Source organism: Gastrolobium bilobum, unplaced genomic scaffold (assembly GCF_033153095.1).
Source record: "Gastrolobium bilobum isolate Gb01-03AN ecotype WA unplaced genomic scaffold, APGP_CSIRO_Gbil_v1 utg1221, whole genome shotgun sequence".
Lineage (NCBI taxonomy): Eukaryota > Viridiplantae > Streptophyta > Magnoliopsida > Fabales > Fabaceae > Gastrolobium > Gastrolobium bilobum.
Window position 1 is genome coordinate 406206 of NW_026897257.1, and position 70389 is coordinate 476594.

Sequence of the window (70389 nt, forward strand, 5' to 3'; positions counted from 1 at the left end):
TCTCCAAATATTCCCAAATAATTTTTGTAATTTTCTAAAATGCAAAATGTTCCATGTTTTCTCTTTGTAATTTTTCTATAAATAGAGAATAAGTTTGTTAATACTTAATAAAAGCTAATTATGATGGTTCATAATAAGTGGCTTACATGATAAACAAGTTTTCTTTATAGTTAAATAATTTTTACTATGATAGGAATTCAAGTTACCAAGAAAGCATTTCTAAGAAGAAATAGCTTTAGTATTACAAATAAGGATAGATCTCTCCTTTAAAGGTGTGGAGAAATTTCATAAGAGAAAAAATAAAAATAATTTTATGTCGTTTGAAAGCATTAAAATTTCATTAGTTTTACACAATGAAAGCTAAATTAAGTCCAGAGAAAAATTGTAATTACCATATGAGTGAATAAACAAAAAAGAAAGAAAGAAAATTATTTATTTCCGACCATCAAGAAACTGTAATAAAAAAGGAAAGTTGGTAATTGAACTCTGACTCGGACGCATTTTAGGTACAAACTCTATCCAATCTCTACTTATAATTTGTACCAAGGAATAAAAGAAAAGTATCTGTACTTAAAAAAGAAAAAAAGAAAAAAAAGAAAAAACAGTTTCTTTGTCACAAGTGACATGATGCCATTATTATAAACTGACTTGGGTAATAAAAAAAACGATTTTATTAGTATCATGTTACGTAACCCAATAAAATTTTCCTACACACACAATTAAGAGGTGAGGTTTACATGTTTTTGTTTCTCTTACATCATTTCACTTTCTTTCTCTTCTTTATTGTGAGAGTAGGAAAATTTGCTTATATCCTACAACATTATACTCATAAAACCCTAAAAAAAATGCTGCACAAAACACGCACTTAATCATCCATCCATATGACCAATGAAAATAATGTTCTTCAAACCATATGCTCAGAAAATAAAATAAAATAAAATACTTAATAGTAATTGAAATATGGGACCCAAGAAAAGAATAGAAGGCAACAGCCATAAACTCACTGGCCTATTGTCCTTTTCTTTCTACAACCGCCGTTTATCTTCCTCCATTTTCTCATCCTCTGTGGACGTTCACAAAGTCCCCTAAACAAACATCCAATAAAATCAAGACACGTCACAGTCCAGTTACACTTATGGCAAAGAAAGGAGTTTGAGGTATTGTGGAAGTTCACCCACCTGATCATAACCCAACCGAAAATAAAGAGAAATGGTTACATACAGAACCTGGAAAAAATAAATAAATAAAATTGGAAGATAAAAAAGAGAGAAGGGTCGCTTAAACGTCCTTCTCTGTCTCTCTCTCTCTCGCTCTTCGCCCTGAAGGTTTCTTTCTCTCTCTTCATTCTTTGCTTTGATTCGCCATAACTAAGAAGAGAAGAGAAGAGAGAGAACCAACCGACGAGCATATCCACCTAACCAACTGTTCTTCTTGTTGTTGTTCACAAGATATAGCTTCGTGGTTGGTTGGGTTTCCTTTGCATTTGGAAGGATTTAAGTTTCTTTCTCTTTTTGGTTTTTGTATTTTTTTGGTTGAGTTGTTTGGTTTATTGAGGGGTGTGTTGTTGAAGATGTTGGTAGCTAATAGTTTTGATCTATGGCGAAAGGACGCTTTCTTCTCTGCCGCGGAGGAAGTGCAGGAATCAGCTGATATGTACGTTCTTCCCAATCCCCTTTTTCAGATTTTTTTTTTATAAAAATGATTTTCTTTGTTTCTGATTGATTTAATTGCAAGATTTAATGAAATTTCATGTTAAATTGTGCTCCTTTGGGATTGAGGTGATGTTGGGTATGGGTATGGATCTATTGTTACGGCTCTGTGACAACTAATTTTGGTTGTGGTGGCCGGTGGGTGGCTTTTCCGTCGAGATATTGATGATTATCGTGTCTTTTGTTGCTTCAAGTTCTTCTATGTTCATGAATCAAGCAGCTGCTTCTCTTAAACTTTTATGACCACTGAGGGTTTTCAATTTCGGTTCAAACTTCCAGTTACTTAAAAAAAAAAATTACTTTTTTTTTTTTTTTTTGTAATTTGGCAGATTCTTTCCTTGGCGCTTGCAAATGGGATTTTTTTTTTTTTTTTTTTTTTTTTTTGTAATCACAGGGAATAGTAGAAACAAGGGAAGGGAGGAATAAGAACTATGAAAATTTAAAATTCAATTTTCCTTTTATCTCAAAATTTGGAACTATTGTTAAGTTAACACTTTTAGTGATCTCATATGATTAATCATATTGCTTGAGTATTTTGCATTTAAATGATGTGCTTGCCAACACACAGTAAATTCTAATCTTATAACTGGGTATAAAATGAACAAGGTATGTACTTTATCTGGATAAATATTGGGTTACTTATCCTCAGCACGCTTTGTTCTTACGTTGAAAACTTTAATCATAGATGGATGATTTGTTCTTACGTTGAGTCATTCCTGATTTAGGAGGGAGCCTGGTCATGTCTTCAGTGCCTGTTCTTACTATTAGTATATTGGAGTATGTAATTTCTGTCACACGGGAATTTCATTTATCTTTTTTTTTTCCAGAATGGAATCTGCGTTCAGGGCATGGTTGAGAGTGAGGAGAGAAAGTTCAACTTCCAAGGAATTAAATGAACTATGCAGGGAACTGCAAACTGCTTTAGGTACTGCTAAATGGCAGGTATGTGAGCTGTTTTTTTCTTTATTTTGATTTCCTTTTCCTACGTACGCTCCATTGAATATATATTTGCACTCAAAATATTTAATTTTCTTGTAAATTCTCAGCTCTGCCTTTGTTTCTAGTTTAATTCCTTAAAACTGAATGTTCCTCTTCAAGTTTTCATTTTTAAATATTCTGTTTTGAACATGCTGAAATAGTTGGAAGAATTTGAGAAAGCCGTCAGACTAAGCTACCGACATCTTGGGGATGACAATACAGCCACTAGGCATAGGCAGTTTATTTCTGCCATTGAAAGCCAAATTTCCCAGGTTGAAGCAGCGCTGAAGGAATCTTATATTGAGGAAGGTAAGCAACCCCTCCGGTGGGTAAATCTGGATGAAGAAGAGCGAGATGATCTGGCTGCATTTCTATCTGGAACATGTCAGAGCATGCAAAGCAGTAAGGATGAATGCACGGTTACTGCTTCGTTGAAAAGCTCACTTCAGGAGAAACAAGTCAACAAAGAGGATAAAAATGTTGTTAACAAAAATACAGATTATGTGATAGAAATAAAAGCAGATGCGGTTTCTAGAAATAGTGATGATGTAGTTTCTCAAACAGATAGAACAAGTAGTACAAGGAAGACATGGAGTCCACCAAATTATGGTGCTTTAAAAATTGTAATTGCTGATGAAGATGAGCAGAAAAATAAACTTACACGGACTGTTGATGCCACCCCTAAAGAGAAAGGATTCAAACCTGTATTCTGGAAACAAAGATGTGAAGAATATCCTCAGGCTAGGCAAGCAGTTCATATGTTCAATCAGGTTAGATGAATATATTTTAAGAAAGAGATACATTCAAACGAAGATAGGAGTTTTTTTCTTCTATTTTGCTTTGCATATTGTCCTTGTTTACGAAATGCATCCCAATAATTGATATTTGGGCATTCGAAGGAGATGCTAATGATTTTTTCATTCACTGCAGCTTTCTGGCCGCATTGGTTTATGCCAGAGACAGTTTCAAAGTCCCCTGCACTTGCGATATGGTTGTTCTGTTCAAGTTAAACTTGTTCTAATGTTGACCATTTTTCTCATTGGTAAGCTTTCAATTTTCTGCTACTACAGGATTCTTATCCACTGGGAATTCCATCTGTATCAATTTTGTCTTCAATTTATGCTTATTTCAGCTTTATTCTCATGTCCTCGTTAGCAATATTAAGTTAAAGGAGGGGCCTTTTTTTTCTAACTGAGTTGTGACTTGTGAGTAACATTGTTTTGAGATCTTGAAACTTGTTAGTTGTTATTATCTTTCATAAGATGATTAATAAAAAAAGCACACACATGTATATGGTTAAATAGTAAACAATTATTTTTATAGGATTACTATTTTTCTGTACGTATGATTAATTAATTGGGGGAGAAAGAAACATATTGAAGATATTCCGATAGAAAGCATACCATTTTTCTTGGGAAAATTTAATCCAGTTATTATTCTTGAGATCAAGATGGTAATCCTTGTCTATAGAGTTATAAATTATCAATCAATCGTTGCTGATTAGCTATCCTTCTCTCCTAGAAATCTAGTGAGGCACCCTCTTGTCCAAGAAACTTTTAAATATAATATTCAAATTACCAAGTGGTTCAAGATCTTGTTGACCATGCCAATAATTTTGTAACACGTTATTCCCCCATGTGTTTTGTTTTTTGGTTCTATGAGATACAAAGTTTTGGTCAACCGGTAGTAAATGATTGCTGGGTTTCTCTTTGGCTTTGCTTTCATTTTTACTTAATTATATTTATGATATGGAAGCAATTTCTTTTCTGTAATTTGCTCATACTTCAACTGTCTGGACAATTTCTCTGTCAGTCTGTTGGATTTACATGAAAGAGGGAGTACTTTTAGCAAGCTTGACTTTTCTCCTTCTATCTTATTTTGTGCTGCCAATCATGTTTCTGCGCAAGATTAGCCATTTTAGTCCTCTCAGCTGTTTTAGACCTCTCTGCTGGAAGATTTTAGTTTCTTGGTTTCTGTATTAAGCGATGCTAATTCAGGATATTTTCTTTCCCTTCTCTGTAGTTCCCTTTGTACTTTATTCAACTTGAGTTAAACGGCAGCGTCACTGGATCAGCTCAAGAGGTATTTCTACAACCTTAAAACTTTTTTTAAAATTAAAATGAGAAAATCTGAAAATGGTGTATGTATGTTTGTGGTGTAAGTTAACAGCAAGATATTTCCATTTTGCTCAGAGCATTGTTGGAAAGAATGAAATATTGCATTTCCTTTTTCCTAAGAAGATTTATTCTGGTTTAATTTTTTCACAAATAGATTTGTTCACACGCAACACATGCAAGATAGTTGTCGTGTTTCTTTCATCTGGCCAAACATACCATTCTTCATTTCAAAGCAAATTTTGACTTTTGAGGCTGAAAGATGGGGACATCGGAAATAATTTATAGCTTGTTTGTGTTTCAAGATTATTGAAATCTGGTTATTTCTGTCCACTTCAGCGATGTAGCTACTGAAATAACTTTTTTGCAAGACCTTGGCTTTTATTTGAAGGCATTAAATTTATCCGTCTGTTTTGTTCTTGGCATTTTTTGAGTTGGCTAGTGGCATTGTATCAATCGAACTTTGGGTTTTGCAGGGCTCTTACTGGTCCTCATGAATGCTAAGGAGGTCACTGGCCGTTTGAGATCTCTGCCTGTATTGGAGGGACAAGTCCGCTAAAGGGACAGCCAAGACAATCGGTGTCACCTTTCTATTTTGTCTTTGTTGAGATTAAGATGAATTTACCTCTGCGTGGTTGCTGATAGGATAGCCAACCTGCATCCTACAGGCATAGGTGTCTGTCTATTTTAGTTTCCTCTGCTCCTCAAATGTATATACATTCATCTATATTAAATATTAATGCTAAGTTCCACTGTATTTGTTCGCAAGATACAGTCCTATTTGATTCCAACCTTGAAAGGTAACAGGATGAAAAATAATTTATATTTATCGTGGAAAATTTATGAAAAGAAATCTCGTGGTTAGTAATTGGTGAAGAGTTACTATTTCTACTTTATTTATTTATGGGGGAACGGAGGAGGAGAAGACAAGTGAATCCTTATTGGGACACGGAATGATAAATTGTTTATTACTGCGCCTAACTTCCTATAGGTGTTATATATGAAGATTTATAAACAAATTATCTCGTTATAAATGATTTTCTGTCTGATTGTAAAACTAAAAGAGTTATTTATGAACACTGTAATTGAAAATAACGAAGATCATAAAGTATGTTGTTCATGCAGAGACAAATAAACATTGTAAGAACACAGGCACATTCATTACAAATGGTCGTCTAAGGGTGCTCCCACAAAGGCGAAGCCCTAGGCTAGATGGTCACACCTCATACTTCCAAGTAGAAACCTAAGAAGAAGAATGAATGAAACATCATTGTAAGAGCAGGGTATGTAATATTCATGAAATGAAAGTCTTTGGAGGGAAGCTGGAAACAAAATAGGGTTGATATTTCTCAACTGAAAAACTGATAATTCATACATATGATGATTTTATACCTGCTGTATCTCAACGCCAAAAATATACTCTTTTTATCACAAATTCGCAAGGTAATTGAAAAGCTAACCGTGGAGCACTTTTTGATTCTCACACTAAAGAAAATGGTCTTTTAGATAGTTGTTATAACTTATAACAACAGAAAATCGCGTAAAAAATTTAATCAGTGTGTATTGGATTGGGATTTCAAAGGATTTTAATGGATTATTTTTCGACAAAAAATCCATTAGTATAGTCAATTAGAATTTTAATGGATTAGAAAAAAAGTCACGAAGTATTCGATTAAGATTTTAAAAGATTATTTTAGAGTCCGTCCAAATTCGTTGGTATTCAATCAAGATTTTACACAATGGAAAAATAATCTTATGGTATTCAAAAATCTAACGATTTTAATGAATTTTTTATTGTGTGAATTTCGTGAAACTTTTTAGTAAAAAATATAAATAAATTGTCTCTTTCACAATCTCACCCTAACCCCTAGGATTTATGTAGATTTCTCTATTATAATGTTTTTTTCTTCCTTTGGCAAGTTAGCCCGTTCGAAATCGGGTTCCGCCATGAGAGCTTCGTCAAAACTCAAAAATAACATATTTTTGAACCATTTTCATCACAAAACAACCCAGAAACAACAAACCAACGAGATTTTAATATATCTCAAAAATAGCATATTTTTTAGTCATTTTTTGAGAAATTTTGGAAGTTTAAAAAATGATTTTTCAAGCTATGGGTCGCAGTTTTTCTTGGCACAAAAATGTGTGATTTTTGTATTAAAAACAACATAGAACAGTGGGAAAACAACATGGGAACTAAAACCCTCAAACCAATTTTCGTTTTACATCAATGAAACAATATCAATTTAAAGAAAGATTGAAACTTTCATAAGATTAACCCTATATTTCGTAACAATACATTCATGAACGAAATTCTTTCACTATAAAAAACTATTTCAAAAATTTTTTATGTCAATAGATAACTAAAAACTTGTTTTTCAATAGCCCCAAAGCAATTTACGGTTTCAATGTATCGATTGAAAAAAAATTGAGAAATTTTCTAAACTTTCATGTAATAAAACTTAAAAATTCAGATTCAAAATTGTCTTAGAATATTCAATGAAAATATGTGATATATGGTTAGAAAACTCTCACCACGTGGAACAAAAATCACAAGGTTTTCAATATCAATTGCAAAAAAATTCAAACGAAATTTCATTATGAACTTTAGATTCTATATACAAATTTAGAATTATTTTAATAATTAAAAAAATTGGGTCTTATAATCATATATGCATAGCTTTGATACTAAATGAAGAAGATAATTTTCAATCCATTGGTCAAACCCAAGAGCAAGACAATGTAAATGCATTGAGGACTAGTATAACTTTAGATATTTGAAAAGCTATTGCTTAGTAATTTTGAATGTTTGTTAAAAAGTATATTATGTTTTACTAATTGAGAAAATTATATTAGGTTTTACTTTTTTTATTAATTTTATTGCATTTCTTTGTTAATTTTTTTTATTGACTCTTGTAATTTTGAATGTTTGTTAAAATTTCATATGGTTTTTTAAAATCTTTTAAATTCATATTGTCCTTTCAAATCTTATAAATTCTATTAAAATGTTTGTAAAAAAGTATTTTTAAAAAGTCTTTAAAGTTCCTCCAATTCTAAATAGTCTTTTAAAATTTATAAGATTTTTTATCTTAAAAAAAATCTTTTAAAATCCTAATCCAATACACCCCAAGTTAGAAATAGACGAAGGCTATCAATTTTCATTTAGGAGTGTTATGTTTATTGTCTGATTATAGAGAGAGGATTTTAAGGAATTTTTGCTCCGAATGAGAAGTTTGGAAAAGAACCCTTGTGGGGATGAGGAGGACTTCAGAGCACGCAGTGTGAAAAAGCCTAAAGGAGACAATGGTCTTGCGGATACAGATATGGATGATAACATGGTGGAGAAGGAAACGTGTCAAGAGGAAGATAACCCTTCGTCTCAGAAGATGGAGGAGCTGCATAATAAGAAAAACCTGGGAGGTAAAGGAAGAAGGTTAGTGTCTTACATGGATAAGGTGTTGTGTCTCAACGGTGAGGACAATGCGTCAGATGACGAGGAGGATGACTTGCAAGCAGTCCAAAGAAGAGAAGAAGAGGAGGAGGACATGCCTGATGAGATGGGGTCAGGTGAGGAAAATGACCCTCTATGCCCAACGTATGTCTTCTCCAAGAAGCAACACAAGAAAGACTGTAGGAAGTCGAGGAATGCTTTGATCATCAAGCTTATGGGGAAGAAACTAGCATCAAGATTCCTGATGGTAAAACTACAAAGGTTGTGGAACCTAGTGGGGACTTATAAGTTGACAGATTTGGATAATGGCCACGTCCTCTTAAACTTCAAAGAGGAAAAGGATTATATACATGTCTTGCATGAGGGACCCTGGATCATTACTGACTACTACATCATAGTTTAGAGGTGGAGACCTTTCTTTAACCTATACAATGACAAGGTTAGGAAGCTAGCCGTCTGGCTGAGGATTCATGGACTACCAACGGAGTTTTATACGATGCAGCATCTTTGGAGGATTGGGAATATACTAGGGAGAACCCTCAAAGTGGATAAAACCTCCTTGAGAAGGGTGGAAGGCATGGAAGGGGAGATCACAGATAAGGCTAGGTTTGCCAGGCTATGTGTGGAAGTGGATCTCAAAAGAAGTTTTGTGTCAAGATTCAGGATGTGGGACTTCATCCAACAGGAATTCGTATATCTCAATGTGGGGTATGAAGGGCTTCACATGATATGCTTTGAATGTGGACGCTATGGACACAAAAAGGAAGCATGTAATGGAGGGCTTGGCTATATGGCAAAGAAGCACCAATCCCTGGTGGGAAGCATACGCCAGAGCAAGGAGAAAATGTTGTCGATGAACAAGTACCCAAGGAGGGGGGGTGAAAGGATCACTGTGACAACTGAGGAAAAGGGAAAAGAGACTCAAGATGCTTTTGGAGCTTGGATGGTGGTTAAGAGGAAAGAGCGCAAAACAACCGGAGCAACCCAAGCAACCAAGAAGGAGGAGGCGGGGAATGGCTATACGGTCGTCGTGAATAACAGCTTCAGTGGTGGTACCACCGCCGGTGGTGCAAGACTCGAGGGAAATACCTTAAACCATAATAGGGGTAAAGAAGGAGGGTCAAAGGGGTCCAGAACACAGAACGTAGGGGAACAAAAGAATAATACTAAAGGTAATATGTATAAGTTGACTCCGCGAGAGAGACAACAGCACAATCACCAGAAGAAAAATACCTTGGAAATAGATTCGGTGAGAGGAGAAGGTACAGACCTGAACATGCATAAAGTAAAGCAAAAAGGTCATGCTAACCCTCGAAAAGAAAACACAATGCATACTGTCAGTTCTGAGGAGGTGGGGCCCAACTTGGGTAGCATGCAAATAGTGACTGCCCATGCAGAAGGGTCTACGTCCAACACACCACAATGCACAGAGGGAATTAGAGAGCCTCAACCCCATGGGGCAGAAAAGAATCTGTTGGATGCTATTGAACTGATGAGGAGATATACCCAGTCGAACCCAGACACGGCCCGCATGGCAGACGAGGCTTTGTTATATGGGAACCTATATCTACGTTGATGGGCCCTGGGCCTGCGTGATTTTTCCTCTCTTTTTTGATGGTTATTATGAATATATGCACTTGAAATTGTAGAGGTGCTAGTAAGAGGGGGTTTTGTCATCTCATCAGAGATATGATCAAAAAATACAATATTAAAGTTCTTGTGCTCACTGAGGTGCGCATCAGTGGCTTAGACGCTGATAGAAAGATAAAACAAATAATCTTTAGTGACTATTTCAAGCAGGACGCTCGTGGCTTTGTTGGTGGAATATGGGTCATGTGGGACAAAACAGAGGGTGACATCTCTTTGCTAGCGTCTCATATGCAATTCATTCATGTAAACATCAGATGGACTGTTAATAATATGGAGGAGGTGGCAACTTTTACCTATGGCAGTCCAAGAAGGATTGGTAGAAGACTGTTATGGGAAGAACTCAACGGGATCAGTGAGGATGTGAGAAAACCTTGGCTGGTAATAGGGGACTTTAATGCGATCAGTCAAAGGCATGAGAAGTATGGGGGAGGTGAGGCCTGCTAGGGTAGTATGCGGGAGTTTAACTACTGTTTGAGCCACTGCGATCTCTCAGATACTGGCTTTAGAGGTCCTTCATTCACTTGGAAGCGTGGGAGGCTGGTGGAGCGTTTGGATAGGATGGTTGCAAACCCTTCTTGGGTGGTGAACTTTCCCCAGCAATTCATTTTACACTTACCCTATTTTGGCTCGGACCACAGGCATATCCTCCTGAAGGATGGACCGCGTGACAACCAAAACGGCAGGTCTCGTCCCTTTAAATTTCTTGCGTCGTGGCTCCTTTGTGAAGGTTTCGATGATTTGGTCAAGAAGTGTTGGAGTAGGGACACTACATGGGATGTTGGCAGCAAGATGTTTCATCATGAAGCTGCCAAGTGGCACCAGACAACGTATAAGAAAATCATTAATCAGAAGCACCGCTTGGTTGCTCGTATCGAGGGCATCGACACACAGATGAACGACCATCACAATAATGCTCTAGAAGGATTATATAGTAGGTTGTGGGCTGATCTCAACAGTATTTATATTAAGGAGGAGATTAATTGGTTCCAAAGGTCTAGGTGCAGGTGGATAAAGGATGGTGATAGGAATACTAGATTCTACCATACGTCAGCAGCAGTGAGAAGAAGAAAGAACAAGATTCTCACGTTGAAGGATTAGGACAATCGGTGGTTTACTGATCCAGAAGAACTTAAAGGCATGGTGGCGGGCTATTTCGAGAATCTTTTCAAGGATGACGGTGCTACCCTAACTCCCTTTCCCATAAGGGGTTGTTTTCCGAAAGTTAATAGCATTTCCTTCTCCCACATGCATTGCATTCCGTCGCCTGAAGAAATAAGGTGTGTCTTTTTTAGCATGGATGGTTACAAGGCTCCGGGTCCAGATGGTCTCCACGCTATTTTTTACCAGACTCAATGGCATACAGTGGGGAACTCTATGGTTAAGCTGGTGCAGGAGATCTTTCATAACCCAATGAAGATCAGGCTAATTAATCAACCTCATATTTGCCTTATACCCAAGGAGGAAAATCCTGACTCCATCAAGAAACTTAGACCAATCAGTCTATGTAATTGATGGTCCTCAAGAGTTGAGGCCCATTAAGTGTAAATTGTTCCACAAAACCCATGTTTTGGTTATAAATCACTCCCTTCAGCCTTCTTCTTTCCATATAGAGCAACTGTTTTGAATAGTGGACCAGAGCAATACCGAAAGTGGGAGTTAAGGTAGACCTGGAGCAAATTTAATATTATCTTTTTCACATATGACTATTGGGTTAGTTTGCTTTGTTCAGGACACCTAAGGCCCATCAGAAAGAACCACAAAATGAAGAGAGAAGAATGAGTGTTGCGCAGAAAGGAAAAAAAAGCCTGTTGTAGTACAACAACAGTCAAAGGAAGCAATGGGAAGCCGCCACGTCAGCCACAGCAGAGAAGGTGGAGGTGCTACCTCTGCTACAGTACGAAAGCAAAGAAGCTGAGCAATCAAAAGCCGCCACGTCAGCTGCAGCAGAAGGAGTGGAGGTGCCTCCCTGAATCCGATACTCCCACTCACAAAGGGAGCCAAAAGCAAGGGGGACCACTTCCATTTAAGGCCAAGCTGGCAAAAAGCAAAGCTACCATTGGAGAGGATTTCTATTCGGAGCTGAGCTGGCAAGAAGCAAAGCTACCATTGGAGAGGATTTAAACAAAGCACGACCCTTGATGAAAGGAACAATGAAGATCAAATGAAGAACCCTATAAAAGGAACAAGCAATCCTGATAAAGGAAATCATCAGCGCCCATCCTAGGACTCGTCATCTCTTTGTTTTTTTTTGTAAAAATGCTCACTAGGAGCTAACTTCCCCTAAGTAGGTGAGGGTTCCATATAAGTAATCCCTTTTGTCTCAGGATAACTTTGTAAGGAACACATATTTTATAAATGAATTTTGAGTTGCTCTTTGGTTTAATTTATTGATTTTGTGAAACCCTTTGGGCTGGCAACCTCATCCCGGGACCACTCGGTTGATGAAACACTGACAAGGGCGTGTGGAGTATTCTCAAGATCCTGGGGTAGTTTAGCCTGAAGAAAGGAGGGAGAAACACCTGGAATGGGGAGCACTGCCATGTGAATCCATGCTCTTTTGAGAAGGCAGCATGGTTTCCTTGCATATAACTCCAAGTACTATGGAGTAACGTGGAGAGTAAGGCCTTACCCTCTGCTTACCTATAGCAAAACAAGGGAAGGAGCAAAATCCACTTGTAAAATATGCTACCAAGCAGGGTTAACCAAAGGGATGAAAACATGAAACTCGTAACACCTACTTGACTTTTTCTGAAATTAATCTTAACTCAAACTTCTATCACAACCTTTTCCTCACGATAACTGAACTGTGTTTTACCAGCTGATGCTCTTACTTTCATTTCGTTGACTGCTCTTGAAGTTACTTAAATTGATGCCTTTTTATTCGATGACCGTGCTAAGTCATTCACTGCTCTCATCTGGTTCAGAATGGTTAACATTGTTTAACTAGCTGCCCAGAGATTGCTCTTTGTGAAGCTTAGCTGAGAATAGTACTTTCTTTTATTGCTCCATTTTACAAATTAAGTTTCCTTTAACGCTTCTTACTTCACAACTGCTCCCTGAGGACGATAAATCTGGGGCTACAATACCCTATATTGCTTGACACGTACGCTTGCGTATAGTTGAAGAGGGTTGCTCTTAGTCAGAGTAGATTGCTCCTGTTGGCAATCCTGATTATTACTCTACACTCTTGCTCTCTGAAAAGATATTCCCGAGCAGCTCTCGGTTCGACCAAGCAGTAATGTAGCCTTTAAAGCCATCTCAAAAATCCTGGCTAATCGCTTGAGGCCTCACCTTGACACCTTGATAATGCCAAACCAATGCAGCTTCATTAAAGGGAGGCATGGCAGCGATAATATAGTCATAGCTCAGGAGATCATGCACTCGATCAAGAGCAAGAAAGGAAACATTGGGTGGATGGTTATCAAGGTTGATCTTGAGAAGGCTTATGACAAAGTGAACTGGTGCTTTCTGCGTCAAACGCTTAAGGAGGCAGGTCTGAATCACAATGCGGTGGATCTCATCATGGAAGGAGTGTCATCAACGTCCATGAGTGTTCTTTGGTAAGGAAGCACTACAAAAGAGTTTTCTCCAAGCAGAGGGATCAGACAGGGAGATCTTTTGTCTCCATATCTCTTTGTGTTATGTATTGAGCACTTGGCCCATCTGTTCCTTGAAGCCACAACCTAGAAGAGGTGGAAACCAATCGTGCTGAAAAGAAAAGGTCCTCCTATTACTCACTTGTTTTTTGCTGATGATCTTTTGTTGTTCGCCGAAGCCTCCATGGACCAGGCTAAAATCATTAGTGGGGGTGTTGAAGTGTTTCTGCGAGGCCTCAGGCCAAAGAGTGAGTGCTGACAAATCTACGATCTTCTTTTCTAGAAATGTGAATCACAATAGATCCATGGAAATTGCCCAGGAGATGAATTTCACTGTTGCCTCAGACCTGGGCAAGTAGCTTGGGATCCCCTTGATGAATGATAGAGTGAGACCCATGCATTTTCGTTATATCATGGATAGAATAGACAGGAAGCTTAGCAACTGGAAAAAGAATTTCCTGTCACTTGCGGGAAGAACCACGTTGATTCAATCTGTTATATTAGCTACTCCTTCCCATACGTTGCAGTCCTGCTATCTCCCTGCGAGCTCATGTGGGACCATCGAAAGGAAAGCTAGGGATTTTCTGTGGGGATCCACTCCTGAGAAGAGGAAGATCCACTTAGTGGCTTGGGATAAAATATGCCAACCGAAGAAAAGTGGAGGTATTGGGCTAAGGAGGATAAATGAGACTAAACATGCATTTCTTATGAAGCTGGGACATGGGGTGCTGACCAAGAAGAACAGTTTATGGGTCCAGGTGCTTAGGAATAAGTATGGGGTGGATGAGAATCTTATCCCTACTTTGAAAGCTAATGCAAATGTGTCAAACCTATGGAGGGGTATAATGCATGTATGGCCGAAAGTTGTTCAGGGGTCCCGCGTGCAGCTGGGAAATGGCACTCAAACTAGCTTTTAAAGGGACAAGTGGCTGCCTTGCAACAACATGGTGAGAAGGAAGGAGGGGGCTACAGCGCCAGAGGAAAGCTTGGACTGGACTGTGAATATGATGGTTAACGCTCAGGGTCAGTGGGACTGGAGGGTGCTATAGCAAGTCATGGATCAAGAAACGTGTGGCCTGATTGCTAACATCATACCTCCCGTCCCAAGTAATGGATCCGACATAGTTGTTTGGGGCCTTACCAACGATGGTGCGTTCTCCATCAAAACAGCGTACAGTATGATCACAGAACACTTAGAGTAAGGGATGGTGGATAAGTGGGACGTCGGCTGGTCTTGGAAAGGACCAAAGAAGATCCAAACGCTCCTCTGGTTGTGTCACAACAATTATCTGCTAACCAATTCCAACAGGAGGGCGAGACACCTTGCGGTTCCTGACTCGTGCCTAAGATGCAGTGTCTTTGGTGAGGATACCATTCACCTTTTACAGGACTGTAGATGGAGCAAGGAGCTGTGGAATTCTATCATTCTGATTGCCTCAGACTGGAGTTTTGCAACCATCCCCTTAAACCTTAGCTGGCAAAAAACCTCAGTTGTAAGGCTACGGTGCAGAACATGAGCAGGAAGGACCTATTCGGAGTTGCTTGTTGGTGCATTTGGAAAATCCAGGAATAAGTTAGTTTTTGAGAACAAAATCACTTCTCAGGTTGTTGTGATTAGAGAAGCTAAGAGGTTTGTTGAGCATATGTATGAAGCCCAACGGGTTTTCAGTGCGCATGGTCTTAACACGCGAGCCAAGGAGGAAAGGCTCATTTGCTGGGAATTTCTTGCTATGGGCTGGTGTAAGCTTAACGTTGATGGATCCAGCTGCCTAAGAGGGAAGAAATCAAGTTGTGGATGGGTGATTAGAGACGAGAGTGGTAGATGGATGTACGGTTTTTGCCGAAATCTGGGGGTTGGATCTTCCAATAGAGCTGAATTGTGGGGTTTATTTCTCGGTATTGAGATGGCGTGGGATGCGGGCATCAGAAAGCTGTGGATTGAGGGTGATTCACATGTGTCAATTGATTTGTCCAGGAAAGGGTGTGATCCACATCATCCTTTAGCTCCTATAGTTAAGAGAGTCATGGACGTGTTAAGTAGACATTGAGAGATTAGGACTAGTCATTCTTATCGTGAGGCTAATATGGTAGCCGACAAGTTGGCGGCTTTGGGCCACCAGTATACAGACTGGGATACACATGTTCTACATGTGCCTCCAGCAAAGTGTCTTAGCCTAATTAAAAGGAATGTAATGGGTGTAGCTAGCCCTGTATCATGTACTTCTCCGTAGTTGTTTAATTCCAATATTTTCAAAAAAAAATAGACGAAAATTAAAAACAAAACCACGATCCTTATATTGAAATAAAACTTGCTAATAATATTATCACTGGAACTAACCTGTTATGGGCCCTGTCTCTGGACCATTTGGCCCAAGATTAGTTCTAAATAAATAAAAAATAAAAAAGAGAAAGGTGGGGGAATTGCCATGCCAGAGAGTTTTATCAGTCCTCCACCGAACTCTGATATCTTTCTCTTCTCTTTGTGTTGTGTTGTGTGCTGCAATGTTCCATTTTCAATTTTGAATGTTGAGTTTCTGAGATCTGATGCACAAATAACAACACTGTCAGCTGGTGGAACCCTAACTAACCCCGATCCGAATCGAATCTCGTAACTGGCGATGTCTTGTTTAGCGCTTTCTTTGCAACCCGCAAACGGATCCGATATCCTTCTCCAGACCCGCGAGTGGTTCCCTCCCTCCCGAGCCCTCGGCGCCCTCTCCGCCTTCCGCCAGACCCGCCGCGCCTTCGCCGCCAACAAGAACACCGTCCCCGACGATGCCTACGCCGCCGAATCCATCGGCGACGATCCCCTCGCCGCCTCCAGTGGCCAGGTCATCGTCGGGGTTGAGAGCCGCTACCGTGTGGTCTATCGTTTAGTCAACGGCATTTACGTCCTTGGCATCACCGTCGCCGATCACGACAACTCTGTCAACGTCTTCGAGTGTATCCACATCGTTAACCAGGCCGTCAGCGTCGTTGTCACCGCGTGCCGCGGCGTAGACGTGACGCCTGAGAAGCTTAGCCGGAAATACGCCGAGATTTACATGGCTCTCGACATCGTTCTCAGGGGCGTTAGCAACATCCGCCTCGCCGCTATGCTCGCCACCATGCACGGTGACAGCATCGCCAAGATGGTGCATTCGGCGATGGACACCGAGAACAAGATCCGCGGCGCCGATAATTGGTCTTCGGTGGAGGTGCATTCCGTCGAGCACCAGGCAGGCATTGATGCTTTTGCCAATGCTAGGTTCGAGTTGCCGCCGGAGACGCTTGAAGCCGGTGACGAAGTGGCGGCTAGCCTGGCACCCGTGGCGGCACAGAGCGCAGGGGAGCAGCAGGAGGAGCAGAAGCAGGAGGAGACTCAAGCGGAAAAGGATCCGTTTGCAGCAAGTGATGCCATTAACAAGCCACAAGAGCTTGTGGGTGGGTTCAAGAAGACTAAGGATCCTTCTGCTACTGATTTGACGACAGCGTTGGAGGGGCTTGACGTTACCACATTGCCACCTCCAGAGGCTACTCAATCCACCCACATAAATGTGGAGGGATTTGAAGGGAATTATGGTGGAGTAGAGTTTGGGAATGAGCAGGCTTCTATCGGAGAAGCTTTTGAAGGTTTCAATGATGCTTGGGGCGGTGGACTTGATCCTTCTGAGTTTGTGGGTCCAACCAAGGCTCCAAAACCACAAGGGCTTGGTGGTGTTGAATTGTTGCAGACCGGAATAGATGCCGCACCTAAAGCAACCGGGGCTGAAAGTGGTTCAGGCACTCCACTTGAGAACATGTTGGTGAAAGAGATGAAGGGTCCCGAGATGTATATCTCAGAGGAGATTAGTGCAGAGTTCAGGGAATCTTTGCTTGCAAGGGTGGGATTAATGGGTGTTGTTTACCTTAGAACTTTACCGCCTAAAACTTCTGGTGATAAGGAAACTGAATTTTCATTCCGAGTTGAAGGAACCAGTGCTGTTAAAAGATTTGTTATACAGAGTTCTCGTGTTAGTAGCCTTGGTAATGGGATGTTTCATGTGAGAACCGCAGCCTCAGAGGAGCCTATACCCATTATGAAGTATAGTTTGTTACCCAGGTTGACGCCTTTGCCTTTGAGGGTTCGGCTTATAAAACGGCACACTGGAAGTTTGCTTTCTGTGATGATACAATATGCTTCCAACCCTGACTTGCTGGCTCCCCTGAGTGATGTTACATTTATTCTGAAACTACCCGTTGACCCAACACTGTTGAAGGTTTCACCAAAAGCTGTGTTGAACAGGTCTGAAAAAGAAGTTAAATGGCATGTGCCAGAGATTCCATTAAAGGGCTCTCCTGGCAGATTGAGAGCAAGGATGCCAGTAGATTCTAGCGAAGATGATGAAGAAATTGAGGTGGTTGGTTATGTGAAATTTTCTCAACAAGGAACTCAGTCATTATCTGGAGTTTCTCTGCGGCCTGCTTCGGAGGGTAAGACAGACTTCTATGAGGTTAGTGACAGATTTGAGAGTGGGGTTTACATGTGCAGCTGATTCATAATCATAAATGATTGTTAGGGAGCTGTACTTTTTCATTTTGTGTTCATGCGAGTGTATGTTTTGGTTGTGTTTATAGCATTTTTGGATAATTGATCATGTACCTTGAACTCTGAAATTCTTTGTTACTATGTGTTATGCCTATTAGTTTACATCAATGAATTGTATTTGGTCTTCACAATATGTTATTTGCTGGGAAAGTACATGCTAATACCTTCTGAAAAATTTAATAGAATAATAACTAGGAAGTATAGATCGTTGAAAAGATAGTGTGGAGTACTGATAGTATTCACACGTGCAGCATGTTTAAAATCCTTGGAATGAGCACCCATTAGGCTTATGGAAGAAACCAATTGATGCTGTAATATTTAAGATTGGTTCAGCAAAGATTAAAAAAAAAGTTATTCTATGTATTACTTTTGATCAACACTAGGCAAGGGTTTTGCTTTCTGGATCGAGTAATAAACTAGGACTGTACCAAGATTGGTGTATTAAATTTGAAAATAACTCTTCTAAAGTGAAATTATCTATAAAGAGAGCAAAGGTGTGTCCAACCTTAAATTTTTGTGCGTTAAGATCTCGATGTTTTTTTAATTTACATGAAAAGGTAGATATATCCTTACTTGCTCATTTTAGAAACAAATTCACTTTAGAGTAGCATTGTCCATTAAATTTATTAGATGCTACTGTTGCTGTGTTGTTGATGAAATTAGTAATGTAAAATAGAGGCAACTTCAAAAGTGTAAACCAATTGCAAGGTTTCTTTTTGTATTACTCATCCATGTCATTATAGACTCTTCAGTTTCTTTAGGTCATCTAGTCATGAGAAATGATGACTAACAACAGAACTTTTTTTTCCCTTCATTTACTTTTATGATGTACATTTAGAGAGTGGGGATAAAGTAATAAAGTGTTTTCTAATCATTCTTTGTTCTGTATCACATATCTCATTCCATGGTCTTTACAATTGGTAGAATTTGAAATACCTCTTTGACTGGAGAATTTTTTTTCATTGGACAGCGTTAATGAAACACGGTTGCTTCTCCCTTTCAAAGTGTTATACATATCTATGGTAGTTAGAATTACATTTTATTTTAGAAATTTTGTACTTTTCTGGGCCTTGGTATTGGAAGTTCCGCTACCTTGCCCCACATTGTTCAGTGATTGATCTTCGCACTCATAAGTGTATGTTTTCAAAATGGCGCTTATCATTATACTTTATATCGGTCTATTATGTGGAAGGAGTGGAGGTGAAGCGCTTTTGTGATTAGATGAAATGATAAATGTTTGAATGTGAATTCATGCATTTTGATGGAAGAATGAATTTTATTTACTGTCATTGTCAGCAACTTTTCAAATCATTCTACGGTTACATAGAATAGTGCTGCTCATACATGCGTATACTCAGTATATTTGTACAGCTTTTATCCTTTAATTATAGTTGGTTTCACATCGTTTTCATTTTTTGGCAAATCTATGCATTGATTCTGCCACGTCACTTATATGTGAAGTGACGGGCTTGGTGCTGATGTGTACAAAGCATTCTTCGTTACATGTCATGTTCTTTCTGTTATACTTTGGTTCGTAGGGACCCTTTTTCAGCAGCTGAAAACCTTTACGTGCAAAAATGTCTTCAGTCTGTCTTCTTAAGGATCACCTAAAGCTTTTCTAGAAGTATCCACAATGGATAGAAAGAAGGTACTCTCGGGGGTAATCTTAGAACTACAAATACATAAAAAATTAGAAGTAACAAAAATGACTTTGCTGCTAATAATGCATGTAAAGTTAATATTAGGAATTGATATTCAATAAGTAATCATGTTTTGTACATGTAAAACTACCGGAAAATTTAAAAGACATTGCTGTTCGAGACTAAACACGGTGTTCGAGCTGTTAGTAGATTTCATTTCATTATGCATAAGCAAACAAGGAGAGGAATGTATCTCAAGTCTATTGTTTAGGATCATTAAGCACGAACCGGAGATTCCAAACTGGGATCTGATCCCTCAAAGATGCAAGATAACTTGGACATAGAATTGGAAGAGGCTCTTGGGGATTTTTCCCATGAATTTCGTTTACTTGCGAATAGGATGGGCTTGGTAGAAGTTGGAAAGTGTAATACAGAGAAAGCCAATTTTTTTTTTCTTTCATGTTTTTCTTCATTTCGAGCAGTAACCACGAAGTATGTTCCACATCCTTCCGATGAAATCATGGACAGAGACCTGCATGTACGATTGTTTATGTAGCAATAATTGAATGAATTATTTTCACATAGATTATACATCCATATAGTATAATTTAAGATGGTTGGCGTTTACGCAAGTGTCTTGCATACCAAGCTAAGACTAGGTTGATCCCCTGTCCTAGACTAGCCATTAAGAGTGTGTGAAGATACCCTAAACATCTTTCTTAGCCAGCTTAAAAGAGCGTCTGATCATAATGACATGAGCTCTTTAATTGTTGGAGTATAAGGCTTATATATTGCTCCATGAATCACCCCTCCATGATTGGGTTTGGATGCGAGTTAAGTTAGGTCTCCTCTTCTGCTATATACCTTCTTCGGGTGTGTGGGATTTAGGGTGACACAACAGTGCTCCGTGTGAAGCTCAGTTTAGCTTTCTAAGCTTTTTGAGTCCATATTTGCTAAAAGATACTTGGGCTAATTTTTATTTGGCGAAGGTAGTACTTTGCCTTGACGACTTGGGTTCAAATTTTGAGTCAGGATATAAGATAATGAAGTTGTCCATAGGCTTTGTGTAAATTTCTTATCATTTTATTTTCGGCTGCTGCGGCATTGAATTTTAATTTTTGTTATTCAATTTTTTTGTCATTTATTCAAGGCAATATGATCTTATCATTTATGTTTTGATGGCAAGAAGATATGTTTCTCTTCCGAGATAATTTTACTTTTAAAGCAAGTAATAGTTTATTCATCCTTAACCTTTAGTGGGTTAAAATCACAGCACACTATAAATTAAATTAAGGATAAATCTATTCTTACTTTAATGAAAAATTCATTATAAAATAATTTTATTAAATAATATATAATTTATGCAACTATTGTTTACTTTGTTTGTGAGTGTGAGAGCCATATAAGAAAAAAAAAAAAAAAAAAAAAAACATTGAACCACAAAATTTATGAGTAGCTAGCTATTGCATGATGGATCATTTTGAAATTCAGATTTAAGATCCCAGAGAAAGAAAAGAATAATGGTTCAAAGAAGGCGCCAGTTAATGTATATTCAAATTTTTGTATAGAATTTGATTTAGTCTGAACAAGCTGAACACGAACGTTTATCAATTATTCTAAGCTTGATTAACTTCAATTCATTTCAAATAATAATGAGATTAGATTGGTACGACAAGAAATATATGAAGTGATTAGAGTAATAGTTCAGGAAAAAGATACTACAGAAGAATCTTGCTTTTGCCACCTCAGGGACCCTATCTACTAGTAGTGCAGTGCAAAATTTGATGGAAGATAGTGAACTTTCTTTTTCCTGTTCTCTCCATCTAGAAAGTAATTAATGCATTTTCCTTTCATTGTGGACACTATAATATTGGCCGTATCATAATAAAGTAGAGTCAAGGTTAATCTTTGTGATTCATTGAGTGAAAATTATTACATCTGAAGTCGGGAACGGTCCCAAAAGTTATGATAATCTAGCTTTTATCATGTTCAACAAGCCATTGTTCAATGAACTCAGTTAACATGAATATTGAAAACTATTTATGCAATTATACAAATAGTATATGCGGATGAACATAATTGTGTTAGAGATTGGTATTCATTGATAAATATCTTAGCTTGCTTGCTTCATGGGTAAGGCTCTCTTTAGTATCAAAGAGAAAAAGCGGTGTAGTCTCCTAATTATGATAGAAGTTAAGTAGAGAATCTGATTCGGTGGTTAATTCATCTTCTCAACTTATTTTCTTAATACAAGTTTTTTTTTTTTTTTTAACCCAAATAAACCTTATATATGCTTTTATATAAAGCGGATTCCCCTCTTTGGCCTTTAATTTTTATTTTTTTTCAAACTACCATTATTAATTAATTTTAAGAATAAGTATAAAAGGATAAAGTTACAAAGCTCCTGCTATTCATTTGTAAAGATAGCTGTAAAAAAATAAAATTACAAATACGTCTTTTTGTAATTACAATTGTTTTTAAAATATTTCAACTTCTTGTATAATTAAAAATAGCTTAAAACACTTTATATCATTATTAGGGAAAATGTTTGTCATTTTAAATAACAGAAAGTTATGTCATTTTAAGAGAGATACAGACACAGAAAATTTAATTTTAAATTAAAAAAAATCACCCGCTTTCTCTCTCCCATGATTTCAGTTTTTCTGTGTTTATCTCTCTCCTAAAATGACATAACTTGTGTCATTTAAAATGACAAATACTAAACCCTTATTATTATTATTATAACTGAAAATAAAGTAACGATTCGACATAATACTTGTCAGTTAATACGAATTTAACTCAGTTCAAACAAAACCATAGAAATCAAGTTTGCCTTTCCACTCCAACTTGTTAAAAGACGGTTAACTCCATTCCAATTTTTTATTGTGTTCAAATTATTTTATTTTAAAAATAAAAAACTTTTAATTATTAAAAAATATTTTAAAAATAATTTATTCTCAAACACATGCTCAAACTACGTTAAGATGACTGGCATTTTTCATCCAAAGATAAGTTATACGGTAATGGTAGACATATTTTGGCACAATAAATTGGTAGACAAGATTATTCCTGCTTATCATGAGTAGTCTCTCAAAACAAAGAATTGGGCAGGAGTTTCCAATGCGTGGTATCTTAAAACATAGTGATGCTTGAGTAGTTGGCACATAATTTGAAGTATTTAGTTCTTGTGTTGTTCTGTTAGGTTTGAATTCTTGTTGTCTTCACAATAATTAATCTTCCTTGTTTATAAAAGAGGGACAAGACCACTGATAGAATCAAAGAAAATATATACGGGTTTATCATTTCTCATAAAGTAGTATTTCTCATGTTATAGACACAATAAGTGATAGGATCCATCACTTATTAAAAAAATAAAAAGAGCATAACACAGATTTTAATGTCTCACAATATAGAAAACAATCTCCAACAATATGAGAAAATGATTTTCGAATATATATATATATATATGAAAAAAATGTGTGTCATTTTAAAGGATGTAAAGTTGTGTCATTTAAGAGAGAGAGAAAGAGATAGATAAAGGAGGAGAGAGAGTTGACAAAAAAAGTAAAGGTGTGAGTCTCATCTCTTTGTGAGAGTGAAAGGATATAAGTTGTGTCATTTAAAAAGATAAATATTTTTCCATATACATATATATATATATATATATCAGAAAACTATTTCTATTTTTACCGCGTCTTTTTCTGCCTCACAAATGTACTTCTCGGAATACACAGGCAGATGACTTATTTTTTTTCCCTATATTGGTGGGTGAAGGTTATACTTATCATTTAACACTCCTTACTACTAAATTTTAACCATTGATTTCTATCAATATGATGATTATAATTTATTGAATGACACTTATTAATTCATTATTAATTTTTAATAAATTATAATCATTAAATTAATGAAAATCAACGATTGAAATTTGGTAAGAAATATAACATTTTCCTATATATATATATATATTAAAGAAAATTAAAAAAGCCATATATATAATTTAAATAGTGTTTGGTTCAAGTTTTTTGTTGAGATCCCCGTGCATTTGAGTTTGGCACTCGATGATCTATTTGTTTGGTAGAGGAAATATAAAAATTTATCCACCAAAGTCATTTGCATTCAGAATCAAATGCAAAAATAGAAGAAATATATTGTCGAAGTTGTCCAATCTCAACGTGGTATCATATTGTTGAAGTTGTCCAATCTCAATGTGGTATTTGCATATTATCGGGCAAGTGAGAAAAAGTTGACAAAGATTCACAAAATTTAACCCAATTTTTTTGGTAAAATTTTTGCCTACCAAATTATTTTTTTTAATTTTTCTATCATATTCCTAATAATTACAATTTACCTGATAAAAAAAAAATTCTTCTACAAAACGCCCAAAATTAAAAAAGTTAAGGAAATTAACACCAGCGACAAACGCATACGTGGGCGTCTTGTTTATCAGTCATAGAATTTAGCTATTGAGTAACGGTGGGGTCGTTGGCTTTTTTTGTTATTTTGTTTTTGGAAAATAGGTTGGCATTTCTTGTTAGCACGCCACACGCAATTCATACTCCACTTTAAAGTATGTTTTACCAACTTCACTTCCCCATCCCATCATTGGGGGAAAAATTGAAAAATAACTCAAAAGTTAAAAACCATATTTAATAATTCAAAATCTCACCCATTATTTTTCTACTCTTGAATGTCCCTATATTCACTTGCAGACAATATTGTGGTGTGCTTAAACATTTTATTCTTATTCTACGATGATTAGGAGCATGCCCTTTTTTTGGTCTCGTTTTGCTGTCCTCGATTAATTCTGTTAATTGAGATTTTGCTAATTAATTACAACAAAAATATATTGGTAATTGTATCAATGACAGCATTTTTTGTGGTCCTCGATTAATTCTCTTAGAGCCTGTTTGGATCCTCTTATTTTTAAGCTAAAAACTACTTATAAGTTAAAGCTTAAATAAAGAAGTTAAAAGCTGTTTGAAAATTACATAAAAAAACTTAGCTTAAAAATTATTTAAAGGCACATATTTCAAGAAAATTATCTCTCTTTTCATCTTTATCACTCTTCATTTTAAAAAAAAAAAACACACAATTCAAGAAAAATAAATAAGAGCTTAAAAAAAAGCTCATCTTAGGAACTTTTAATTTTCAGCTTTTTTCTTCATTATAAAAAGAAGAGCTTTTCATTATAAGAGTTTTTCTCAAAACTTGTTTGGCCTAGCTTATGCTTATAAGTAGCTTCTAACTTAAAAAAAAAAATGATCCAAACATACACTAAGTGTTATATTGTAATTAGAGTTGCTTCCAACTCTTATGTAATTTTTTAACAATAATTAATTGGGATTATATTGTAGTTGTCAGCGTAATAAGAAGACAGGGAAATGGGTGTTTCGCAAGTCGGATGAATCAACCTAGTTGTGAACAAGCTGGAAATTAGTTGGATTACGAAAAAAAATTATAAAACAATCAAATTTAATAATATTATTGTCAAACATTCAATAAATGTATTAGTAGAAATTGTAAAAATATAAAATCCAAAGTAGAGAAAATGTTAAATTACGTGATGTTAGATCCAAATAAAGAATATTAATAATCACGCTTGCATATATTTATATTCATGCATTTAAAATTTGTTAGAAACGTTTAAAAATACCATCCAAACCAATTATTTGATTCAATGAATTTCTTAAAATTTATCGTATGTTACGGGTAAGAAAATCTTATGATTAATCATTTATAAATGTTATTGTTCATACAAATTATTGAGATTGAGCTAATGATGATACATATAATTTGTGAGAAGTTATATATATTTTTATGCTCTAAATATAATCTTGAGTGAAGACACATAAGTTATAAATACCAAGATTTTATATTTTTCAGTACGAATAGCTGAACGCTTTAAGGTGGATACTCTTTTATCTTCTTTTATGGTGGTTGTTTGGCGTGTTTCTTTTGAGAAAAAGGGAGGTGTGCCTGCAGAAACTTAAGGCTTTAATCAAAAGGAAATTAAGGTCGACCTAAATAAATCTAGATGTGTACAAGAGGGTGGAATCTCTTTAATTATAGAAGAATTTAGGAAATTACCATTACCTAAGTTCATAAAATGATGGGTATCTTCGACAAGATATTTAACTAATTTGATGAATAACAATAGATTATTATTAGGCGAAGTGATGCGCTCAAACTCTATTGGTTCTTTTCTATCATTCCATTAATTTCCCCCCCCAAAAAAGAAAAATCTATTGGCTCTTAATTTCTTATAGTATCTTTTAAATTCTTAAATAAAAGGCTTGTTTGAAAAACAAAACTGCTTTATTTTTTCTCGTCATTTCAAGATCATGTAATAATGGTCGCAAGCTTATGAAATCAGTAGTTTAAGCAAACTCTATTAAATATGATGTAAAGGTCAATTATGGTTCCGTAATCAAAGTGAAAACAGAAAAGAGTTTCCCATTAAATTGATCTTCTGAGCACAGCTACTAATGGTTAAAATGTACATATCACCTTTAAAAAAAAAAGCTAATATTTCGAGGCATAAAATATAGGGAATTACTTTTCTCATGTTACATAAACAAAATATTATCTCCTACACTCACATTTTTCAAATGGGTCCCACAAATTTTTTTTCTCTCACCTTTAACTCTTTTCTCTCTCATACTTTTTGTTTGAGCATGAGATAGTACTTCTCTTATACAACATAAGTATTACCCTAAAATATAAGCTGCCATCCTTTGCGTCATAACTCATAGTCGGGTTTCTCGTGATTGCCATTCACTCCAACAATTAATACACACCACCTTGCATACAAAAGTATCTTAGAATTTAGAGAAAATATAAATAAAAATAAATAAATAAACAAATCTTCTTGTTCACTTAGTGGGACTATGATCCCTCATGTATCGCGACTGTACACAATATTCCCTTCTAAGCAAAGTTGATATTATATCATATTTTTCTCTCACCCAAGCAACACTGAAATGACCAAAATACCCATGCCATGCACATCACCGTCGGTGTCATCCACCAACACAACAAGGTCAATTGCGTCAAGATATTGATAACTTTTCATGATACCCCGTGGGCGTGCACGTCACATGACCTCAAAAATGTTACGACGCTTGCGGCAAAGGAAACGACGTCGTCACTGCGACGCTACTGTGATCCTTACAACTCAATGCCTTTAGTATTCTCCACGACACCTTGCCGGAGCTCCGATTCACTGCCAACTTCTTGCCGGAATCCGTCGCCGGAAACATGGTCGTTGATGGATTCCGGCGAACCTGCCGGTTCTTGATGTCGTTGAGCTCCATCTCCGGCGGGAGCTTCATTGTCCCAAACATCAGAGAGTACCAGCGTGGCTTCATTGCCTTCTTAGCCACAACCTCCGACGCCGCAACGCTCCTGGACGAAGAATTCCGATCAATTTCCGGCGCCGTCGACGAGTCTCGTAACCTGCTATAATCCAAGGACCTGCTATTCCTCATAATGACGTGGCGAGAACCCGTGCACGTGCTGACACTGTTTGATCGGGTCACGGAGGAGAGAGACTCGGATCTTCGACGGTGGGTGAGTGATTTGGTTTGTTCCACGACGAGGTTTTTTTGGGGATTGTCGTTTTTGTCTTTGAAGGGTACGAGTTTGCCGCAGAAAATGATGTCGTCTGCGGGGCACATGTCGGAGCTGCTGCTGCTGCTGAAGCCGTTGAAAAACTCGTCGTTATCTTGTGATCGAAGAATCTTCGTGAACGACTTGTCGTCCAGGCTGGTCGAATTGTGGTTGAGTGGAAGGTCACAAAGCGACAGTGCCTCTTCTTCTTCTCCTTCTTCTTCTTGGGATTCCATATAATTGGAGTATTTGATTATACGGGCATGTTCATCTTCCATGGTTGAAGGAAATGGAAAGAAAGATGTGAAGGAAGCAATGAGAGAGATTAACTAGATGAGTTGTTTTAAAGAGAGAGGAGAAGCACTTGTTGTGTATATATATATGTGTGTGTGTGTTTTCACTGTGGTGTGCTGAAATGAAATTGAGTGAGGAAAAAACAAAGAAGGGTGCAGGGGAATAATTGTTTTCTATGAGGGTTCTTTTTTATTGTTTGGAGTATGTATAACGAAATTTATGTTTGGACTATTATGGTGCTTTCGGTTTATTTGTCGATGGCTTCTAGAATAAAATAGAAAGGAAGGAAGGTGATAGAGAAAGGCATCTAGAAAGCCCAAAATAGAGAATGAAGGGTGAACAGAGTTATGAGTATAGTGCGTTGTTCTTTTCAGCTAAAGAATAGTCCATTGTCCATACAATATTTCCAAAGGGGCAACTACTCTTGTGGCTATGCTAGTTTACTCCAATTCAAGATATTTTTCTGTTTGGCCTTCCTGTTGTTTTCTTGGTTTTTGGGCATTGGCACAGAAGAGAAGAGATTTATTGGCATTTTGACATATATGAAAAAAAATAAAGGAAGGAATAATCAAGAAGGTTGTTATTATTCATTGCCAAAGTCTACTAAAAATCTTAAATTAACCAAATCCAACCGTTTGCAAATTTAAAGCTTGCTAGAGGGGGATTACAATATGAAATTTGTGTTAAGGAAGGGTAAAGCAGGGTAATGGGATTATAATTATGCTCGGGGTAGTATTCTTCTGATGTGCAGATTATTTTGACAAAAAGAAATTGTGTAATGGTGTAGCGAATTATTGTTATAAAGGCTACACTATGATGTAGCCATTGAGTTTGCACTAAATGAATGAAACTTGTGTTGTTAGGCACAAATTTTGATTGTTATGATACCAAAATAATAATTTAAGACTTTGAGTAATTGATTAACATGAAGTACAGGAATGAGTAACTTGATTAGTAGAATTAAAATCACAAAATAAAGCAAGTACAATGTGGAGATATGAGCAAAATAACCATACTTGGATTAATTCCCTTGGGCTTCTTCGCTTCTTAGTCCTTTAGATATAGGTGCAGCAATAGTCTCCTAGGTAAAAGCAGTATGTCAAGATGCTTGCTGTTATTGGATAGATGCACTGAATCTTTGGTGTATATGATGCATTAAAGATTTATTCGTACTTGGAGGTTGTTTTTCAGTCAGTTGAGGCAATACATTTTGGCAAATCTTCTTATTGTAACCAACCATACACGCCACACCTTGAACAGGTTAAACGGAGGTCGCCCCTCTCACTAGTCATTTCTTAGTTTCCTAAGCATTCTAATAGGAATTATGTAATGCGAAGGTGCCACTAGTGGAATTCCAATCCAGGCCACATTTTCTCTCCATTGATTGGATGGATCATATGTGAAAATTGAAATAGCATTGTTCATAAATCTGTGTGATAGTACTTGTGAGCAAAGTCTTGAGAATCTTGATTGTTGGCAAAGATAGTTGCTACAGCATGTGTCCTTTGTGCACAAAATCCACGAGGCAAATAAAAAAGTGATTTGATAAATTAGAAAGTTAAACCTATGTACTATTCCATTACCATACCAACGAGGCAGGCTAATAAGTGCCCATTACTGCATGCACAACTCCTTGCCTCGAAGTAAAGTTGAAATTGTTTTGGTTAATTATGGACTTCAAACTTTAAGCCTGGAGCCCAAGTGGGAGTCCATTTTAAGTGCCTATTTTTCAAGTCTTACTTCCCTAGTAGCAAAAAAAGTAAAATAATTCATATGATAGTATTTGCCTTAATGGAAAAAAAACAGCTTGATTATATACAACCACTGCGATACACTGGATTAGGTTTATCCACGATAATACAGTTTAAAATAATCAGCTGATGAGACAGCACTATTGACAGTTTCTTTTTCTTCATTGCTAGCAGAAGCTTTGGCCCACTGCTTAAATATTTTTGCTTCTTTACTTTTCTGTTCAGATGCAAGTGTATAGGCAGGGGACAAGTTTTCCTACTACAATGTTTCTTACACGAAATTTTAAGGTTTCTTTGGTAATTCGGTTCTATATAGACAATTTGTACCGTACATATCTGCGGGAGCCAGAGTAGTAATGGCCAACAAGAATTAGACTTGGCTTAAATTAAAGCTCAGATATTGACCAAGGGTACCCTGTAGCAGAGCAAATAAGAAAAACAATTTATAAGCTGCAAAAAATGTAAATTGAGGGTGGCTGGGGGAAGATTGATGACAAGTCAGTACCAACTATTGTTACATTAATGCATCTTTTTTTATTACTAATCGGTCTAAACATGACTTTTAACTGAAAGATTGAATTTCTCTGATGTTCTACAATTGGTTTCAGTTCAATTTTAATTCGAGGCATTCAAACACAAAGGCTTTCTGTGTCATTCTGGCCCATGCTTACTACGCAGATGGATTGTCTTTTTCATTCTCACAACGAAGCACCGCCAAATAATGCACGTGATAAAGCTCAAATACCTTCTATTCAGCAATTAAAGCTGGGCGAAATTGTACACAATTTTACTTACATCACATACAATATTCAAAACGCTATCAAACTGTTATAATACCCAATTTAGTTAAAATCCATAATGCTCCTCAGTCATCACTCTATACCGCGTTCTATGTATAAGATTTGCCTTAAACAAGGGTTCCAATTCACAATTTGAACTGAATTACTACATACAAGTTCAACATAAAATCAGAGCTTTAAAAAAGGAAAAACTAATAGACTCTGCTCTTCCACCAGCAAAAATAACGAGGGGAATCATAAATTCACACTGCATTTTACCGAAGCTACATTTTTAAACATCCTAAGGTGATCATATTAATGTGACATGAAATGTACTTTATAATAATAAAAGTGCAGAACAGACAACTCCTCATAGCCAAATTAGAGAGCTATTGCACAATATCAACAGCTAAATAATCCTATAAGAAACCCTAATTTAAAAACTCTTGAGGAACAAAAGCATAGCATAGCATAATCTCTAGCCGCCGAAACCATAAAGGGTCCTGCCCTGCCTCTTCAGGGCATAGACAACGTCCATAGCAGTTACAGTCTTGCGGCGAGCATGCTCAGTGTAGGTGACAGCGTCGCGAATCACGTTCTCGAGGAAGATCTTGAGAACCCCACGTGTCTCCTCGTAGATAAGACCACTGATCCGCTTAACGCCACCACGCCTTGCGAGACGGCGAATCGCAGGCTTGGTGATTCCTTGGATGTTATCCCTCAGAACCTTACGATGTCGTTTCGCTCCTCCCTTTCCGAGACCCTTACCTCCCTTTCCTCTTCCAGACATGATGGTTGCTGTTGCTGATGTTTTCTCTCTCGAAACGAAACAAAACCGAATACGCACGCAAATGAATTACCAAATGAATGCTGAGAATGTGGAGATTATACATGTGACCACAGATTTGTGGCCGTTGGATTGCTTAGCTATCCGTGTGAATGTAGAATTTGGAAGCTGAGCCCGTTGGATTTATAATACTTGATTTCGATTGGCGGAAAGTGTGTGATGCGGATTGCGTGGGTTTGAAATTAGAAGTGCCGGGTTTTTTATTGGAAATTGTGTCTCTGAGAAAACACATTTTTTTTAGCACGAGGGATACGAATTTTGAATGAAAATGTACAAACCGCGCTTTACATGAAAATGTAACCGCGTTTTTTGTAATTTGGCAAGGTATTAATTCTTTGCGAAGAGGGAAAAAATGTATTTGAGCTTTGAAAACCAAGTCACAAGTTTGAAATTAGTAATAGCTAGAGCAAAAGTAAATTTGTCATGTTATCAAAAAAAAAAAAAAATATTTGTCAAAATATCAAACAGCAAAGGTTTTTGAATGCCAAGAATCTCATTTAAAGAAGTAAATAAATTGCTTCAAAATGATGCTTAGTAATAAATGATCATAGATATGAATCGAATTACAAATCATTGAAGCTAATTTAGTTGTGTAAAATGTTAATTGAGTTGAATTTTTTTTATTTTTTTAATACAAGTGAGAATTGAACACATAATAATCTAATACAACATATCCAAAAAAAATTCCATCAGACCAATCCTAATGATTTATAGAGCTGTTTAAACTTGTACTTAGGGGTGAAACTGGGCCGGGCCGACCTACAGGGGCCTACTTTAGGCCAGACCTAACTTAGTATATTTTGTAAAATAAGGCGAGCTTAGGCTTTGAAAAAGCTTGTTTAATATAAAGGTCGTAGGCCCACTCTCACAAGGCCTGGCCTTTAAGCCTACATGCTGACCTATATTGTACTATTTATTTTAAATAAAATAAAATAGAATAAGTATGCCTTGAAGAAAAAGACAAAAGATATAAATTTAATCAATTGCAATCTTTTATAACTTAATTATATTCGGTTATATTTTAATAGAAATCTAATTTTATTTCTTATGTAGGAGAAACCAAGATTTCAGCATGTTAGATTGTGTATATGAATGTATTAAAAGGTTTTCCAGAGAGGATTTGATGAAATAAATGTTATTTAGTTTAAGCATTTTGCTTTTGAAAGTGACTTAAATGCATATTGTACGAGTTTTGTTGTGATTCATGATTCTGTTTGGACGTTGAAATTATGATTTTTGATTAAGTAACAGGAATTTGAGTATTTTGTAAAGTTGATTCATGGTTATGCTTGGAAGTTAAAAAGTAACAGGCTAACGGGCTAGGTCAGACTATTTGTTTTTTATAAACGGGTCAAGCGAGACTAACAGTTAGACTCGTATCAGGCTTGGGTCAGGCCAAATTAAAATTTTTCGACGTAAGCTTAGACTTTTCGGGATAAAGTTTGACCCAGCCAAACCTACTTTCACCCCTACTTATACCAATCTGTTCGGTCAACATACTATTCTGTTCGGTCAACATACTATTTTCGTGAAGATTAATTTTGTCAATAATTCGCGCCTCAATTTCTAATACCCCGGCAACAAAAAGTTCCATCCCATCTATGGAATTTCACTTATGCATACCGTACAATAAATTACACATGACATGGTTTTCCATGAAATCGTTTTTAGTATGAATTTTTTTCTTTTTTGCTTTACCAAACATTGATTTATTATTTGTCTACCTGGGAAAAAAAAAACCGGTAACAAACGCCCCCTTAGTACCATAATAAGTTCCAAAACTATTCACCCATCGCACCTTAGAATGAGTGGCTGGAATTTCAATTTGCATACAGCTGGTTAAACAATCTCTAATCATACTAAATCCTAATTTCCCACCTCAATTTTGCAATATATTCAGCAGAATAGCACCCTTCTAAGGCTGTGCAAACAACTTTGGAATCACAGAACTTAAATTAAACCACTCCATTTAAATGGCCAAAAGAACCATGGCACGTTGGTAAAACTGACGCTAGTTACTTTACGATTCAAAGGCAGTGAATAGGTGCTGTAAAATCGAACGACCAAGCTCCCTTCTTGAAAATACAATTCTTGCAAGAATAAAAAATAAATAAAAAATCGCCACGCAATCGTTGTTTTCCCATTATAGCCAGCGTATTATTCAGGATTTGGATTATATAGCGCGTAATTCTTGCAAAAAAAAAAAAATACAGCTGATTACGAGAATTAAGAAACAATTAGCCATTGACAAAAATAAGAAGTGTTACATTGTTAACATTGGAGAAGCTATGATTTTATAATAATAATAATAATAATAATAATAATAATTCAAAAGAGGGTTTAAATTGGGCGAAACCCTAATCCCTAATTCTGCAATCTAACCCCCGAAACCATAAAGGGTCCTACCCTGCCTCTTGAGGGCGTAAACCACATCCATGGCGGTAACAGTCTTGCGGCGAGCATGTTCAGTGTAGGTGACAGCGTCGCGAATCACGTTCTCGAGGAAGATCTTGAGAACCCCACGTGTCTCCTCGTAGATAAGACCACTAATACGCTTGACACCACCACGCCTCGCGAGACGGCGAATCGCAGGTTTGGTGATTCCCTGAATGTTATCCCTCAGAACCTTTCGGTGACGCTTCGCTCCTCCTTTTCCCAGACCCTTCCCTCCCTTTCCTCTTCCAGACATGATATGATGGTTGCTGTTACTGTTACTGCTGGCTTCTCTCTCTCTTTCTCTCTCTCAAAATGAACTTTGAAGATGTTGGTGTTAAGGCTGTAATCTGGGGTGAGCTTATATAACATTAGACGGTACATTTGTTGCCGTTGGATTGACTTGTTATCCGTGTGAATGACTTATTTGAAGATATGGACCGTTGGATTATAAATAATTCATTAAAGAAAGTGTGTTACGGTAATTACCATGCTTTTAAATTTTCTAGTTATGCTTGGGTGATTTTTTTGGGTGGGGTTTAGATTTTGAGTATCCAGGTTAATTCCTTTTAATTAGGGGCGTGCCTTTTTAATTTAAACTTTTACTAGTAAAAAAAAATATTCACCGGTTCTGCATTTTTTTTTTTGTTTTTGAATTTTCTGAAAGTATTTTTTTTTTTTTTTTTTTTTTACTAAGGAGGGGCAAAGCCCCAAACAAAATAAAATTACACGACGAGAGATCTTAAAAGATCAACAAAAGCATCCTGAAGAAGGAGCTATAACAAAAGGAGAGGAGGATAATGATAAACAATAAGATTACTATCATTCTCAAAATGCCTAGAAGCAAACTAATGAGCACATCTGTTGTTCTCTCTGAAGGTGTGGACCCAACGAACATTCCAATTTTTAGTAAGCCACTTGTGAATATGGGAAACAACCTGAGAATTTCAGTTATTATTGCTACCTCCTTGAATAGTGCTGATTGCAATCTCTGAGTCACATTCCAACACTAATCTCCTAGCCCCAGTACCCCAAGCCATCTCTAAACCTTTGAGAATACCCCAAAGTTCTGCATCTAGATGATTACAAAAGCCTAACCTGAATGAGAATCCACCCAGAAAAGCACTATTATGATCTCTGATAAGGCCCCCACAGCTAGCATGCCTCCTATACAGGGATGAAGCATCATCTGCATTAATCTTCAACCAACCAGGATCAGGACGACACCACTTAGTAGATTGTTGGACACTAGGATTGCTGCTAAGAATGCTTCTATTCTTACCCCTAGCTTCCATTAAGTGCGCAATAAAACCAGAGATTACAAACTTGTCATTGCTTGGTCTCCGAAAGCTATCATCATGAATCTGAAGATTACGCCAATTCCATAAATGCCAGCAAGTAGTAAAGACTGTTGTAAAGATTACATCAACCCTTACTCACATTCCTGATGAGCCAAGCATGAAGAAATCATTGGGAACCCTATTGTCAAACCAATCGACCCACAGTCTTTTGGCTTGGGAACAATCACGAAGTACATGGATGAGTGCTTATTCACTGTTAGGACAATCAATGCATATATTAGGACCCCCATTCCACTTGCATGTGCGACTCCTAACTGGAAGCTTATCAAGGAACGCCAACCACACCGTAGTCTTGATTCTTTCTGGACCCTTCCAATCCCAAATCTTCTTCCAGGGAACATTTGTTTGAGGAAGCTGAAAATTCATCAAGTTCATATAGGAAACCTTAACTAATGGACACATGATTATGACACCAAACTAACCACGTAAATAGGAAATATATTATGTTGCTATGAGAATTTTGGGTATTATGCTCTTGTATGTGCTTTGATTCGAGTATATAATTATTAGGAGAAAATTAATTTGAGTTAGGAAGTTCCTCGAAATAAATTAATTAGTCACAGAAATTATGTAGGCATGAGAAAGATAATTTAGAATTACAGCCATAAGTTATTAAAAATAAAGTAAGAGACAATAAATTAATTAAAAGGATTTAATTAGTGATGGGCTGAATTATAATATAAGAGGAATTAGCATGTTGGGCCTTGTTTGGGTGAGAAGGACGCTGGCCCATAGGATGATGGGTATTAGTCAGCCAAATTTAAAAACATTGGGGCTTATTGCTCATGGGCTAATCTCAATTGATTTCATAAGTTAGTATGTTGGGCCACATCAATTGTTTTGACCTGCGGCCCAAGAGCCCTTGGAGCAGCAACCCAACCCAATTCACTTCCCAATCTGATCCAGCCTTCCCTCTTACCTGATCTCAGCGTGAAATCCCTCTCCTCTCAACGTGATTGGATGAAAATTCTCTTGGCCAGCACAACTTTATCACCTAGTGAGTCACGTCTCTGCCTTGTGCAGTGGAGAAAGATCAGAAAAAGGATTGCAGCCTAACCATGCCTAACCCCTTTTGTAAACCCCAAAATCTGCCCACCTCTAGTAGCAACCAATCGGTCTGCAGAGAGCAAGATGCATGCCTGCTCATTGGATAAAATTTCTAACTCCCTTCCTTCTTCCCTCACGCGTTCATCAGAAAAGTGATGGGCATAAATTTTGATCTTTGGTTGTGTGGATAAACTCACAGCCAACCTTCTTCTTTTCCCTCTTATACGCTGTTTGCAAGAGAACCAACATCAGCCTTCCCTTCTTGTTGCTCGCTATCTGTTTGAGAAGGAGAAACAGAGACCAATGTCATCACCCTCACCAAACCATCCAGAACCATGATCTCTCTTCCCTCTCCTCAACCGACCAAACTTGTAAAATTATTTTCTGATTCTGTTTTCTTTTATTTTCCCAAAATCGCAACATCATTGGAGTTCAAACGGAAGAACGATTTCACCTTTTTCTTGGGTTTCTGTTGCAGAAACCGTGCAACCCCTTTTGAAGCAGAAACGAAGATTCAACGTATATATCTCTTTCCTCTGTTCAGCCGTACCTTCCTCCTCAAGAAGGTAAGGTATCTTCTTGCTATATATTTTTGTCCCTGACTTCGTTAAAATTCTTAAAGACTCCTCTCGGTTTGTCCAGCTGAGGCGTTGGTGGCTGCCTAGTGGTCAAACGTGCGAGCGACTTGGTGTAGCAAGAAGCAGAAATCTGAATCCATCTCTTTCTTCCTTTCTATTCGGTCTTAAAGGTAAATCAAGGGCTGAACTTTCTAACTTTCTGTTCTGTTTTGATCTGCTCCTTACTGTAAAATCGAACCCCTGATGATTTTAGAAAATGTAGCTTATGTTAAAATTTAAAAATATTATTACCGGTTGTGAATAAAGTGCTACTGGCTTAAATTAATTAAATTTAAAACAGTACGGTTATGTCTTCTCCGAATCTGCCTGATGAGAACTCTTAGGATTCCCTCTGTTTTTGTTGTTAAAAATCTCATTTGGAAGTCACACAATCCTTAGGGTAGGACCCTTCTTGGTCGCGGGTTGTAGGGATATTTTAGGCTTGGGAAGCTTTGGTTTAATGTTTAGAAAAGCTTGAACACTATGCTGATTTTTCTGTTTGAAATTAGGTGCCATTAATTCGTGAATTGGACATTTTCGCTGCTGTTTGGAATCGGTATAGTGACGATTAAGGTAATTGTGTGAAGGCACTACTCTTCCTACTTGCTAGAAGGAGCACGAGATGAGATCGTGGCTCATTGTCTTGATATATCTATACGTATTAATATTGCTCGTTTTGACATCTTGTTAATCTTGCTATATATATATATGCTGCAAAGTCTTGTTATGATACAAATTATACGATCTTGACATACATGTTCATCATGACATTTTATTTTGTATGCTGCGTGCATCACAAAGCATAGCATTCGGGCATCAATTTCATATTGCGACAAAAAAATCATTTTTAAAAACTAAGCATATGGATGAGCATGCACCGTATAGGCATTACCTACGGTACCAAATCCTCAGAATTATCTTCCAAAGCAACAGGAATGCAAAACACTTTAGAGATTAGCTCATCATTTGGAAATTGATTCATATATTGAATATCTCAAGTACCCTGCTGAAAAATCTCTGCTAAAGTTTTATGCATATCCAAACCAGGAATGTGATTAAGAGCTAGATTGCTTAGATTGTCATCGAGGTTCAACCAATTATCTGCCTATAATTTAATAGTCTTTCCATCACCCGTCTTCCAGCCAAACAAGCTAAAAAACGATTCCAACATTCAGTATTTGTTGGTCAACAGCAGAAAATTAATTATTTCAAAACGTAAAGATCAAATTTTGCCTTTATCAATAAAATATTTTTCATATCCACATTATTTGTTATCTTAATAGGAAAACGGGAATTGACATATTAGTATAATTAGTAACAATCAAATTTATTTAACCGATTATTAAGATCATGTGCGTGACTTTAATTATGTACTAATATATTTAGGATGTATACTTAACATTAAAAAAGTACATACTTATGTACTAAAATTAAAAATACATACTTGAGCTTATTAAAAAAATAAATGCACACTTGACATTCAAAGTCAATAACATTAGAACTTCTGGTTAGAATTTGTATATAAGAAGAAGGACCTGTCATTATGTTTATAATATGGTTAAGATACTATCTTAAAATATTCGTAAACAATGCATTTATATCATCAAATTCAAAGACTGTGATGGATCCAAATGCTTATTAAAGTTTGAAACCAACCTAAAGTAATCACAATGGGATAAAGTTGTAAGCGTTTTACAATATTTGACATCAAATAATTCAAGTTTTAATAAATATCAAATTTCACTAATTTTTAATTTTTTTTTTTTAAAACAACAACAAAATAAACTATTAGAAAAGGGCTTAGAGAAAGGTGTTGCATGCAGCAGTTTTCAAAGACGTATATAACAGGTTTAACACGGTAATTAAGTCTCAAAGTTTATTTAAGATAAATTTATGGGTTTGATGTTTCTCGTTTTAAAAGATATAAGTTATGTTATTTTAGGAGAGAGATAGACACAAGGAATAGAAATTATCGGGGAGAAAGTTGATGATTTTTTAATTTGAATTTTAAATAAAAAATATTATTTTGTGTCTATCACTATCTTAAAATGACATAACTTTATGGAAATGGATCTACTTACCACCAAAAAAGTTTACCACTCTTACAATCAATTTAATTCTAGTTGATTTCCGTCAATCTAACTATTATAGTTTATTGGAAATTAATAATTAATTAATAAATATGACACAATAAATGTTATTTTTTTTTTGTAAATAATAAATGTTATTAATTTCTAATAGATTATAATCGTTAGATTGACATAATTCAACGATGATTAAATTGGTGGTAAGAGTGATAAACTTTTTTTGTGATAAGTATACTCTGCTTCTAACTTTATATAATTTAAAATGACAAATATTTTTCTTTAAATTTATATATGTTTTTATAGAATTAAAATGAAAATAGGTCAAGGTAAAAAAAATAAATTCAAGTAATTTATCAAAAGAATTATAATCACGATGATTACGAAGTGTCTAGCCTAAATGTGAATTTGAGAATGAATCTTATCGTATTAGGTGATGTGAAATTTTGTATTAATTTAACTATCACTACGCTATAAACAAGTGAAATTTTTAATTCGTGCTTTTCTTTCTAATTTTTTTACAGAGTTATTTATCTTTCTTCCTTTTTTTCTATTTTTTTCTTCTCATATTCGCAATCTCCCTCAATTCTTTCTACGAATGTGCAATAATAAATCGGACACTGGACAGCAACTGCTATAGCTTCCATTGTTCCTTCAGAAATCAGAATCAGAGCGCAATGGCCAATCCCTCCACTGCCGTTTCTGGCAGAACGCCAATAACTCACGTCGTTTTTGACATGGATGGTCTCTTGCTCGGTATTTCATCTCGAATTTCTCCCTTCCAACTTTTCAGGGTTTGAAGGATGCTATGTGCTTCCTGGCATCCCGCATTAATGAACATCTATTTTGAATTCACATTTGCATACCCATTTATCAGCAACTTGCTTATCTCTTGTCAATTTTTTTGTTGTTGTTTATTTTTTTTTATTTTTAAATGAGGCCAGCAAAGTTTAGGGGCAACTTGAACACAAGTATTATTTCCTGCCCCATGAATGTGAATCCATTTTTTTCTGTTAAATGAACACTTCCTACACTTATATCATTGCCCGATACCTCTTAGAGTCATGGGTGGCCCCTTTTTTCTTTGTTTATGGAAGGCATGGAACGATTCCATTTTTGTTGCATCATACAAGATGCTGAAGATGCTAAAAAAATGGCCAAATCCCCCAGCTGCAGTTGGGTTCCATGTTTCTTGTTGGACTTGTTAGTAATATTTACACTACAGTTTTGGGGTGTCAACTTGTTTTCCCAAGATACTTGTGCTGTATGTTTACTAGATTGTTATGTGGAGTAGTAATATTTCATCTGCTGATTTACGAATTTGATATGGGCTTGCTTCTTTTGCAGACACAGAGAAGTTCTATACTGAAGTTCAGGAAATTATACTTGCTAGATACAATAAAACCTTTGATTGGAGCCTCAAGCCAAAGATGATGGGAAAGAAAGCAATAGAAGCTGCTAGGGTCTTTGTTGAAGAGTCTGGAATTAGTGACATTCTTAGTCCTGAGCAATTTCTAGTAGAAAGAGAGGAGATGCTGCAGAAATTGTTTCCGACAAGTGAGCTGATGCCAGGTATGTGGATTGATGGAGATTTGAGACCCTTATCTAATTAACATAAAGATTAAAGAATCATGTCGCTACTAGCTATAACTGGATCTGACGTTTGAAACATGAGAGAATATTCAAACATGCTCTAGAAATCAAAAGCTTTAATCATAGTACACAATCAAAAAATAGTTGATATATTTTTATTCATGTGTCATAATAACTCACATGCGTATTTTAAACATGTATTCTACACAGAGGTGGCGATCTTCTCTGCTGTCAAGGGTTACTGAATTTTTACCCTGTTTACTTTTTTTTTAATATAAATCGGCATGAATTAATAACCAAAAGTTTGAAAGTGTGGAATGGATAAGTGATTATGCTTAAATAGATATCATTTAAGCATTTTAAAAACAATTATTGTATGTCTTATCATGTATGTGTGTCTTATTAGTAGAATACTTCATCCTATTGCCTTTATTGATGATAACTACTTGTTAAATTATGACGATGCGGCTAGTATAACTGATCATTTCACCTTTGCCCTACTTTTAGATCTGCTACCCCTTCTTTAATTTCTTTTGCCTATGAGGATTTCTCTTCTCTTCTCATTACTTCACGTTTTACCACCTATTTTTCGGATCTGTTACTTTTTTCTCCTTCTTTTGAGTAATTTCATAAAAAAATTTAGTTGGTTCTTTCTCATCTTTTCGCTCTCAGTTTTAGTAATTTACTTGTCTTTGTTCAATCATTGATTTCTTTCTCGTGGCACACATGGTGAAAACTCAAAATGATTCATTTCAATATGGATCTACTTGGGCTGAGAAGGAATTACATTGACACATTCAGCATTGCAATATATGTGGAACATTAGAACTTTTTAACTTCTTCAATATAGTTATTTGAATTCATTAAATAATCTCTACCATGATTCTGTAGCTAGATACTTCGCTATATTACTGGTATGACTGGCATCTTTAAACTCGTACATTTGACCTGATCTTACTTTGTAGTTGCTTCAAGTAGACAACTTTGGAAATGCTTACGCTGGTTTGCTTGGTCTACCTTGGAAAAACTGTTTTCCAAGGATAAGGGTGTAGAACTCCATTTTTCATGGAAATAATTTTTCCCATAACTGCTTTTCACTTTTCAATGGGGAATGTATGTATTTGTTTAGGTAAATTGTTTTCAAATATTCAAGATCTAATCTTCTTGCAAAGCATAGGTTCTCTAGGGTATCTTTTTTTTTTTTTTTTTTTTTGCTATACATGCTGCATACAATTTATGTCATTGAACTATACTCATAGATGCCACACGCTAACTCAGGAACTAGGTCAAGGATGTGAAAATATTGCTGTTAGCCTGTTACCTAAACTATTTATGATGAAGGCCTTAATCTGTAATGTTGTAAATGATACTTCACATTTAAAGTGTCGGGATTGGTACGGAATCGATTGTGTTGTATATAATTAGCTTGTCAAACTGAAAAGACCAAGTAGCTGAATAAATATTTTCATATGCAAATTCTGTGCATATGCGCTGCTACTATGTTAATATATTGATGTCCTTCTGTCCCGTTTTCATCTATCATAGGTGCTAGCCGGTTAATCAGGCATCTACATGCAAAAGGAGTTCCAATTTGTTTGGCAACTGGGTATACTTCGGCCATCTTTTGTTAATTTTTTTTAAATCGTCCTTTACTTTTGGGGGGGGGGGATCAGAAAGAAGAGATTTTATTTCATGACATGCATCTATTTTGAAGGAATTTTCTTATGCAAAGTTCTTTTGATAATTTTCCCTACAGTTCTCACAGGCGACATTTTGAATTGAAAACTCAAAGACATCGTGAAATCTTTTCTTTGATGCATCATGTTGTTGTTGGTGATGACCCTGAAGTTAAACAAGGCAAACCATCACCGGATGTATTTCTTGCAGCAGCCAAGAGATTTGAGGTATACCAATTTATGAATGTTCTACACTTGATGAAAAAATTGTCTGCAGATTAAAGGATTATATATGCCTTTTCTTTTCTTATTTTGAATTTGAGGTTAGGCTCTTTTCATTGATTGTTGTATGTCCAGCTTTATCGAGTTGTAATCATACTTAGTGATGTGGTAGTTAATGATCAATTGATGGTTAACAGGGTGGACCAGTAGATCCTTGTAACGTTCTTGTTTTCGAAGATGCGCCCTCAGGAGTTCTTGGAGCTAAGAATGCTGGGATGTAAGTGGATTGATGCATTGAATAATATTTTTTATTGTCACTTTTTAATGTAGCAGATTATAGTTCCCAAAAGGTGCCAACATTTAGTAGAATAAGTAGGTTAGTGCCAGATCTATGAGTTGCACTGTTTCAGATCCTGCATTATTACATGCACAGTATATACTATACAAAATATCTGAGGGTGCATAGTATACAAAATATCTCTTGAGTTTCACGGTATATAGTATACAAAATAAAGGCAAACCTTACCTTACATTTTTGCAAAGAGACTGTTCCTCACACTCGAATCCATGATCTCTCGTCACAAGGAACAACCTTACCGTTGCTCCAATTCTTTCAGCAATATATATATATATATATATATATATATATATATGTATGAGTAAATACCATTTTTGGTCCTCAGCAAATTTCATGATGCCCACTTTAGTCCCTAACAAATAAAAAGGCCCATTGTGGTCCCTAAGAAATTCTAAATGGACCCATTTAGTTGAAATCGGGGTCCTTCACAAATTCAAAAAAGATTCATATTAGTCCCTAAAAGGACTAAAATGGGTCCCTTTTGAGTTTTTTAGGGACCACGATGGGCCTTTTTATTTGCTAGGGACTAAAGTGGGCATCGTAAAATTTGCTGAGGACGAAAAATGGTATTTACTCTATTCTATATATATATATATCACTGGTCTGAAATTTATTAGATCTTTTATTTCTTTACTCAAACAAGTTCTTCGTCCTGACAATTATGACAGATTGCATCTTTGTAACATATATATGTTCACTAGGTTCTTTCCTTTCTATCTCCCTAGCTCTTATATGCAATAATGACTCGGTTGATATAATTATATATTTACTACCTGCATGTTTGAGGTGTAAAAAATTATAAAATATGAATATCAGAAGCCGTGTTACTGATTCCACTGTCAAATTGCTTGTAACAATTTTCATCTTACAAAAGTGAAGATTCCCGTGGTTTCTGTCTTAACCTCTGAATTAATTTTTACCTACAAACATTTTTTTTCTTCAACATTTACTAGATTATATATTATGGTTGTTCATATGAGCTCTAATTGGTAGGCTTTGAAGGTTAGAGGTAGCTACTGGCTATAATCCAACTGCTTAAAGGTTGTTTGTTTTTTTTTTTTTTTTTTGAGAAAAATTCTATTACACTATTTAGTTTACTGATGGTTAGAAGGTCTAGAGATTGTCAGATAAGGCAAAACTGGAGCTCATTCTTAAGTTGGTTGTGGGACTGTTAACTTTTCTCACAATACATGGAGAGCTATAATTCGGACTGGTGTGCAAGCAAATAATACTACTAGAAAAGAGAAAAACACAATAAGAGCAAACCGTATAGGTAACTTAAAATGGATACAATGATATATCTGGTCTTGATGTCAAGCTAAGATGTCATTTAATGTGGTCCCTCAGTCAGTTATGATGGATGATGTCTACTCTTGACCATTTCTTTCTATTCATTTCTTGCCTAAATTGCTTGTTATTTTGATTAAACACGGATACATTGTGCAATTGGAAGAAGTATTTTCATGTGCAGCTTGATAATAATTTTTGTTTACATGTCATACAGGTCTGCTGTTATGGTTCCTGATCCAAGGCTGGACAAATCTTTTCATGATGCAGCAGATCAGGTTTTGAACTCACTGTTGGATTTCAACCCTAGTGAGTGGGGTTTACCTCCATTTGAAGATAATTAAAGCTGAACTTGAGTTTCTATTGCTGTGTTTCATTTTTACTGCGGACTGACAAAGCTGCACATCTTTTGCACAACTAAATCGATAAGTAATTAATTCATCTTCATAGACTGTCAGTTACATTGTTTGACCTTTATATTCTTGTTCTTGTAATAATATTACTACAATCAATATCAGCTGAGACCTTAGAAAGTCGATATATTGTTTAAATATTTATCGTGGCATGAAACGTGATAGGATTTGATATTGCACCGTGTTGTTAAAACCGAAACACTTATTAATTATGGTTTAGATTTATAACCAAATTGACACATCACTTTGGACCTGTCAAAACAGGATTAAATAAACGTTTATTCAATTGAATTAGTTAATTATTAATATATACTTTTTTAAAAACTCAACATTTTTACATATTTCACAAATGTTTATATATATATATATATATATATATATATATATATATATATATATATTAAATCATTAAATGAGAATTATATTTTATCATGTCATCTGATTCAATTAGTTGGTTGAAATATAGTTGAGAGTTTGAACTGGTTAAGCTTGAATTGGAAATCTTGCTAGTTTATTGTTTGGTTTGCTTTTGACAACATAAACTATATACTAATTTAGTATATAATTTTTATTTTATTTTTTGGATAAACTACATATGTCCTCCACAGGAGGTGATTTTGAACATAATTGTTTTTCATGGAGAATACATGTGGTTTATCCCAAAAAATAAATAAATTATATACTAATTTTCAAATTATCTAAACTAGTCATAGGCTGCCAGTGTTTTCCAACCTGATGCATGTAATAAGTATTACCATACAATAAATTTATTTAAGTAACAATATTCTCATAACTAATATTTTTAACATTTCAGATTTAAAATCGGGGTTAATTATAAATAAATTCTCAAAAAATAATTTGCGGTGTGGTTAACTATATGAAAAAAATATTTCTTAAGTCACTTAAGATATATTTATTTCCAGTCATCTCAAAATTATGTCGTTTTGTTTATTTATTTCCTTATATTAATTGATTCATTTTTGAATGGTTATAATTCTCTTTTTCTTTCTTTTCTTTTATCACCATTGATCCATCTTTGTACGGTTATGATTTAGTGGTCGAAGATAAAGTTATCTCAAGTGACTTAAGAAATGATAAGCCCCAGCTATATTACACATACCAAGTTAAAAATAATTTCTAACACAACTTTGTTCATTCTCCGGTATGGTTTTTGGTCTGCAGATTTTAGTTTTAGCTATCGGCTAAAATATAATGGTAGTTTTTATAAGTTTGCCTGTTTTGCCTTGGAGTAAGAGAGAGTTCATGGTGGTCAAGTCATGACTCATGAACATTAATCTTTCTCATTAATCTGAAATCTCAGATTCCCCATCATCGTGTCTGCCTTTCAGTTTTCACTTAGTCATTGTTGACTTGTTGGCAGTGGTCCTTTACATTTATCTGCAGTGGTCCAAGTTGATTTAAATTGCAGGAAGAGGTTGAGCCCCCCTTTAAGTTGGAAGCTAATTTTGAGGCTCCAAATTTAAATTGGTGGTTCCATTATTACTTCTCATCTGAAACAACCAGTTCCCAAAAGTTAAGACTGGAAAAAGATGAGTAAGATCTCTAGTTGTTAGCAGTTAGCACGCCACTGTGTACTACATGAGGTAAATTTTTATTTTTATTTCAAAAAACAAATACGTACATTGGAAAGATAATTTTTTTATAAAATTTCCCTCAATGATAGTAAAAACCACATCTGTTTATATCTAAAGTCCAATAACTAGAGAAGTTTAGAGTCTATGAAATGGACGTAAAGACTTGAGGACAAACTATTTAGAGAGGATAACCATTGATGAAGGGCATTGGTGGAAACATGGCAACCAATTGCGTCTGCATGCCCGAACTTGCGGCAACCAGGAAAAGAAAGTTTAATGAAGAAAAGCTAGCTTCTGGGAAGAAGATGAGAAAGCCAAGAGCAAGATGAATAGATTATGGAACATTATTCTTTGCAGGATACTGACAGTGTAATGGTAGAAAAGATTCAAAACATGGCGATAGGATGAAGCAGGAAGTAAAATGCAAAGGATCATCCTTGGTAGCAATAAAGTTTTAGTCCCTTTTTTTTTTAAGATACAAGCACTTCAATAACTAAACATTTCTAATAGGGCATTGTTTTTCGAAGATAATCGATTTTTCCTGTTGATAGAAACAAGCTGGGTCCCATCAGCTTTAAAAAAAAAAAAGAGTTAGGCACTTTTTACAAACTGAGAGTGACATGAGATAGTTAAATTACCGTAACATAGAATCAATTTTGCCTTTCTAATATTGCCATAATGCTGAAACAACTAATACTATCACCACAGATATTTTAAAATAATTAATTAGAAATTGCTTTCTGACTTGCCACCTCAACTATTCTATATAGAAAAATATGACTGGAATTAGAAATGTCAAATTTTAACTATATAACTACTATTTTAGTACTAAAAATGTAATCTTTGATATTTTAGTAATATTAATTAACTAGAAATTAATATTTTAGTAATATCGAATTCTTACTCTACTATTTTACTGTTTCAAACGTTTCATCAAATTATAACTTGCACCTGAATGTAAGCGGAGGTAGTTATATAATCTAGGAGTAAAATTTTAGTTTAGAAATTTAAATATTGTATAAAAAAAAAGAAATTAAAATATGAAAATTAAAGATCACAGTCTTTTAATTACAATTTACAAGACTAGTAATAGAGTACTTAAATAGTAACCAGTCCAATAATAATTGGGTTATATTACACACGATCGAATTTGGTCCAATAAAGATGAGGATTCCATGAGATGCTTCTGCGGGATACTCTGCGATATGGAGATTTTGAGGCTGGATGTCTTGATTGTCTGAGAATGTGTGGGGCACATGCAAGGCACTCTAACACTTAAGTTAGGATACGAGCTATACACTTTAGTTAAGATAGAATGTATGAACATACTTGGGCTTCAATCCTCTGTTATATAATAATTGATTGTTTTGCTTATGCTGCCTTAATATGGTGGCATTTAATTATTGGTCAACTAAAGTAGTCCTTGCAAACTATCTCGTGTGCAAAATGTCTATTTATGAGTTTTGTTTTATAGATGTAGTTTAAATCAGGTGTCGGTCCCTTAGTCATTGACTATTATGGTGGTTGTAGAGCTTTGAGCTATTGATGTCGTGTGGCGATAAAATCCTAAGCTACTGATGCCGTGTCCCATGATATAATATTGACGTGGGATGATCGCATTTCTTCAGTCTTAAAGTCTTAATTATTGGACCTTTTGGATCATTCATAAATTGAGTTTTATATCCTGCGTGAAATTGTCTAGATTCGTGAGTTATTTTTTGAGCGATTATTATAAAATAAAAATCTTATAATATCTAAAGAACATTGTATATGTTATTTGAGACGTAGTAGATATAGGGTGGAGGACTTTATGAATATCGAAATGCATAAATGTCAAAGCCTAAATCATCCAATCTCTGCACTGAAACTAGCAAGGGAGCACACACAAAAGTTCCATACATCATTGTTGCTTTAATGACATGCATATTGGACCATTATATACGCTAACAAACACCACTAATTAGAGTAGGAAATGGGCTTAATCAGCATCACCCAACGTGTCATTGTGTGTATCCACAGGGAAAAGCATTTATATATATTAAGGACACCATCAACAAGTTTGATTGTCACTTTGACCTGTTTCAATTAATTGGAAATAAATTTGTTTTCTTTTTCAGTTATAGTTCTTTCTTGTTATTGAGTCTTCTTTTGAGCAAAAAGAAGAAGAAACCACCTAAATTTGCACATACAGCTTTAGGCCTCAACCAATTCATCAAAAGCTTCATATAGTCGTTATGGCTAGCCTGCTGGCTAAGGTTGGTCCTCGCCCCACCAACTGGCTTCAATTAAAACAGTTAAATTATACCAAATCTATTTTGAAAGTAATTAATTAAACAAAGCTAGGTATCCTAATCCTAATTAAGGAAAATGCATGGTTAAACCATTTTGTAAGCCCCCATTTTACCTTTTAAATTGAAAGTTGCTTTATCGACTATTGTGGGTGCGATTTTAACAACAAAATTTACATGTTCGGCTTTGACGGAACCATAATAACATTGCACTAGGATAGAATACCACCTTAATTAGAATAATGTCGATAACAGAATGCACATGTCCTTGCCTTCAAATAAATCTAACTTATCCGATAACTTTCTAGTCTTATGGCACGCATACATAGATGTTGATGGGAGTTGTGAATGACACACACACACATGTAGGTTAACCGAATGAGTGTTATTATTTGATACAAGTACTATTTGTTATTTTTTTTGGCAAAGATTTGAAGTTTTGAACCATGTTAACAATCGAATAATTCGTTTACGGTTTTAAGGGGGATCAATTCGAATTGACACGACAGAGATATATCAACATGAACACGATTTGTAAATTTTATATGTTTGCACGACACGACACAGATAACACGTAAATTGAAATTTATGAGTTCTTAACACTCACATGAATCACTTTTTATATGAGTTGACACAACACGACACAAATTGATCAAAACATTAAATAGTTAAAAAAATACAAATCAAATGCGTGTTTGCGTGCTGACACACGACACGACACAAATTTTTGCATGCTATATTTTGTCAATATAAACACAAGAAGAATTTAAATATGTGTCAATCCGAACACAAATTTTTGTACCGTATTCGTGTCGTGTTAGCGTGTAAAGAAATTTCTATATCTCCTTAAATTTTATTAATTGTAATGCATGCCAACAGAAACGTATTATGAAAACCAACATAGAGATATAGGCAATCGCATACCAATTTTGAGAAACAACCAAATTCTTTTTGAGTAGTAAAAGTAAAACGTGATCAAATAAACCATGAGCTACAAACTGAGAAAATAATGTCCTTTTATTCATACAAAGCACACAAAGGCTTCACATGTACTTCCAATTGGATTAACTCATAACCAGCATTTCTTGCTAGCGTTAATTACCACAGTTTCTACTTCTTCAACATGCACAAAACTAGATCCCTATAGTAATGATTAACCATCTGCAAGATGATCATCACTCATGCCTCTCTTGTACTTGTTGTGTGTGTACCTTTCCTTGAGTTCCCCTTGATCGGAAGTATCCGAATTCTCTTTGCCACACGTACAAAATCCCTAATTAATATATAAATGAAAATACATAACACAACCATCAAAATCAGTCACAGCCTAAAATGAAACAATTACTTTAATAGACAAAAATTACTAGAAAACTATCACCAGCATTTCTAAACCAAAAAAAAAAAAAACAATAATTGATAAAAGCTCATAATTAAGGAAGAGGGAAATTAAAGTACTAGAGTAGCAATAATAATTAAGAGTTAAAAAACAAAGACCCTCTTACTTCCAGCTAAGGTCACCAGCTAGAAGAAGATCATTCTCCATGTCTTCATAGGCAATAACGTGACCAGGAATAGCATTGGACAGATCAAGATCATCATGAATCTCCGAGTTCCCTCCGGCGTCGGAAACATCCACAAACATCTGCCGGAGAGCCTTGGCTAGACTTTGGTAGCTAGCATGGTTATGGAGGCTGATGCGTTGACAGATCGAACGACCCTCTAGAACAACAGTAACTGCAGGGACTACACTTGAGACAAGATCATCATCTTCAAGAACAGAGAAGCTTTGAAATTTGTTGCTATACTTGGCCATGCTGCTGGTGTTGTTGCTATTATTAGCATAGAAAGCCAAAGAAGAAGAATTTGAAGGTGCACCCGTAATAATCTGTCTTCTATCTTGCCATCTCCGTTTTAAGCTGGAATCTTGTCTTTGGGGGTCAAAACTGTTCATAGTATCAGAATCTAAGTTTTTAGTTGATGATGATGATGATGAGTTTGTGCTGAGTGAGCAAAAGGTAAAAGGAATAAAGATATATATATTTATATTTGTATACACTGCAAATGGTTGTGTTAATGCAGCATGGGATGGGGGGAAAAAAGAGGCCTTTGGGTCTGAATCTGATAGAAATGGATCAAAACTGAAAAGGGTTAACTTGACTGGAGTTTGGTAAAAGTTGAGATCATGAAGAGGAAGTAATATCAAAATCTGAAACCTTGTGGGGTTCCTGGGAGTGGGACACTATCTTTGATGGGGCATATGTATTTGATGAAGTTTTGTTGAAAAAATGAAATACATATAGAATGCAAGAGAGAGAGAGAGAGAGAGAGATAGCACAAATGTCGGAAGAGGTCAGATAGGTGTCTAGAACACACCCCAGCCTCGTGGCTTAGATTTCCTTTTTCAAGACCATTTAATAGAGTCCCCTAACTCTTAATTTCTCCCTGTCAAAATATCTCAGTCACTTTTCATCTCTCTGTTCCTTAAATTCACTCTATCTCCCACCATCCCTTTTTTCTTGCTTTTATTTTTTTCATTAATATATATATAAATCACAGAAAGAGAGAATTATATATAATGTTAGGCAAGTGGGCAGGGATTAATTGTAGGGAGAGCACGAGATCGAAGAGGGTGGGGATGTTTGCTTGTGATTGCAAAAAGAGGGTGTTTCCATAAATAAATATTTATATGATATTATGTCGACTATATTTGATTATAAAATAATTTTAAGACTATTAAATTATTAGAGTTGCGTTTGAATTTATGTTAGGTCTTGTTGTCAAGATCACAATAATTAATATAGTACAAATTTTATTGGGGGATGGCCATAAAATTTAATTAATGCGTCAAGAAAAAGCAAGCTTAGCTATGCACACGAGATTACACTAAAGAAAGGTTAAAACAATCTTGAAAATTGCAGTGTGCATGAGCAGTGGACACGACCGCGCTGCGGTCGCCGAACGGTTTGCTACATTGAGAAACCCAAGTACGAGTTCAATTTGCTCCATCACTCAAAACTTTCGGAACAGAATTATAATTATAATAATACACTTGCCATCACTTAATTAGCTACATATTATCACTGTAAACTTTTATAATGAAAATATCTACTTCTCTTTTTGATTAATTACATATCCCTATTTCTCTTTGTGAATTTATTCATAGTTACGTTTTACATGTATTTACAGCATATAAAAAGATGAAAGGACAGAATTTGTGATCTAAACTCAAGTATAACAATTCAATTTTAGTAACACAATTTGTAAAGGTTCATGCTATCAGATTACTTAAATAGCAAAGTTATATAATTCTCTACCAACTAAATATATGATATTATGGAAATAGTAAGGTTATATATAATTTTGTAGTCATAACAATAATTGTGTACATGCTCTATATGAGTTTAATGGTTCTCCTAAACTTTCATTAAAAAACTCAATTGTGAAGCCATGTCAAATTATTAATTGTGATGGTAATTGCATTGGTATCATTTTTATATATTGCCACTTTTTGTTTAACTGGTTCACAATGTGTGCATGGGTTCATGAGAACACATTCACGATTTCAAACTCAAAAGTAGACATGCTTAGTTTCAAGGATAAGCTGGATTTGTTGACCTTAATTTGTGTGACAAATCCTATTTCATACTATAATTTAAGGAAAAATGTATATTCTTCTTATAAAATTAGATTCTTTTAAAAGAGAAATAGACACAAAGAGATGTAGGTCTCACTGAAAAAATAAAGACAAAAAAAATAAAAATATGGATATCAACTTTTTGTGTCTATATCTCTCTTAAAAAGATCTAAGTTTGTGTCCTCTAAAATGACATACACTTTTTCCATAATTTAAATAATTTTATTAAGCTTTTAAACAAAGAATAATAAATATTTGGTAAATAACGGTAATTCGACATAAAAAATATCATTTTTTCAAGTTGCCAATTAACTCATTAGCTGTCACAAGTAACATATCCCAATGAAAAAACCAACAAAGAATAATCAACGTATAAAGGGTATAAGGTAACGGTTGGGTTGATATTTTTCATACTCGAATAATTTGGTGCCGGATTAGACGGATTACGTAGATCACAAGGCCACCATTTATTTTATTTTTGTTAAATTAATAAAAGGTTTTATTAATCTCCTTTTACATAAGATAATTATCTTATGTTATAGAGAGAAAATGAGTGGCACCACTAGGGTTAGTCTAGTGGTGTGGGGTGTGTATGTTAGGAGTGTGTGTTGTGTAGGGTGTTGTGTTCAATTCCTTGTAACCTCAAAAAAAATAAAATAAAAATGAGTGAGTTCTACTATTATAAAAAAGAGAGAGTAAAAGATGGAGTGCAAAAATTGAAGTGAGAGAAAATGAGATAAGTTGTCTTATGTGAAAGAAAAGTAATATTTTTCATAAATAAAAGGCTTTAAAATGAAGCACCGCATCACCAAAAACACAAAAGAATTGCTGATGGTGGCTTTATCAACTACCCAAGCAACCTCTTGTGCTGCAACTTGGGATCTTAAATTCCTCACTTTGGGATTCAACGTTGTGTGGAGTTCGTGTCCTATGTCTCTGCAGAGACACTACATCCCATAAATTTGGGTTGTAAAAGCATCTTTTGATTGTAATTTTACCAAATAAGTAGGATTAATAGATAATGCTCTTTATTTTAACGAAGTTAGTGCATGGATTTTATATATGGTTTGTTCGTGTAAGAAGAATATCAATGGAAGCTTTGTTAAGACAAGGTGATCATACAAAAGATAATATGATAAAATGTAGAAGAAAATCTAAATTTAATTATATGAAGGATAATTTGATAAAACGTTAATGAAAACTGCAAAAATCCTTAAAAGAAATTATCGAAACAAATATTTATCTAAATAGCATTTAAAAAAATTAATTTTGTGACCCAATATAATGATATTACCAGTATCACCATTCACACCTAGTATATCAGATATTATTTTAATTATTACATTTTTTGTTTTCAATTTAATTTTATGTGTTTTAATTGACTGCTTATTTCACATTATAAGTTAATGGGTAAAGTCAATGGCGGAGCCATTTAAATGGTATAGATTTTTTAAAAAAATTTGATACAACTTTGATTTTAGTTGGATTTTTAAAAATAATACAACTTTGGCACCACCTGATTTTACCTGGTCGGATTTTTCGGCACTACCTAACTTTTGTTCCGGGCTCCGTCACTAGTAAAATGTTTGTCATTTTAAACAACACAAATTTATATCATTTTTAATGAAATTATATCGTTTTGGTGTGTTTTTACATTCTCTCTCTTCCACTTTATTTTTCTTCCTAATTTTATAAAAAAGAGAAAATGAAAACATACACCAAAATAACGTCGGCTCTGTTTGGTTACTGTTTTTTAAAACAATTTTTTAGTTTTCAGAACAAAAAAACTCGTTTGGTAAGCTTGTTTTGGAAAAAAAAAATTAAAAACTGTAATTATTTTTTTGTTTTTATAATCAAATTTATAGAACATGTCTGAGTTGTTTTTGTTTTCTGTTTTAGTTTTTAACTTTCAAAATAAAAAAAACATAGAAAACAAATGTTTCCATAATTATTCTACAAAACAGTTTTAAGAACAAAAAAATCAAAACACAATCAAACATGCCCGTAGTTTCGTTAAAAATGATATAACTTTGTGTTATTTAAAATGACAAATAATTTTTCCTTAATTAAGTTTGATATCTCATATATATATATATAAAATGTTATATTTATCTCATTTTGTATGAGAGAAACAAATTTTCTACATATACAAAAGATGGGTGGGTCCCACCTATTTTGTTTTCTCTCCTCTTACCTCTGGGTCTCACTTGTAATTTTGTTTCTATAATATGAGATGAACATTTCCTATAACATAAGAAAATCACCTATTTTGTTTTCTCTCCTCTTACCTCTGGGTCTCACTTGTAATTTTGTTTCTATAATATGAGATGAACATTTCCTATAACATAAGAAAATCACCTATTTTGTTTTCTCTCCTCTTACCTCTGGGTCTCACTTGTAATTTTGTTTCTATAATATGAGATGAACATTTCCTATAACATAAGAAAATCATTTCTCACACACACACACACACACACACACACACACACACACACACACACACACACACACACACACACACACACACACACACACACACACACACACACACACACACACACACACACACACACACACACACACACACACACACACACACACACACACACATATATATATATACACTCTCCAAGGAAAGTGAATATGTAAGCGGATTGGATGTTGGGCCTTGGAGAATGATTACAGCATTCGTGAGTCGACCAACTCACCTGGACTTCGAAGCGTTTGTATCTCTGGGCTGGGTTTTGACTAATGAATGGGCCAGAAACACACACACACAGATATATATATATACACACTCCAAGGAAAGTGAATATGTAAGCGGATTGGATGTTGGGCCTTGGAGAATGATTACAGCATTCGTGAGTCGACCAACTCACCTGGACTTCGAAGCGTTTGTATCTCTGGGCTGGGTTTTGACTAATGAATGGGCCAGAAAGCCCAGTAGGCTATCCGGAATAATCCCTTCCCATTTCCCTTCTTCCCCTTGGGCATTAAACCCTAATTTGTGCTTCGAGCTCACGCAGGGAAAACAGAAAGCCTCCGTATCCGTACCATTCTGCAATGGCTGTGAGTATCATTCCTCTTGCATACTTTAATCATCTTCTATACATTCATTTGACTTAACCCATATCCTTACTCGCTTTACTTCTGAGAAATGGTGCGAAGCCAAAGTTATTACCCTTTATCGTTGATGCATTGGATTGCACCTTGATACACGCCATGTGTTTGATGAAAAAAGAAGAAGAGTAATTTAGGGAAGGATGTGAACCAATTTTTCGCTGCGTCATTGTGTATGAATGGTCAAGTCAAGGAGTGTGATTAAATGTGCCTTATTTTCTATTTTTTTTTTCTCCTCCTTGTGTTTTGCAGACTATACCAGTTAATCCCAAGCCTTTCCTGAACAATTTGACTGGGAAACCTGTTATTGTGAAACTAAAGTGGGGAATGGAGTACAAGGGTATGGTCCCTTATTATGGCGTAATTTTTCTACTGTTAAACATCACAGTAATATGTTTCATTTCGGTGTTTATACATCAGGTAATCAAATACTGCATGGATTTTTTTTTCATCTGTTAATTGTGGTTTTTTTTTCCAGGTTATCTTGTTTCGGTTGATTCCTATATGAACTTGCAGGTGAATTTCTGAATTGACTCTTAGATGTTTTCGTCCCGAATATTAATTATTGTTTGGGGCTCTTGGCTTAGTTGCTAAAATTATTTTTAATATTTGTGAATCTCTGTGTAGCTGGCCAACACTGAGGAGTACATTGAGGGACAATTTACTGGAAATTTAGGAGAAATTTTAATCAGGTAACTTCCATCTCAACTACTTTTTTTGCTAGTGGTCTTCTTGTTTTGCTAAGCACATGTATATAAATTGTCAATATGTTTTTCAATATTTTTTAAATTGATGTCTAAATTGGAAACTAGGTTTTGTTTGTCTAGCATTTAAAAACTTTTTTTTTTCCTGAGTTTGAAGATAACATGATATATAGTTTTTGAATCATGCTGTTTGTTAAACTGAACAAAGTTATCTCAGCCTTGATGGTTCATATTGCTTTTTATTTCAGTTATGGTTAGATATATCTTAGTTATATATATAATTAAGATGGTCCGAAAATGCATTCAGATTTTTTTTTTATCAAACAGGAGTCTGATCATGTTATACCATGACTTTGTTTGTATATCAAAATTGATAACCTAAAGATTACTGACAATGGTGATTCATGTTTTTACTGTGGTCATATCATTTCTTAAATATAATAGTTAAGCCTTGTTTCATGTATTTTTAGATGTAACAATGTTCTCTACCTACGTGGAGTACCAGAGGATGAAGAAATCGAAGATGCTGCAGAAGACTAGAATGATCAAAGCTGTTAATTGTTATGACATAAATAGAACTCTATTTTTTTACTGTTTTTGTATCCTCACTTTAATGCAGGTCTTTTGTAGTTGTGTAGAGATTTGGATCAATGATGCGCACCCACTTGCGATTAGGGTGCCTATGTTCAAATTGTTCACATTCCTTGTTGCTTAATAGTCTTCATATTTTTAAAGTAGGCCTTGGAATGAGCCGAGCTGTTTGTGAATCTGCTTGGGCTCACTTAGTTAATAACTCGGAAGTTTGAACCTTTGTCCCTTTTTTAAATGAGCCTGAGAATTTTATAGCTGATATCCCATTAAAGGCACCTCTAAAGTTATGCTATTAAAAGAAATATACTCGCCCAAGAACACTACTTGCATGCAGGAACCACATTTGGTGCATGAAGTTAGCAATTGTAATTGCTGCTATATTTCTTTGGTTTTCAACTCCTATCACTTGGGGATGCCTGAGAAAGGAGAACAAATATTTCGATTTTAAGGTGTGCTTTTCATTGAGATAGACGCTTCTTGTTATTTAAGAATTTGTTGGGAGGGATTTTAGGGATTTCATAGTAGCAGTAGATTTTTGCTTGACAGGTCGTAAGTAGTGGATAGGTAATTTATTGGGTTCCATGCAAAACTTGGGCTGAAAATTTAACTTTTTGAGTTTCAAGGAATGAATGATAAGTTTAGTATTTTCTTAAAACTAATGGTAAATAGTTTACTGATAAATAGGTCAATCTATTCTCTCGCAATACAGGTAGGAATTCCTCCTAACAGGGAGACCAAACTTGAAATCACATGATCAAAGTACTCGAGTCTTTTTTTTATCGGAACTGGTATTTATTGGTTAAGGAAACAAGTTTTGATAATTTTTTTGAAGAGAGTTTCCAGAGTATCAGAACCGTGGGCGACGTTTTCAGCTTGTTTGTTGCTTTTCAAGTCTGCAGCAACTAAAGTTCTTTACTATGATGATAAATTTCAGGATTTCGGAACTGTAAGTTTACATTTCATTCCCACTATAGGCGGAAATTTCAGTCTTTCAGATATCAGCTTTTCTGGTTCCAAAGGCACGCCTAGTGTAAAGGGAAATCTCGCTTTGGTTGTTTTCTCCCTGAATAATGTTATATTCTCTTAAGTATTATTATGAAAAATAAAAGATATTTAAAAAGGAAATACGAAACATAAATTCTGAATTAATTAAACCCTTTTAAGAACTTGCTTAAGAGTAAAAAAGGGGAATTTTATATAAAAATCATAAAATAAGATTTTGTCCTATTGATGGGGATATTAAAACTGTTATAGCCATTTTTTACGTTCAATGTACTATACCAACAGAGAAATACAAAGTTGAATATAGTAAAACAAGAAGTTGAAAGTTTTCCTTGAAATTTTCCGTGGGCTTATCACGGTAAATTGCCTACCCCCTCTGTACTACGAAATGTAATTGATCATGAATTATAAAAAATAAGTAATATATATATATATATATAAAGAGAAAAATGTTTGTCCTTTTAAAAGGACATATAGTCGTGTCATTTTAAATGAAAAAAAGATACAACCTAGTATTTTTTTAAATATAAAATTTAAAAAAATTACTCATTTTCTCTCCCATGATTTCATTGTGTGTCTTTCTCTCACTTAAAATGACATATATGGATAGGATATTGTGACACCCAAGTTATGTTACACCCATGTGACACCCAGTCGATCTCACCGTTAGATCGCTTATGTTGATCCAACGGTTATATTTATTTCCATCTTTGTATGGTCATGATTTCTCAAATTTAAAGTGAAAACATTATATATGGTTTGATGTTTGTCCTTTTAAAAGGACATATAGTCGTGTCATTTTAAATGAAAAAAAGATACAACCTAGTATTTTTTTAAATATAAAATTTAAAAAATTACTCATTTTCTCTCCCATGATTTCACTGCGTGTCTTTCTCTCACTTAAAATGACATATATATATGTATATCTATATGGTTTGATGTTTGTCATTTTAAATGACATAAGTTATGTCATTTTAAGAGAGAGATAGACCACAAAGAATAAAAATTGGAAATCATGGGAGAGAAAGTGGTTTTTTTTTTTAATTTAAATTTTAAATACAAAAATTTATTTTGTTTTTCTCTTTCTTAAAATGACATAACTTTATGTCATTTAAAATGACAAATACTTTTCCCATATATATATATATATATGAATTATTTTATTAAAAAATTACTGTTAATTTTTATACTGTCGTTTTAAACATACACTCATAATTATTCAGATATAATTTTTTCTTTCTAATTTTACCCCCCGAAAAAAAGAATTATTATTGCTAAGCATTTTAAATATAACATTTGTTTTTAAAAAAATATTTTATTGAAATAATATCAATGCACTATCATTTTTTATCAAAATAATTTAATTTTAATGCACTATTAATATAAAATTTGTACTATTATCCAACAATATGTTACAATATTATTTAATGAGGTTGATACATGATATAACTATTAATATAGTTTAAATTTATTAAGTAGGTAGCACATCATTGAATAATAATATAAAATATTTTTTACATGCATCACAATCAAACTCTTACCAAAATAGAAAATTTAAGTACTTCATAACAAGAAAAAGTTCTTATTATTATATCATTTACACGTGTCACTTTAAATATAAATCAAAAATATTAAAATAGAGGAAAGTAGTTCATCACAAAATTATATTAATACATCACAAAATTATATTAATACACATCAAAGTAATAATTCGAACTTAAGAAACACATAAGAATTTCTCATCAAAATAACCTTACAAAGCTATGTTTGTTTAGGATGATACTTGCCAACAACGGCATGTAAGAATTTTCATTCCATAAGGAAGCCAAATCTGCATTAAATTCTTTTTTCTTTTTCTTTTTAATTTTATTTGCGGTGGTTTGTATCTAAACCTAACACAATGTAAATCATGGTTTGGTGTGGATTAAGACTAGTTGCAAATCCCTAATATGAGTTGCAATTGTGAGCAACTTTTCGGCGATTAACTTCGAGTTTTGCTCAAATAAAGTGAAAGGGTCCACATTTTTGTGTGGTTGAAAGTTGAAACTCAATGGGATGTGCACTCAAGTGGTGCCACACTATTAATTTCAATAATGTTGGTAGGAAAGTTTGGTGGCTTCATAGGATTCTCTAGCAACTTCCATAGCTTACGATGTTATCACTGATCTGTAACGATATATGGTGCGAAGGCTTGACGGAGAATTAAAATTTATAATTTGAAAAAAAATATAATTTCAGATATCATAGCTCAAAAGTAAGATTGTGAACGTATAAAGAAGAAAAGTTAGCATGAAAAACTATTTATTCCAATTTCTGCAACATTACAGTTAAATTATAACAGATAAATTTATTTATTTTTAACCTCAGTGACCAGATTTGGATTGTTTTTGAATCTTTCAATATAATTGGTTTTCCTCGTTTTAACATTTGAAAATTTTCCTATCGTCGGTTCCATCGTAATTAAGAGATTTTTTTATTTTTTTTATTTTTATTTTTTTGAGTTGGCAGCTTAGGAGGTGGTGCTAGAAGCTTCTTAAGAGTGTGTTTCGTTGGAGGATTATGATGAGATAAATAGGCAAATGAGAAGTGGGATTGTAAGCTAACCGTGTTTGGTTGAACGGCTTCCAAATTTGCCTACCTAAATCATTATGCCAGCAACTTAATATTGCATGTCTTTTGGATCGATTTAGCCGGCCAAATTTTCTCACTTGACATGTATTGTGCTTTATCTATCTAAATGGTCACAATGAACTCGTACCAGATGACGAACGTACCCTCTGAAAACAGTATCCACACAACAAAATTTGCTACAAAAATGAAACATAGACCCCTCACCCCCAAAAAGATAAAAATAAATAAAAAAACCAATTCAGTTAGTTGATAATCATTTACATGAGAACCTCCCATCGCAGGAACTATGACAAGCGGAATGAGAATCAACGAACCTAATATCGAAACGTAATGCTGGATACCGTATACACCAATGGGAACTACACGCATTGACTACTTCCTCGTGCCTCGCCGTTTTCCGCGGCGGCTGCCGGCTGCTCTGCCGTCGGCACAGTCGTAGCCTGGCCATTGGTGCTGGGGACCAAACTCTTGGGGACTCCTTCAGAGTCTTTGCGCTTCTTCGCTACCTGATCCTTAGACGGTGGAAGTGGTGGAACCTACTCGCGGTGGACCATGCCACTCATCAAATTTTTTTAAAAACAGGGTTATTTTCGTAATAGTAACTTTTTTTTCCATCTATATTTTACCTACACTCAAACATAGACTTTATAAAAGTTACCTAATTTTCCCGTCCAAATTTTTTCCAATCAAACAATTTTTTTTACATTTTCCTACCAAACTCACTTCCTAACCATTTCCCTACGAATAACATTTCTCTATTATTCATAAAATTTCTCTTCAACCAAACCCCCCTAAACAAATAAATATATGCTCCATAGTATATGATAACTTATAGAAGAAATGATTGTGCTAGATACCCAAGTTGACAACTACTAAAAACCAAAAATCACAGACAAGGCGGCATCTTCGTCACGATTTAGATTTTCTATCAAAATGTATGACTTTATACACAAGACTTAAATGTTTCGTATTATGGATTCATGATAATCATTGTAGACGAAATTGATCAAATTCCCCACCAAAAAAACAGAAATTGATCAAATTGTTGAACTAAACTAAATATGGTTGATTACCAATGCTCAATTGCGGCATTACCTACTCGATTAATAATTGCCATAATTACAACTGCTGAATAATAAGATTGTAAGGTTTAGCTAACAACTATAATTTGTTAAAAAAATTAAATATAATATAATTTTTTATTATTTTAAATGTTTTATTTTCATTTAATAATTTTTATTTTTAATTATTTAATCAGTATTTTAAGATAGTCCTCTCATCTACGGATCTGGATCCTCTAATGTGAAAAATCACATGACCATATCATGTGGAAAATCATAATCATACAAAGGTAGATCAATGGTAATAAAAGAGAAGAGAAAAAATATATTAAAATAGATAGTTACAAAATCATAACAGTTGATTTATCTTTGTGTGGTTGTGATCTTCTCACATGACCATATCATGTTTTTTGTTCAGCATCCATTTCCCTCATCTAGTCACCTAAACTTGGAGAACTACATATTAGGGTGGTAATTAACTACTTGACATGCTGACGTGACATAAATATGGTATAAGATTTTTGTGTTCAAGTTAGTCCGCATTTACACTCGTGTCGTGTTCAAATGACAAAAAAAATCATGTGGTGATGCATATCAACTTGCAAACATGATATTTATTCACGCTAATCTTCTGGGTAACAATTTTTAATATGACACAAAAAATTCATGTTTGGGCCGATGCATTTTTAAGCTTATGTTGTGTTTGCGGTTAAAAAAAATTGACTCAAAAAAATTCGCGTCTTATCGCATATCAACCAGCGAACCCGAAGTTGGTCACATTAACTTTATTGCAGGTTATTCATATCATGTTGTGTCATAAACAGATTTTTTATGTCTTATTGTGTCATGTCGACTCACATAATCAGTAATACAATTTGTGATTGACAAGTTATTTGTGTCGTATTATATTGTCTTATTATTGGCACCTCTAAATTTTATTTATGTATTGTGTTGTGTCGTGACAGCATGATAATGATAACAAAAATGTTTAGTGTATATGTTATTCGGGTTATATCATACCGTATCAATCCGCATAATAGATGGGACATTTATAAAATTGTTGGATTATTAATGTTTTTATGGATGGAATCCATATCTCAATAATTTATCCAACAAAAGATTAAAGTCTATCCAAACAATATCTTAACTAACAGAGGATCAATGAATGAGTCTCTTATCTCAATAGTGATTCTAAAAAACTAATAACCTGAAAATACCTAAGGCCCAAATCCATAGAGATAAACATTATAAACAAAGGCTAAAGACCGCATGTACACAATTTTAACTCATATTCTATAGCTGTTAACATTGTGTACACACACTCACATTCTGGCTATACGCTTATTATCAGTGCACAGTGATTGATACATTGATTTTGTGCCAATACAATATATTTCTCTTAGATATCTCTAAGCGCCTTATATGATAAATAGTCATGATCTATCTCGACTACTGAACAAATGTGATATCATCTCAACTTGCAAAATGAATAAATTATATTTATATAAAATATTCAGGTAAGAATCATGAGTGCAGGATATTAAATAACATCAACATGGTTGTGAGCCAAGGTCTCGTCTAATCAGTATCTTAGAATTCATATATAAAAAAATAATATAAAAATAAAACTCTTGCATTTGTTTTTTTCTTCTAATTACCTTACAAGGAAATGACCCAAGTGTGGTGGCTCAGTTGGTAGCATGGGGACTGAGTGGTGGGAGAAGACCTCGGTTCAAATCCCACCAACACCATCTGGGGAGGGGCATAAGTACCGTAATCCTTGGACTTGCACCCGAACTCTGGATTAGTCCCATAGGCGGCTCAAAGAGTCGAACTTGTGGGGATACCGGGAGGTTCTGATTCGCCTCAAAGAGATAATTATGATCAGTTTAAAAAAAGAAGAAGAAATAATTCAGGGGCGGAGATACTAACTTCCGGCTCTGGCATCTTGAACCATCTATATTCAATATGTCTACAACGAGTTTTACGTCTGAATTGGAGATTTCCCTCTCATAAGTAACATTACTTTATTTTTAGGTACGAAACTAAAGAAATTTTTGTATGGGAAAAGTGTTCTTTTTTATAGCGGTCCTTTTAAATAACATAATTTATATTATTTGACTCTCATAAAAAGGTGAGATTCACATCTTTATTTTTTTTATCCACTCTTTCTCTTCTCATAATTTATCTCTTTCTCACACTTAAAATGACACAGTTTTACATCCTTTAAAATAATACACAATTTCCCCTTTTTGTATACACTTAATGCATTCAATTTGAGTACATTAAACTAATAAAATGTCAACATACTATTAATATATGAATAAACATTTGTTTTATAAAATTAATAATGTGTCAACGAGATACTTTCTTGGTAAATCCAAGTATACTAAATTTATATAAAAAAAATCTGTATACATTTCTGTTGGGCTGCAGCATTAAATAAAAAAAATAAAAAAATAAAGGTATCAAGAAATTGAAATTATGCGAAGACGGTAGTTGTTGTTGTATAGGTGATAGGTCAACAATTTCCTAACACTCATATGGGATGTCTTGATAACCAATGGAGAAAAACGGTTGGAGAGGCGTGCTGCGCGTCAGAACCGAACAAAAATTAAATAAAAGATTATTTTTATTTGGGATAAGTTATTTTATATATCTTCTCTTCTTCTTTTTTCTTATTTTTGTCTATCTCTCTAATAGTATTTGATTAAAATTTTAATTACCTTTATTATTTTTCTTTTCTATTGAAATTCTAATCCAATAGTATTGGAGAGTAATGAAAAAAATAAACAGAAATATCTCTTTTTTTATTTTTGTAAAAAACATTAGAACTGTGAGTTAGCTTTGTTATTATTTTTTTAAATTATTAATTTTAGTATTTTTATTATTATTATTATTTTAGTATAACTCGAGTATCCTCGGCTAACAATCGAAGACTAATCCTCTTTGGACGTAGAGATCATAAGTGAGTTTTGCCTCTATCAATAAAGAATTTTATTATTATTTTAACTTATCTAACAATCATTCTTAAATCTTGATTAATTTTAATTTTTTATTATTATTTTAGTACACCTATTTTTATTATTTTAACTTATCTAACAATCATTCTTAAATCTTGATTAATTTTAATTTATCATTATTATTTTTAGTACACCTATTTTTATTATTTTAACTGTAGCATTATTTAAAAAACAAACTACATTGCACTTATACAGCAATATGTAAATTAGTATCTCTCATAAAACCATGTCCGTCTTTTTGGAGCCACTTATAATTATAACCCATTTTTTATTGGAGAAGGATTCGTTTACAATTTTTTTTTACCAATTATACTAAGTATATAACTAGTTATACACTTTTGATTGAAGTATGACCGGTTATACTTAGTGTAGTTTGTAAACAAAAAAATTTGTAAATATAACATTCTCATTTTTTATTTATATGCAGAACAAGGGATTAAGAGAGAGAAATATTTTATTTTATTTTTTAAAAAAAAAAGTGTGTATCATTTTATTTTATTTTGGTGAAAAAGTGTGTATCATTTTAAATGACACAAGTTGTGTCATTTCATAGACATAAAAAAGTGGGACTTATATTTTTATTTTTATTTTGTCTTTATTTTTTTTAGTGGGATTCACATTTGTGTCTATAAAATGACACAACTTGTATGATATAAAATGACACATTTTTTTCATTTTTAAATGAAGGGTGAAAATTGAATTTCTATGAAACATGAGAGAGAATATCTACGTCATATCAGGGTCTTACACTCAATTGATAAAGAATAGTTAGTCTTACATTCAATTTTAATAGTTGATTTTGTTTATAAGAATAAAAAACTTTACACTCAGTCTTGATCTTTAATTTACTTGTATTCAATGGTTAAGATAACTAAAAAAATTGACATAATAAATATAAATGACATCAGCGACAAAAATTGAAAATGTAACTCATTGATATAAAATGATAATGACTCATTGTTTTACACCATTTATATATGGGTTAAGATTATTTTACTCTAATATAAGATACACTCTCAATTTTAATTATTGATCATATGACTAGCACTTGAGAGTCGTTAGAGTCAAATAAATTAACGAAAGATTGAGAATATGACTTTTTATTCTTATACTATATAAAATTGATCATATATATATATGTATGAATTTATTATTTGTATTGTCATTTTAGATGGGATAAAAGACGTTTGCATTCAAAATTAATTGTAGAAAATAAAAATATTATATTTATTTTTATCTTTGTATGGTTATGATTCCGCATATTTAATACTTTATATTTATTTTCATCTTTATATGGTTATGATTTTCTATATTTAATGCTTTCACATTATAAAACAGAATAATTTTATATGACTGCATCAATGTTTACATACAGTCACCACAAACCCTATATATATATATAAGGCTTATCGTTTCCCAAGCTCCTTGAGATAATTTTATCTTTGGTTACTAAATCATAACCGTACAAAGATGGATCAATAGTGATAAAGGAAGAGAGAGAAAAAGAGAATCATAACCATTCAAAGGTGAATCAATTAATATAAGGAAATAAATAAATAAAATGACGTAGTTTTGGGGTAGCCGGAGATAAACTTATCTCAAGCTGCTTGAGAAATATTTTTCCCAAATATATATATATATATATATATATATATATATATATATATATATATATATGAAAAAATATTTCTATAGCCACTTCAAATAAGGTTATCTACAGTTATCCCAAAAACTACATCGTTTTGATTAACGAGGAGTATTTCTGTAATTTTAGGTGAATTAATGAAGAGTGTTTAAGTAATATTGATATGATAAAAAAATAAACAAAGTTACGGAAATATCTTTCATTAATTTACCTAAAATTACATAAACACCTTTCATTAATGTTTATCCATATATATATATATGGGAAAAACATTTGTCCTTTTAAAGGATATAACTTTGTCTCATTTTAGATCTTAACCGTTGATTTTTGTCAATCCACGGTTAGGATTTATTGAGTCAAATTTATTAATTAATTATTAATTTGCAGTAAAACTCAATAAATCATAACCGTTGATTGACGAAAATCAAACAGTTAAAATCTAAAATGACACAAAATTATATCCTTTAAAAGAACAAATATTTTTTCATATATATATATATATATATATATATATATATATATATAATCAATGGTTAATAATAAGATTAATAACTAAAAATTAAGAGTATAATTTAAATTTTATATATATATATATATATATATATATATATATATATTTGGCCGATTATACTTTCCACAACTTATTATTATCGATCAAATTTAGACCAATATAAATAACAACCATAAATTCAAGTAATAAGAAACTTGTTTCTGTTAACCAATGATTTCGAATCCTGGGAATGGAGATCGACAGATGCTCAAACCAGATTAATCAAATATTCAATAAACTGGTTGGGAAAAAATTAGATCTAATACCTACCAACTACTCACCAAAAGGATGGTAAATATAACCAACCCCTCTTTGTCTAAATATGGAAATACATCCTCTCGTATGAAAAAAAAATATGATATGATCACATGAAAATATCACAATCATACAAAGATAAATCAACGATTATGATTTTGTAACTACTTATTTTAACATTTTTTCTCTTTCCGTCTTTATTACCATTGATCCACCTTTGTATGGTTATGATTTATTACCATTGATCCACCTTTGTATGGTTATGATTTTCTACATATGACATGGTCATGAGAATTTTTACAATGAGAGGATCCAGATCCGTCTAAATATATACAAGCAGATCCAATTTACAATCGTATGGGAAATTGTCATAAACAATACTTGCAGAAACGATAGTTTCTTTATCTCCCAACACTTTTATAGGTTTCATATAATATAAGGAATTGTCCGTGTCTCTGAACCCTTACAGGTTCATACAATACAAGAAAACTAAAGTAAATACTTCATTGTCTAGGTATGAACAAAGTATAAGTTACACGAACAAAAAAGAATCCATTTGAAAAATATAGTGAAAAAGAATCATAGGACTGTTGCCTTGAAGACAACATGCAGACTCCCCCCTCCCCACTCTTTCTTCTCGCCTTTGAGGGCACTAATGGAAGGCGTCGCAAATAAGGCCCTTCCAATATCATCTACCCACAACTCATCTTTACGCGCGTTTTATTATCTTCGTCATTCCACGGCTTTCATTAAGAGATCATCACCATACATCACGCAAATACCTGCCAGTCATTTGTAGGTTCTTTACCATGCTCTCAGCCTTGGAACTATCGAGAGAACCCTGAAATTCACAAGCACAGGAACTTGATTAGCTAAAGACTCAATATTTCAAAATCCACCAAACCAGCCAGCAATAGATCTCAAGGAAAATTCGTGGTGAATATTAGAAGATGGGACGGCAATGATGACAAACATCGCATGACAGCAAAGTCTATACTTTACATAGAAAGGTGCTTATGCCCTCAGAGAAAAGACAAACACGAATACTACAGATAGACATGATGTCCACATGCTCGAGGCAGCAAAGATTTGGCATAGAGTGTTAACAACCCCAAATCTCAAATAAAAAATAGCTGTGGTCAGCCAATAATACAAGGTAGTAAATTGAGAAATCGCCTCGGCCATCAATACAATAAAAACTATACCTGTTCTTGCACAATTGTGTGCAGAGTGCGGTGTACATCCCTAGCCATGCCCTTGGCATCACCACACACATAAATGTAAGCCCCCTGAGATATCATGTTCCAAATATCTGAAGCCTGGACACAGTAAAGTGTTGATCAAGAGAAGGCTTAAATTGTTGATTGGTAATTAAAAGTTTTTGATAGAATTGTAGCAGCCAAAAAAAGAGTTGGTACCTTCTCTATCATTTTATGTTGCACATATTCCTTGGTGGGTCCCTCTCGTGAGAAGGCAACAATGAGCTCAGAAAGTGCGCCACTACTAACAAAGTGGTTCAACTCGCCTTCATATATGTAGTCCTTTAATGAAAATGATTGAAAAAAATTGGTAATCCAATCTTAAAATATATTAAAGCCCTGCTCAACACTAAAAAAGTCATAAATCTACATGGAGGATAGATCACTTACCATTCGACGGTTCCTGCATCCAAAGAATAAAACGGAGGGGCCAAGTTCAGCTCCTTCTTCTTTCAGAGCTAATCTTTCCTGAAGTGCAAATTAAAAACAAATATAAATAATTGGCATAGGTAGTTCAATGGAAGAAAGCATTAGGAGATTGAATATCAAGTCAGTTGGTTCAAACCTGCAAGAAACCCCTGAAAGGAGCAAATCCAGTGCCAGGACCAATCATGATTATAGGCACTTTATTATCAGCGGGGAGTTTGAAATTGGACTGCCTAACAAAGATAGGAGCCCAACTGCAGTCCTGGCTTTTCTCCAATGGCACAGAATTCTGCGCATCAAACCCAAAAGGATTGTTGATACTTGATAGTAAAAAAAATATTCAACCATGGCATGGATTTCCTAATTTGAAGCTGATACCTGTACTTAGATCCAATCTTTTTAATATGATAATACCATGCCAATCCTAAATAGTTTAAGTGACCATAATCTGGGAAATAGGTGACTATAAGTACCTTCATCCATGTTGAGCACACTCCTTTATGAATCCTTCCGGTTGGCATTTTATCATACACTAATGCACAGGTAACATGAATTCTGGATGAAGCCATCCTGTGAACAATTTCAGCAAACAGCCAAACAGTAAGAAGAAAATGAACATCTGTGATGCACATGTACAGTCACGAGAAGAAATTTAAAAAAATCACAGCCACTTTTCCTCTTTTGATGCCATTGAGAACAAGCTCGGACTTTGCACTTTAAGGAATGTTCAGGGTTAAATGGATTGGCTAAGAAATATTTTGGTAAGACTTTGGTAATGAGAACACCTAAGATATTGCAAAATTGGTTGCAGACTATGTTAATAGGTATGCACTAATTATTTTTCTTACTGCATGGTAAAAGACAAATGCATAACAAAGAGCCATAAGGCTTCTCCAATTTGGTCTTCATTCACTAGTCTCTCACTAGTCCCTACATGCCCACACGTACAAACAATAATGCAAGTGTAGCAAACAGAAATTAACCTTGGAGACGATGAGATTGAATAATATCTTGGCTGCAGGCGAGGAGAAACTGCTGCAAAAAAGACACCAATTGGAGGTTTGGCTGATGGAAATTCAGCCATGACCTCAAGGAGACTTCTTTGAGAGGCAATCACCCACTCTGAATATTCATCCTGTGCAGGTAGACCAAAGTAGCATACAAATGAGAAACATTAACACAAAAAGTTAATTAAAATCCCCATGGTATAAAATAATAAAAATATGTCAACCTTTCCAGCAGGTGAGGCGAGATGTCTTAGACGATCTGCTTCAGATGGATCAGATGCATAGGCAGCTAAGGCAAGCAAGGCAGACTGGAAATCAAAGAATTATTAATTGTAAACATAAAGTAAATTTCTTAAGAAGATAAAGCCATGAAGGGATGCAGGTTGAAATTAACGGTGCATCAAACTCAAAAGAAGCACCTTTTTGGGTGAACTTAAAACATCTGCATATCGAGTCAGAGCTGTTCTTAAAGTACAGGGTGGGAATGGAGGTGGCAAGGAGCTTCCACTAAGTGGTTTCCCATCTTCGCTATCAGTATGAACCGAGAAATAGGTATCTGGCGACAAACCTAATAACCTTACTGCCTCTTCCACAGTTTCAGAAAAATTCTCACAGTAAACACCAACATGATCCCCAGTTTCATATCTGTTATTTAAAAAAAAAAAAAACGCAACAAGAACAAGTTAAGGGTCAATACATTAGATAGACAACTGTGTTTCTACAGCTATATTTCCATATACAGATACTTACACAACTCCAGTGCCAGAAATGTCAAATTCTAAATGAGTGCAAGATCGATCCGATGCAGGAGTATGAAGCTCCTTTCGTACAGCTACATTTGCCCTTCACAGGTAGTAAGTATATACATGTCAGATTACAGTACAGCATAACCCAGTTGTAACTGTATATTCTAGTCTAATGTACCTCACTGGATGTTGGGCGTCCACAATGGCATGACCATTTACATTATGCCACTTTTCATCAACAGTTGCATCTAATGGATCATGAAAGACAACCCGATACTCCAAGACTGCAGCAGTATAAGGCGTAGATATAGTTGCATCATCCTCATCTCTAAGCAATTGATCCAATGCTGGCAACAGTTCTTCCTTCCTGCGATAACAGTCACTAGTTAGGGGAGGAGAAAGGGCTTAAAATATCAGCATCAAAATAGAGTTCTGCTCCAATGTACTCAAATCAACTTAGATATTTCAATACCATGCAGTGAAGTCATCCTCTATACATTGATCATCATCTCCTAGACCCACTGGGACAAGACGCTTCCCACCTGCAATTGCAGACGACAGGTCAGATTAGATAGGTGGTGAGAATCTATCAAAAAGGAAAGAGTTGAAAAAATAAAATAAAATTTGACAACATCTGTACTTAAGTTTTTATGCTAACTTCATTGCCAACATGAATTATGTGAACCATGTTAATTGACAACCGTTGCAGAAATCAAATAAATTAAAAAAAGTACCTAATTATCATTCAGTATATTTTTTAGTTATGAAAATCTG

General features: G+C 34.6%; 9 protein-coding genes across 10 annotated transcripts in view; 5 read left to right on the top strand and 4 right to left on the bottom strand.

Annotated features, from left to right (window-relative positions):
- Positions 1 to 1257: 1257 nt before the first annotated feature.
- On the top strand, positions 1258 to 5639 carry LOC133305376 (uncharacterized). Its single transcript, XM_061505584.1, has 6 exons — positions 1258 to 1653; positions 2537 to 2651; positions 2849 to 3457; positions 3618 to 3729; positions 4710 to 4769; positions 5278 to 5639. The coding sequence occupies exons 1-5, from the start codon at positions 1571 to 1573 to the stop codon at positions 4733 to 4735; spliced, it is 945 nt and encodes a 314-aa protein (XP_061361568.1). The 5' UTR covers positions 1258 to 1570; the 3' UTR covers positions 4736 to 4769; positions 5278 to 5639.
- Positions 5640 to 9941: 4302 nt separating this feature from the next.
- Positions 9942 to 11000, top strand: LOC133305430 (uncharacterized). Its single transcript, XM_061505653.1, has 2 exons — positions 9942 to 10332; positions 10396 to 11000. Exons 1-2 carry the CDS (start codon positions 9942 to 9944, stop codon positions 10998 to 11000), a joined length of 996 nt encoding a protein of 331 aa, XP_061361637.1.
- Positions 11001 to 15937: 4937 nt separating this feature from the next.
- Positions 15938 to 18162, top strand: LOC133305415 (uncharacterized). Its single transcript, XM_061505634.1, has one exon. It carries the CDS (start codon positions 16117 to 16119, stop codon positions 18010 to 18012), a length of 1896 nt encoding a protein of 631 aa, XP_061361618.1. The 5' UTR covers positions 15938 to 16116; the 3' UTR covers positions 18013 to 18162.
- An 8658-nt stretch (positions 18163 to 26820) lies between these two features.
- LOC133305431 (uncharacterized) lies at positions 26821 to 27594 on the bottom strand. Its single transcript, XM_061505654.1, has one exon. The coding sequence runs from the start codon at positions 27592 to 27594 to the stop codon at positions 26821 to 26823; it is 774 nt and encodes a 257-aa protein (XP_061361638.1).
- A 2668-nt stretch (positions 27595 to 30262) lies between these two features.
- On the bottom strand, positions 30263 to 33742 carry LOC133305433 (uncharacterized). The gene is made up of 2 exons (XM_061505655.1): positions 33370 to 33742; positions 30263 to 30992 (listed from the first exon to the last, which is right to left on the bottom strand). The coding sequence occupies exons 1-2, from the start codon at positions 33674 to 33676 to the stop codon at positions 30619 to 30621; spliced, it is 681 nt and encodes a 226-aa protein (XP_061361639.1). The 5' UTR covers positions 33677 to 33742; the 3' UTR covers positions 30263 to 30618.
- Positions 33743 to 39119: 5377 nt separating this feature from the next.
- On the top strand, positions 39120 to 44224 carry LOC133305509 ((DL)-glycerol-3-phosphatase 2). The gene is made up of 6 exons (XM_061505748.1): positions 39120 to 39285; positions 39877 to 40101; positions 41668 to 41728; positions 41879 to 42026; positions 42218 to 42297; positions 43883 to 44224. Exons 1-6 carry the CDS (start codon positions 39207 to 39209, stop codon positions 44007 to 44009), a joined length of 720 nt encoding a protein of 239 aa, XP_061361732.1. The 5' UTR covers positions 39120 to 39206; the 3' UTR covers positions 44010 to 44224.
- Positions 44225 to 48976: 4752 nt separating this feature from the next.
- Positions 48977 to 50328, bottom strand: LOC133305542 (auxin-responsive protein IAA33). Its single transcript, XM_061505795.1, has 2 exons — positions 49464 to 50328; positions 48977 to 49234 (listed from the first exon to the last, which is right to left on the bottom strand). Exons 1-2 carry the CDS (start codon positions 49910 to 49912, stop codon positions 49141 to 49143), a joined length of 543 nt encoding a protein of 180 aa, XP_061361779.1. The 5' UTR covers positions 49913 to 50328; the 3' UTR covers positions 48977 to 49140.
- A 4208-nt stretch (positions 50329 to 54536) lies between these two features.
- On the top strand, positions 54537 to 56266 carry LOC133305510 (probable small nuclear ribonucleoprotein F). Its single transcript, XM_061505749.1, has 5 exons — positions 54537 to 54664; positions 54968 to 55055; positions 55194 to 55231; positions 55343 to 55407; positions 55890 to 56266. The coding sequence occupies exons 1-5, from the start codon at positions 54659 to 54661 to the stop codon at positions 55957 to 55959; spliced, it is 267 nt and encodes an 88-aa protein (XP_061361733.1). The 5' UTR covers positions 54537 to 54658; the 3' UTR covers positions 55960 to 56266.
- A 10296-nt stretch (positions 56267 to 66562) lies between these two features.
- The window catches only part of LOC133305309 (NADPH--cytochrome P450 reductase), a 5788-nt gene continuing 1961 nt past the window's right edge, over positions 66563 to 70389 (bottom strand). Inside the window, exons 7-18 of one of the 2 annotated variants that reach the window (XM_061505480.1) lie at positions 70088 to 70157; positions 69794 to 69982; positions 69620 to 69712; positions 69289 to 69514; positions 69094 to 69177; positions 68846 to 68997; positions 68336 to 68432; positions 68002 to 68151; positions 67827 to 67904; positions 67596 to 67718; positions 67383 to 67496; positions 66563 to 67018 (exon numbers count right to left, since the gene is read on the bottom strand). In XM_061505480.1, coding sequence (XP_061361464.1) covers positions 66938 to 67018; positions 67383 to 67496; positions 67596 to 67718; positions 67827 to 67904; positions 68002 to 68151; positions 68336 to 68432; positions 68846 to 68997; positions 69094 to 69177; positions 69289 to 69514; positions 69620 to 69712; positions 69794 to 69982; positions 70088 to 70157 — 1457 coding nt within the window. In that variant the 3' untranslated portion in view covers positions 66563 to 66937. The remainder of the gene's footprint in view (positions 67019 to 67382; positions 67497 to 67595; positions 67719 to 67826; positions 67905 to 68001; positions 68152 to 68335; positions 68433 to 68845; positions 68998 to 69093; positions 69178 to 69288; positions 69515 to 69619; positions 69713 to 69793; positions 69983 to 70087; positions 70158 to 70389) is intronic. The other variant, XM_061505479.1, reaches the window with a different exon arrangement.

What these genes read in the sequence shown, in the direction of transcription:
- LOC133305542 (XM_061505795.1), bottom strand. Translation starts at nt 49,912, where the DNA reads ATGAACAGTTTTGACCCCCAAAGACAAGATTCCAGCTTAAAACGGAGA. An exon ending in GCTGGTGACCTTAGCTGGAA is followed by an intron (nt 49,235 to 49,463) that starts GTAAGAGGGTCT and finishes TATATTAATTAG; the next exon opens with GGATTTTGTACGTGTGGCAA.
- LOC133305509 (XM_061505748.1), top strand. Translation starts at nt 39,207, where the DNA reads ATGGCCAATCCCTCCACTGCCGTTTCTGGCAGAACGCCAATAACTCAC. An exon ending in CATGGATGGTCTCTTGCTCG is followed by an intron (nt 39,286 to 39,876) that starts GTATTTCATCTC and finishes CTTCTTTTGCAG; the next exon opens with ACACAGAGAAGTTCTATACT. An exon ending in CCAATTTGTTTGGCAACTGG is followed by an intron (nt 41,729 to 41,878) that starts GTATACTTCGGC and finishes TTTTCCCTACAG; the next exon opens with TTCTCACAGGCGACATTTTG.
- LOC133305433 (XM_061505655.1), bottom strand. Translation starts at nt 33,676, where the DNA reads ATGTCTGGAAGAGGAAAGGGAGGGAAGGGTCTGGGAAAAGGAGGAGCG. An exon ending in GACCCTTTATGGTTTCGGGG is followed by an intron (nt 30,993 to 33,369) that starts GTTAGATTGCAG and finishes TTTGGTAATTCA; the next exon opens with TTTGCGTGCGTATTCGGTTT.
- LOC133305376 (XM_061505584.1), top strand. Translation starts at nt 1,571, where the DNA reads ATGTTGGTAGCTAATAGTTTTGATCTATGGCGAAAGGACGCTTTCTTC. An exon ending in GTGCAGGAATCAGCTGATAT is followed by an intron (nt 1,654 to 2,536) that starts GTACGTTCTTCC and finishes TTTTTTTTCCAG; the next exon opens with AATGGAATCTGCGTTCAGGG. An exon ending in GTTGACCATTTTTCTCATTG is followed by an intron (nt 3,730 to 4,709) that starts GTAAGCTTTCAA and finishes CCTTCTCTGTAG; the next exon opens with TTCCCTTTGTACTTTATTCA.
- LOC133305510 (XM_061505749.1), top strand. An exon ending in ATTCCTATATGAACTTGCAG is followed by an intron (nt 55,232 to 55,342) that starts GTGAATTTCTGA and finishes ATCTCTGTGTAG; the next exon opens with CTGGCCAACACTGAGGAGTA. An exon ending in TTAGGAGAAATTTTAATCAG is followed by an intron (nt 55,408 to 55,889) that starts GTAACTTCCATC and finishes ATGTATTTTTAG; the next exon opens with ATGTAACAATGTTCTCTACC.
- LOC133305415 (XM_061505634.1), top strand. Translation starts at nt 16,117, where the DNA reads ATGTCTTGTTTAGCGCTTTCTTTGCAACCCGCAAACGGATCCGATATC.
- LOC133305430 (XM_061505653.1), top strand. Translation starts at nt 9,942, where the DNA reads ATGATCAAAAAATACAATATTAAAGTTCTTGTGCTCACTGAGGTGCGC. An exon ending in GCATGAGAAGTATGGGGGAG is followed by an intron (nt 10,333 to 10,395) that starts GTGAGGCCTGCT and finishes GCGATCTCTCAG; the next exon opens with ATACTGGCTTTAGAGGTCCT.
- LOC133305431 (XM_061505654.1), bottom strand. Translation starts at nt 27,594, where the DNA reads ATGGAAGATGAACATGCCCGTATAATCAAATACTCCAATTATATGGAA.